Here is a 72089-nt window from a genome sequence, read left to right on the forward strand (position 1 = left end):
CCTCCAAAAAAATCGACAGAGTTATCACTAAACTCCAAACAGGACACACCAACCTAAATAACCACCTAAAATTTTTAAAAAAACACACTACAGGTAACTGCCCACACTGCAAACAACCAGAAACCCCAGAACACGCACTCATCCACTGCACACACTACCTAACACATCGAACCGCATTACAAACCACCCTCAATCTAAACAAGGCTCTAACTCTAGAAGCAATACTAAACCCACAAAATAAACTAGAAAACTTCAAGGCCTTAGGCGTATTCTTAATAAACACGGAACTTATAAAACGCATCTAAAAACACAATAACCTACCAAATCAAAATCACATAAACAAACAAACATCCACCATACCCAGCTCCCTTAGTTCTCCTCCCCAATCCCATCGGCATCTATTCCAAATCTCAAAATTCCCAAATTCTATATAAGCAACCCCTAAAACCCCCCTCTTGGGTTGCACAGACCACTTTCGCCCCTTTCGGAAACACATTAAATGGCCTGGCCGGGCCCGTGTGCGAAATACGCATCAGTCGGAAAGCGCACGTTAAATCTCCAAAGTAAGTAAGGGTGAATAACTTCGGCTGGGTTAAATAACGTGAAATAAACACAGGGGACCAGTCCCTAACTTACGACACTTGGACTATAAAATAGACGAGCACGTCTGAATATCAAACTAGTCTCATCGATTAAAGATTCAGTCACTTTTACTGAGCAATGAAATACTAAAGTTCCCAAAACGCTAGACTATCACAGGAAGGTTGGTTATTCATGGATTACTAGATAAACTAAGTATTGGAAACCCTGTTTACTAAGTAGCTAGAAATACAACCAGAGTAACTCAGTCATAGATGAAACGTGTCCCGTAATCACTTACTAACAAAACATGAATTTCGAAGAGATCACCCAGTAACGAGACAATTGTAAACGATCTGACGCCGCCTGGGGGGCAAGACACTAGGTCGAGAAAAAGTAGATATATACAGCGCGCGGACCTCAGAGAGGACTGTCGGGGAATAGAATAGTCTGGGGCTGTTAGCCCAAGTGTGCTTCTAAACATAGGGAAAACACGGATAGCAAACTAACTACGACATCCATAATGAAGATGTAAGTTTCAAAATAACGTGCTGAACATAAGCTATTCAACGGTATCACTAACGATTTACAACAAGCTATGTACAATTATTCAGAAGGCAAAAATGATCCTAAATACATGAGAAATATCAACCCCATTATTTTACATAAAATGACGACACAATAATAAAATAACTACTTTTTACCTTGTAAATGACATCGATAATTAAGATGTAAGTATCAAAATAAAGCACTGAACATGTGTGCAAGTCTCTGAGCTCCTGGCGCATGAGTGGAAGTCCCAGAACGATGTCTGAATAGTCATTCCCAGGAGCTACTTTCTGTCATGCACACTTTGGAGATTTTTCCGTTCCAGGTGCAATTTCCCTTTCCCAACAGCCAACCCCTTTATGTTACATGAAATGACCATACAATAATAACATAGTGATTCTTAACGTGTAAATGACACCATAACATTATGTAAAAAGGTCATTCCAACAGGTGAAATATACCACAACTGTACAAAACTCCTTCTCATAACTCGACCCGTGAAGATTCCAGGGTAGTATAGGTCTTCACAAAACCCATGCTTGCCGTAAAAGGCAGCTATGCTTGTCACACGAGGCGACTAACGGGATCGGGTGGTCAGGCTCGCTGACTTGGTTGATGCATGTCTTCGATCCCAATTGCGTGGATCGATGCTCATGATATCATTCACTGGAATGTCTGGTCAAGACTCGATTATTTACTGACCGCAGTCATATAGCTGGAATATTGCTGAGTGCAGCGTTAAACAACAAACAAACAAATCATATTATAACTCTGACACCCACATATTTCCAGTAAAACGTCATGAGCAAATTTTATCTCATCATTCTACATTGTGCACCTCCTTGATAGCATAAAAAACAACGCGTACTAATCAAAAGTGCATTCGTTTCAAAAGACAAAAATGTATTATTGTTTGACAGAGGATAACATGATGTTAAAGAACAATAAACACGTAAAACATTCCAAACTTCTCTGACTCAAAACAACAGGACACTCCTTCAAACATAATGGAGTTTCGTGCGTGGCAAGACATTGCAATGCATTGTTTGATAGGCATTACTTAGAAGTTGGCGGATGGCAAAGTAGACACAATTTATCGATAACACTTCTTTAATTACTGTAAAGGCGACATTTCGGTATAGACCCTTATACCGTTGTCAAGCGTGAGTGAGTATTATTTTACGTCGCTTTTAGCAATATTACAGCAAGCAAGATTAAATGAACATGGTACAGAATAATATACAGTAGGTGGAGGATTAACAGTAACACCTATTGCATACAAGAGGGATTAACATAAGTAGGTTAAGTAATGACAACAGAAGGGTACTACTGTAACAACATGATGGACACAGAACACATGATGAGGAAGCCAATAAGACAGGAAGCCAATTATACAGGATAAGTATACATAGACGGAGTGGTTATTGCTTAATGAGTTTATAGTAGAGTAAGGGATGAAATAGCCATGATCCCTGTTGATTGATTGGCAACATCTTAACAAACAACACCCCCGAGTACAGTTCACCAGCAAAATAGAAAAGAACAACCAACTACCCTTCTTAGTTGTCCTTGTCTCCAGAACCCCAACAACAGAATCCAAACCAGTGTATTAAATAAGTTGTTATCCATAAAATGTGTCTACTTTGTCAAGAATTCCAATGACATGTCACAAACACTATGATACACTGACTATTGGTTACACACTGTAACTTTCGATATTTGAAAAGAAAAAGTTCAGCAATTATTATCATGGACCGTTATGTATTATAACCATTATCATGGACGAAATATGCCTTTTTCAATAACAATTTACTTGTGTTTTCGTTAGGAAACCATGTTCATCATTCAGTCTTGCTTGACAATGGTATAAGGATCTATACCGAAACGTCGCCTTTGCAGTAATTAAAGAAGTGGTTGTCCATAAATCATGTCTGCTTTGTCAAGACAGTGCAATAGCATGTTGCAAACACTATGATAAACTGACTATTGGTAAACACACTGTATAATAACTTTCGGATATCTGACAAGGTAAAGTTCAGCAATTATTAGGCTGATCAATCATCAGACAAAATGGCTTATTTCAGTGACGTGCATGCTGACCCTCCTTCTTTTATTTTTCATCTGAAGGAGCAATATGGTAATACATACTAAGAATACGTTAGAACTCAAAATAATAGATAAGATAGTTCTGGCCAATGAAGTGATATATTACCACGACCTCATCTAAGTTTAAAACCTAAATAATTCATTCTCTCAGGAGAGATTTTCCATAGAGCTTCGTGTCTCTTTTAACAAAATGGGACGCAATAAAGGGGGACAACGATGACCAATATATGTTTGTGAAGTATTGGGTTTCAGTTTTGACCATTATTTCTACAGCACAATGTATGATAAGGCATGTTTTGGCCCACGGTTGTGCATTAGTTAAGAAAACATCATCTTTCTGTCACGGACATGGATCGGAATATGGTGAAAGAAATTTATTTGAATTTCTTCTTACATTTAGATCTGGTTCGACATTGTGATGTCAGTGGAAATATTTGGTAGATTGCACAAGAGAAGTCTATATTAACATGTAAAACTTTAAAACAAAACGACAAATTATTGTAATCATTTTCAAAAGATGTTTTTTTTACTCATTTTGATTCTATAAAGACTTTTGTAAATCTTTTCCTAAACGTGTTTCGGTATATTTTCATAAACAGTGAGAGAAGTGTAATATCAACGGTTATCATGGACGAAATATGCCTATATCAATAACAATTTACTTGCTTTTTACTTAGGAACCTGTCCGAGTTGGAGTTACACAGTTACCATTATAAGCATCACCAATCCCTACACAGTTACCATTATAAGCATCACCAATCCCTACTTACATTTCATCACATGTACACTATGTATAGGTCTTTTATTTGTACATTCTGCCGAAATGTTCACTCAAAAGTGTTATTTTGAAAACATGTCCTCTAATGTCACTGTGACAGTTCACTGTCATCTTCATATTCAAACAAATCATCATCATCAAAGAAGACAACCGTCCACAATTAATTGTCTGTACTCATGTCAGAAAATCTTTGGATAAGTTCAATCAGTTCATGATCACTGGCACCAAGTTCATCAACATTGAAACACCCCACGAGTTTCTCTGCAACAACCTCATTACCTCTATCACAAGCTGTATGTAAGCACGTACTTCCATCGTCATCCTTGCAAAGGACATCAGCGCCACATGACAGCAAATGATCAACAATGTTTGCGTACCCATGGTAACTCGCTCTTATTAATGGGGTCGCATTTTTCAGTCCACGCTTATTAATGTTAGCGCGTTTATCACCTCTACTAGACGTTAGAAATTTCACAATGTCGAACAAACCGTTGTTGCAGGCCACAAATAAACAGCCGCTGCCAAGATTGATATCTGCTCCCTTTTTCACTAGTTGCTCTACAATACCAATGTGACCTTGACCACAAGCAAGCATGGTTGGAGTCCAGCCGTCTTTTGTGAGAGGATCGATATTGTGATCAAATTCAAGACAAAGTTGAACCAGATGCAAATCACCAGATTTTGCTGCAAAGTGCAGACATGTTGTTTTTTTATCGTCCACCATCTGCATGTCGGCATCATTTTGCCTCAAGAATGTTACCATATCAATATGGCCATTCTGAAAAGCATACATTAAGGGAGTTCTTGATGCTGAATTAACACAGTTGACAATGATTCCTGATTGTAGAAGCCACTCAGCGGTTGGAACGTGCCCTTTCATTGCTGCCAAGTGTAGACATGAAAAGTTATTTTCATCGACGATATCTAAAACAGCATGTCTACGTTTTAGTTCCTTTGCTGTTTCCAACTTTCCATGCCTGCAAGCACACATTAATGGCGTTCTTTTGAACTTACTACCAACATCTTCAATGTTCATTCCATGATCAAGAAGTATCTTTACAACATTGGTTTCTCCCGTCATACATGCACGATGTAGACAGCTGTTGTCCACCATCTGTATGTCAGCGCCATTGTTCATCAAGAATGTTACCATATCAATATGGCCATTCTGAAAAGCATACATTAAGGGAGTTCTTGATGCTGAATTAACACAATTCACAGTGGCTCCTGTTTGTAGAAGCCACTCAGCTGTTGGAACGTGCCCTTTCATTGCTGCCAAGTGTAGACATGAATTGTTCTCTTGATCGAAGGCATCTAAAACAGCATGTCTACGTTTTAGTTCCTTTGCTGTTTCCAACTTCCCATGCCTGCAAGCACACATTAATGGCGTTCTTTTGAACTTACTACCAACATCTTCAATGTTCATTCCATGATCAAGAAGTATCTTTACAATATTGGTTTCTCCCTTCATACATGCAAGATGTAGACAGCTGTTTGTATCAGAGCCAGAATCAACTGAGGTGGGTGCTCCATTCTCTAGGAGCAACTTCACAATATCTTCATGTCCATTGTACGAAGCGTACATCAAAGGTGTTCTTTCATATTTACCATCTTGGTTCAAATCCATAGATTGTCTGAGCAGCAATTTAGCAACGTCAAGGCATCCTCCTCTGCACGTGAGATGAAGACAGTTGTCTTTCTCTTCATCTAATAGTTCTGGATCTGCTCTCCTGTCAAGTAGCATTTGGGCCAAAACAGTGTGTCCGCGATAGCAAGCATGCATGAGAGCTGTCATACCATTTCCCCCAAGAACATCAATCGCTGTGCCTACAATGTCAAGCAGTATACGTACACATTCTGTAAACCCATTGGCAGCAGCCACGTGGATTAACATATCTCTGTTGTCACCAGATTCTCGAGGGCAGTCTTTGTCTGAGGGCACTGCAGGAGCGGTAATACTCTTTCCTGTAGAAAGAGATTGAAGATACGGTCTGGTTTTATCTTTGGTACGCAGGATGTCCCCGACAGTTGTAGTGGCTAATTTGTCAAACGAAGAGTCAGATTGACCAACAAGCCCTTTTAAGTAGCTCAAGTGCCCATGCATGCAGCACCCAAGATAACATTCAAGGATGTCTGATTCACATAGCTGCATTCGTGGAATGTATTTGCAAAATGCACCTGTGTCCAAATATGACGACCAGAATAAGAATCCTCGATCCTTGTCACGTTGAAACAAAATATTATCTGCTGGGAAGTAGGAGAAGAGTTTGTCAACCAGGTCCTCAAAGGTAAAACATTGATGTGATAATGAGAGGGACAAGTTACCATTAGTAATTTCTCTTCCAAGTCGACTCACAAGATTCTCCGTTAAATCATCTTCAATATTAATAAGGAACATATTCATATGACCATCTTTTGAGATGCCTGTATTCTTGGTTTCTGAAATCCAAATTCTGTCAACTATGAACTTTAGACTGCAGTTCTCTAAGGCGACAACAGGGTTTAAATCAATCACAATGCATGCCACAACATCATGAATAGCTGGGTGACTAAATTTTGCGCAATTGTTCTTTAATAGCACAATCAGTGAATCTTTTTCGTTTCTTGCAGATTTCCTGATTTCAGAAGGATTGTTAGCGTCTGGCATGATTTCCCCAATCTGTGATATCTTTTTATCCAGTCCGGAATCCCTTCGCCGTTGAGGATCTAAGAGATCATTTAAGTGTAGACCACCTTCATTGAGTATCATAAGCAGGAGAACTGCAGCCCTGTACCTTTCTTTTGAAAAGATATCAGCTACTATACCATGCAAGTAGATCCACGGTTTCTTAAAAAAATCAAAGGCATTTCTTTTTGAAGAAGAATTCTTCACAAACAGTTGGCATATGTAAGGAAATCCCAGTGTCGTGTACTCCAATCTTGCAACTGCTAACATTTCATCATGTGTTAGATCAAATTGCGATCCTTCCAAATGTTTTTTTAAAATCTGTTCTTTTTCAGTATCATCAAGTGGAGTAGATATTGTCAGATTTATGACAGGTGACAGCAATGAATTTTGGTATTTAATTACCATTTGAGAGACACTATTCCAGACGTTTGTCCGACTGGTCATAATGACCTTCAAAGGCATCACATCCTTTTCCATTTCCAAAAGTTGGAAATGATGTTCTAAATATTCAAACATAGCGTCACAATTCTTCACAACATCGGCTGATGATGCAAAAGTACCAAACACATTATCACAAACCAGTAATGTTTGAGTGGGTGTGTTGTACTTAAAGTTCTCCAATTTATCTACACAAATCACGCGGTGTCCCTCTGCTCTGTATTTTCCTGAGATGTAGTGGGCCATTGTTGTTTTTCCTGATCCAGGCGAACCACAAATAAATACATGGTCCTTTGTTTGCAGGGCATTCCAGACTTCACGATAAGCCCCAGTTTCTATAAATATCGTCTCTGCGTATAGCTCCTCAGTTTCATCTGTGATTTAATAGAATGTATGTATTATTAATAAATTTCAAAAGCCAGTAGCAAAGGTGCTTCTACAATGGTATTGAATTACCATTTTTATTAGTGAGAGAGTCAGGTTTTACGCCGCTTTTAGCAATATTCCAGCAATATCACGGCGGGGGACACCACAAATGGACTTCACACATTGTACCCATGTCGGGAATCGAACCCGGGTCTTCGGCGTGACGAGCGAACGCTTTAACCACTAGGCTACTAGACCGCCCCTACCATTTTTATTACCTTCGAGGGCAAACATATCGGGGTTCATAAAAATCATAGGTGCTCTAGGGTCGCATCACGTCACCAGACAACGCTGTACTGTTTCCGTCATCCGGGCGGCATTGTTGACATCATTCGAATATTATTATGACGTCAGATCGGAATGACGTTACTTTAGATTGTTGACGTCATTCGACAAATTGTGGTTTCGCTGCTGTTGCGACTTGCTGTTCTTGTAGGTACACACTACAATTCGTCTCTGTATCTAGACATCTTCTTCGGTAATAAATAGAACATTATATTCGTGTTCAGGTCATACTATGTTTACGACACTCGTGCCTGAATTCCAGTATTGCTCTCGCTCGGGAAATACCGTAATTTAGACACTAAACATAGTATGAAATGAACACTCATATAATATCCTCTATATATATGTTTATAAATATATACCAGCTGACAAACATTCCTGTGCATCACTGACAATCATGGGTTATATTAAATATACGCAAACAAAGGACGATCTTTCTACTGATTAATATATTGATGTCCATGAAGGTATATATATATATACTGAGCCGCAAAAGAAACGTCACCATTGATAGATATATGAGAAACCTTATTTGTCCAAACACTGTAAACATACTCTGAGACATATTAAAAAGATCAAAGTGATCAACAAGGTTTAAATTAAAGTGTCAAATGTTCTTAAAGTGAAACACAACACTAGTCTCTGAGAAAATGGCATCACAAATCAGTATCTCGTGTGTCCGCCCTGTGTATTGATGACTGCCGTGAAACGTCGATACATGGAATTGATGAGGCGGTTGATGAAGGGCCATGGGCACTTGAGCCCACACTCTGAGGAACGCCTGACGCAGTTCAGCTGCAGTTGTCGGCCTTGGTCGGACGTCATTCAGCTGTCTTTGAATCTCGTCCCACAGGTGCTCAATGGGATTTAAATCAGGACTGACGGCAGGCCACTGCATGGTTCTGATGCCATTCTGCTGGAGGAAGTCTCTTGTTCTCGCACTGTGGGCATGGGCGTTATCATGCTGAAACACGTGGTTGCGGCGACGTGCCAAATGTACCAATGCTGCTGTAACACCATTGCCTCACCTTGGACCTATGTTCTGAAAGACCACAGGGCCGAGCCTCTGTGCAAGACCAATTCCACCCCACACCATGATGCTGGGACCACCCCACGGGTCTCTCTCAACAACACAAGCATCCGAATATCGTTCACCACGGCGTCGCCGACTCTCGTTGGAGAAGAGGATTCTTCTCCACTGCTGGTTGCGCCGATGGTGGTGCTGTGTTGCCCACTGAAGACGGTCCCGGTGATGACGTGGTGTCAGAATGGGTCCTCGATGTGGCCTATGACAGTGGAGGGGTCTGCTCGTCAATCGTCGAAGCACAGTGTCCACACTGATGTGTCGCTGGTGTGTCCCCATGGTCTGTCGAACAGTTTCCGCAGCAGTAACAAAGCGATCTCGAAGATGTTGTCGCACAATCTGACGATCTTGACGTCGGGTGGTGACCCTTGGTCTTCCACAACGTGGTCGGTAATCTATAGTGTTGGTGGTCTGGAACCGTTGCTGGAACCTGTTTATGGTCTTTACATGGACTTGAAATGCATTGGCTACTTGCCGGGCGGTTTGTCCAGCTTGCAATCGCCCAAGGACTTGGTGTCGCTGATTTCTTGTCAATCTTGGCATGTGGTAGCAATTCAATAACGAATGAATGTTATCCGATCTGGGTGGATTTTTACAGGGCAAGAAATGGGGGAATTTGCACGGAACTCACATGCATCAGGTTACCATGGCCGTTGCCGTGATGCGTTTGGGCGATCGGTTTTATTCTCATCTGCTTTGTTTTTTTATCATCAAATTTCCGGACAAGGTAATGTTAAATTTTAGAAACTTGGAAAAAAATAACCCAGATATTTAAATGACAACTTTTCATGCAATGTTACTTGGGGTGGTGTTTCTTTTGCGGTTAAATATATACATACATCCTAATTTTATATATCCACACACATATTTTACATCATTTACACATATATTACATTATACATATCCACACACACCAAATAATTCACACGAAAGTAAAATAACATTTGTCAATAATTAATAAATTACGCATGTGCATACATATGCATCAATTTTCTATGCATCGTTTTTTATCAGTATTATTTTCGTTTTCCAAATTATGAAACACTAAAATTAACGACTACATTCCCGAATTCATGGTTTTGGTCCCTTGGGAATCGGACTCAAACTTGGCACTTGTACAAAACCTTCATTCCCAATTCATAAGAAAAGCACTATACATTTTTGTGAGAGAGTACAACTGAGCAGAGAAAACCATCTCACCCTGAAGGCTGCTTGAAGTCAAATCTTCTGAAACGAATCATAAAAATGTTGACAGTAATGATAACATATGAAAACTTTCGAAGATAACACTTGAAAGACTTGCACCAGGGAGAAGACGGGAGGATAAATATACAGGCATCGGGACTATTTCAATCCAGAAGACATGATATATAATAGAATGATGAATTAATGCTTTATACTAACGTCATTAAGAATGATAGATAACTAATTCATGAGGGAGTGAGTGCGGCAGTTGGGTTAAGTGCTGCGTAACAGTATTCCAGTACTATCAAGGTGGCAATTGAATGTTGGAAGAAGTTTCATACTATTTTATTCATCGTATGAATTGACATCATTGGATGCTTGTCAAACTCTGTGATGTACACAGAGACATTGATATGTACACGTAACACTCTCAGCCTCAATACAGATCTAGAGACACCCCGTTGATCAGGAAGGAAATGTTTCCACTGAAGTAGTCAGGATTTTCAAATTTCTGCACAAAGGCAAGATACCAAAGAGTAACAAATGGGTTTCATTGTACAGTGTTCGTATTTGACAGTTTAAAAAACTTACAACAACTATGCATAAATCTTATTCACATCTCATCAGCTGGTGGTTTTGGCACGTAGCAAACAGGTCAATGGCATGGTTGCCTGAACTTCTCAAGCAGTAACTGAAATGCTTCTGTGTGAAGTTTCCACTAGTGCAGGTGACAAGAGGCATAAAATCTTTAGTCTTCTGTCCCGTGGTACTGATAGGAGATCCTGGTCTGTCTGGAACAGGCCTCCTATGAACTGGAGCTGATAACAAGGAGTTAACTCCGACTTCGCCTCGTTGTTTATCTATCCCAGTTGATATAGTAGCCTTCTGGTAAATTCCCGATGGCGTACTAACGTTGGTATGTGTTGATGACACAGGAGACAGTCGTCTATATACGACTCGAACTAAATGTGAGCTTGGAGAAGTCCTGGTCCAATTACCTAATCATGGCTGTCAACATCGGATCCAACGGAATCGATGTAGGATGTGACCATATGGTGTCCCTTTTATCCACCCCATTACCAGGGAAGGGTGCCCCTGACATGAGACGGTCTGCTACCCAATCGGGTTCTTGCGCTAAGCGATATGCATATTCCATTCCACAGAGGAATTGCCATACCCGCTATTTGATAAATCAGACGAGTCAGATGCACTCGCCTGGACGGTGATCGGCTTTTGCTCCGGCGCATAGCGCCTCCTCTATCAGAAGGCTTTGATGATCCGCTTGGTGATAAGGAGTCATGTGCCGATTTCCATGTACCCGCTGGCGTACTAGCGCTGCCAAGCGATGTATTCACTGTACCAGAACGCACATTAGGCGTTTGGTATACGTTAGGCGCCAGTGTAGGCGCTTGCACTTGTGCCATAGTTGTAAATAGGCGTTGGCGTAGGCGTAGGCGAAGGATACAGGTGTGCCATAGACTACTGCCACATGGACTGCATAAAGTTTTGCATCCAATTCGTGTTCTGGAACAGTGGTGACGCCTGAGCGTACATCTGCTGCGGCAGATAAGTCGTTGGAAGCTGATCTTGCGTCGCTTACGTAACAGGTTACACGTAAGCCCTGGGGCTCTTGTAATAGTAGAGGCACTTTGGTGGTAGGGAGGCGGTGCGCTCGGCGCAGGCCTTTGAGAAGCAATGATCATCGTGATGACTGGATCATGGCTTGCGTCTGCGCTACCCCATCAAGGCGTCTTGAGACACTCGCGCCGGCGGCGCAGGGATCGTAGTACTGGGTGTCCCAGGAGCTAAGGAGTACGATACTCACAATAGTCTCCTGTACTATTGATATCGGCGGAGGCTGTACCATGGAAGCCATATTACCCATCGAAGATAACGGCTGGGCAGTAATGACAGAAAAATGTCCGTCGCTAACCTCAAGCGATTGTGACATCTTCCTCGCCACTCGACGGGACTGCTGCAAAATACGTTTGTGAATTACCTGTCTATAATTTGCAAAACTTGCTGGAGAGAGAGGTGCACAAATATTACATTTAAAGTTTGGAGAGCAAATCTGCGTGCATGCCAAACAACGTGGATGAGGATCCTTGGAATATTTTTTCCACGACAATTAGTACAACGTGCAAGCATAAGTTACGCAAAATAGAGAATTGTTGATGAGATTGAGTTGGAAGATTGCCATAGAATTAAACAATATTCTATCGGCAGATATTCTTACGAGTTGAAAGTGTATACAAATATTGATACACGCAAACTGTATGTAACACCAAAACTACTAGTATTTACAAACATATGAATATGTTATACATACATAGCTGAGAATTATAAACAATTTGACTACCCTTGCAGGCAAACAATTGTAACACAAATCAAAATGGCGGGATACAACGAGCACGTGGCGGGAAAGAATACAAAGTATTTTTACGCCTACATAACCCACATAAAACTACACACCAGTGAAAGTAATATGAAGAGAATACATCTCCTATCGCAAATAAAATTTAGAATTATACTCTTAAAAAAAAAACAACTTGACAATGACATAGATGTAAAACCACTTTTTGCCAAATATCTAAAATAATTACATTAAATGAGAACCAAATAAGTCAAACAGAAAGATGATATGTCTATAATTCACGAAAACACATGCAAAGCACATAAATGTAGCGTTTGGGGATCAATTTTACAGCTTCATCGAATCGCAACTGCCTGTACAGGGGTGGAAATTTGCCATTTCCCAACTCCCGGGGCAAGTAGAAATACAAGGTCGGGCAACAAAATCACTTACTTTAACTTGTCTGGAGGCAAGTAATATTGGAAATTACTATCACTGTCTACATGTCTGACTACTGGTAAAATGGTACAATAAATTAGCTGAGAGAAATTTCGTAATTGTGCTTTCGTAACATCGCATGTTTTTTTTTCGTAGCGAATTCATTGGATTAAAATTTGTTTCTAATGACGCTTTCTCGCCGAAATCTGCTACAAGTTTCGTGTTTGGTCAATTTTGAGCACGTGACCTCAGGCAGCCAATCAAATTACAGCTGTGATACCAAGCTCGTGTTTGATAAATTTCAGAAGTTGGCGAAAGATTTTTGTTAAATCCTGTTATTCTGAACGTTTTAAGCAGGAACTCACGATATATATTACAAATATGGAACTTCGGGAATGTATCGTGCTAGGTTACGAGCTGTGACAAAGATTTTTCATGCATATATTTTTGCATTAAACATTGTGTCCGAGCCGAGAATTCAAGGCGACGAAAGCCGAGATGTCATTTGACTTACATTACACGCGATCGCACGAAAAGATGGAAAAAAAATAATAACTTAGATGTAAGTTTGATTACTTTTAGATATATTTTTGTTGATTTTATTTATTACTTTGTATAATATATTTAAAGATTTGCTTAAAACGTCTTTATTTTGCTCTTTGACATGTTCGATGTGGACCCGTTGTCGAAATGTGTGTCTGAGAATTATATTTTCAATAACATCGCGTGAAATAGTGAATAATTTTTTAATTTATCGATCAAAAATGATAAATTGAAATAGAATATGTATTTCAGATATTGTGAAATGTGACAGATTTAATAAATGAATCATATTACAGGTGGATCTAGGTCCATAAAAATATATACTATTTTGACGTGACTACGGCTTGGCCGGAAATCCGGCCTACGGTGTCTGGGGACTCGATGCTTCTTGGCCTGAAAACCGGCCTACGGTGTTGAAAGAGATAAACACATATTGATGATTTGAAGTTTTGTTTTGAAATTATTTGGGCAAGTGAAAATGAAATCAAGGCAAGTAAAAATTGGCTTTAAACTTGTCCGATGGCAAGTGAAGTTTTTTTAAAAATTTCCACCCCTGCTGTAAAAAACGTGCAGCACAGGATCCTGCATGCAGGCCCCCCTGCTGAATGGGTATAAAAATCAACATCAACGACCGCCAGTAGGGTTTGACGGACACTCTTAGACCACTGACGATAGGGACACAAGATGGAGAGGCTTTTCGGTTGCGAGAGGTTTTATTTTCGAAAACCACGAGGCGAGTACAAACAAATGAGAGAGAGAAGAGCGAAGACAAGGGGGCTAACTCGGGAGTCTTCCGTACCGCTAATAACCAGCCAACACTATTGGCGTAACTTCTTCTTTCCTTCTCCAGAAGGCCAGTGACAGAAACTGAGTAAAGAAGTGGGCTTTCTGCCTGGGAATTAAGATGGACATAATGGTGGTACCATACACTAACACAACGAAACTAACACAAACATTGCCTATAATGTACAAGAAAACGTGGTAACATTATGGGAATAGTGACAAACAAAATGTATGAAGCATAGGGTAGACCGTCATAGGGTAGACTGCCCTCAAGTCTATGGGATTATTCTGCCCAACACACTGTGTGAGTACACAATGACTCGCGTGAGAATAAACTCACAGATTGTCTATATCAGTCAAGGACGTAGTCACGTTAACGGCCGGGTAGATGACGTGAGCGTGTAGGGTACCTCTGTGTCTGTAACTGACTAGTCACGGGTTCAGAGGTGTAGACGTGGCCGGGAATATCGCTGACTGTATCTTCTTGGTCTGTTTGGATAGTAGGGGAACTGCAGGCTGGTGCAGGCATCTCATGAGTCTGATACTCAGGTAGAGGGTCATTCTCTGGAGGACTAGAAAGGATTAGAGGAATATGAGGGGGGTCTGGTGGTTTATGGCAGCTTGCCATGGACTTGTCTCCTTCAGTGTCGTCATCCTCTTTGGCCCCTGCATGAGTGCGTACTGATGTCAGCGGCATGAAATTAGGTACTGTGAAGCACTCTGTATGAAGCACTCCTCAACTGGAGTGCTTGGGTAACTTAGCATCTCCGGCGATGATTTCTTGAACTGACATTGTACGGACAACCGAGTCTTCAGTTTTCCGGACAAAGGAGCAAATTTGACAAGTTGGCTCAGTACAATCAGGGGTGTTCCGACTTGAGAAGTCTGAGGGTACATTTGCTGATCCAGCCAGGTGACGAATATTAGCCTGATATCGACTGACTGTGGAAAGGAAAGTTGATACGCGTGGCCTTGCTGAGAATTCACCCCTGCACAATTTCTCAAATGCCTGAACACAAGGCTTGCTGTCAGTAAGAATGCATGTGTTGTGGTGAGATTGGATGATGAAGGGGCTGACGTGTTTCGTGGCCGCAGCAACAGAAAGCGCTTCGATTTCACAGGGAAGCCATGAAACCTGGCGTCCACGAAGTTTGGCACTAAAGAAACCTGCTAGAAGTTGCCTACTGTCGCGTGTGACGTAAAGTGTTGCTCCGACACCATGAGACTTGACAGCACCATCAGTCACGATCCATAACTGATCCTCCGGACGTGGAAGCACAATAGTACGGTTGGAACTCAATGCAGCCTGGGCCTTAGCAAAGGCTGTTGAGAAGTTGTCTGACAATATGATTTTGTCTTTGCTTTGTGAACCTGCTAAGGCTTCATCCAACGGTGAAAGGAGGGTGGCACATCCAAGGATGACAAGGGCTAGTACTTTATAAGCTCCAATGAACGAACGAAGTCCCCGTGTTGTCTCTGGAGGAGCGCTTGTCGAGAGTGTCGCTATTCGGTGGGGGCTAGCGTGAATGGTGCCTCGGTTCCATATCCAACCCAGAATCATGACCGTAGACGGACAGATAACAGTCTTAGCGGCTGACAGAGGGAAACCATTCCGGTGTAGGGCCTGTAAGACACGCTTCCATGTATGTAAGAGCTCTTCATGGGTATCCCCGCCACAGTACAAGTCATCAGCAAGTTTAGCAACTACTCCCTCTTCAAGTAAGTCTCCTAGCACCTGGCACATGAGCTCTTCAAGAGCAGTCTCTGACCCCAGCATGTCCATGGCTGACCTGGCATAGACTCTCACTCCTCTGAAGGGGGTCGCTACACCACAGTACTTCATAGACTCACGTGAGAGTGGAATCTGGAAAAAGGCATTTGTGAGGTCTGTGCTAATAATGTGTCTCCACTGGGCTATTTGGCGTAAAGTTGAGTTAACATCAGGCATCAGGGATGGTTGTGGCTTACTGTAACGTCCAACATCTGCAAAGGCAGTGACCAAGACTCCGCTAGACTTCTTGACTAGGAAGGATGGGTTTAGGTACTCTACGCATATATTGGCATCCTCAGGTCTGACAAAGACACCCAAGTCTACGAGTTCGTTGAACTTTGTCTGTAGTTCTAAAAGTCTGTCCCTGGAATATTGGGGAACACGTCCTTTGCGCTGCGGCGGTAGTACAGGTCCCATGTTCACAACAGCTTGGAATGGAACCGACTTTCCGTTATAACCCTGGAACCGCGGGTCAAAAACAGTGTCATACTCTTCAAGAAGCGACTTGAAACTGGCCACTACCAATGGGGGAATAGTAGAATCAGGGTTTAACTTGACATCGCTAGAGTAGTTTGCTCCCTGGTGATGAACAGTTGAGGTTTTAAGACACGAAGTTGGATGGTCATGGGCTGTTGCATTGTTGTCCGGTAGGGTAGCAACTGGTCTGACTTGACAAAAGTGTTCATGTCGTCTCACGGTCTGTGGACTATCTGTCAAATTTGGGATGCGGATCCTGCCTGAGACACTTGCTAAGAGGCTAGGTGGAGGCCACATGTAGTCGTCTTTTGTAGTCACTTGTCTAGAGTCGATACGTGGCTCAACTGCCACGGTTCCATCTTGAGAGTACATGTCGTCGGGAAGGCTTACCTCCAGATATTCGCCAGGCCATACTGTAGCAACATGGGGAGCAAGTAAGAGGCTTGCACGCCGCACAGTGTGACGAGTGGTTGGTTCGTCGGTAGAGCCATAAGTATATGTGGCATTGTCCCCGACGTGCACTTGTCGTTTAGCTGGTCAAGTGTACACATCATTGCACTCAAGGAAGGGGGTTCCTGCAATGACATCGACATCGAGGTCCTTAACCACCAAGCCTTCGAACAAATACTGTTTGTCATCGCCCGCAAATGTCATGCAGGTCTCTCCAACGACTTCTAGGGGTGACTTCCATCTGCTTGATGGGCTGACTGTGATGACTTGGTAATCTTAGCCTCTAGACGTATTGCGGCTGATAGGCGAATCATATTGCCGGTTGCTCCAGAGTCGAGTGTGAGGCGAACACCATGATGATGGTGGAAAGCATCTAGTTACGGTGATTGACGGACCTGAATCCTTAGTGCTGAGAGGTTTGTAGACTTAGATAATGTTGAGGGGTCAATGGTGAAAGCATCCTCTGTCTCCTCATTGTCATTGATGTCCAAAATGTGGGATATCTGTCGAGCCTTTGTCATGTATTTCCTGTCATGTTCTGGTAGGTGTGGGCACACACTGAGAAAGTGACGTATGTCTGAACGTCCAGCTTGACTGCACAGAGGGCACATCTTGTTTGGGGGTTGAGGGGAGGTCTTTGGAGGTCTGTTGGTAAATGGAGATCTTCGCGATCGGTTGCCATCTGAGGACGCTGCGGCCCTCATAATCTTCACGTCATCCCCTGTACGTATCTCATCTAGGAGAGGTGAAAGCCCCTGCGAGACTTCCGGTTTGATGGAAGCTAAAGTCTGTGAGCGTAGTTCAGTACCATATCTTTGCTTGACCAGTCTTGGCAATTCAGGGTGAATCAATCGTAGCCATGTGAGTATAACAAAGTTCTCTAAAGTAGGAGAAAGTTCCTCGTCCTCGTCGATTATCACACCATGGTGCGTAATAGCACCCTCCCGACGCATGAGATTGTCCTCAATAAAGGCCATGAGACGCTGATATAAATCTTCAGGGCGTTCCTCAGGGTCAAGCTTAATGTCAGAAAAGTCTATGAAGTGAGCTCCGGTAGACTGAAATCCATAATGGAGTCTGATAACTTGCCAGATCTGATCAATTGATGTAGAATTCTTCACCATAGTGTTCCTTGAGATAACTGGGCAATAATTAGCTACTTGTCCAAGTATAAGTTCCAGGGCACTGACCTTTTGTAGAGCTGTTCGTCGCAACGCGACGGGAACCTCCTCATTATCATCGGTAAATCCACGCAAGGGAGCATGGGCAGTTTTCTTGAGCCATGTGGCACCTGTCGCTAGGAATGGAGAAAAATGTTCCGATCTAGTGACAATGTGTACAAAAGATTTTGACGCCAGTTCTCAAATGAATTAACTGTCTCGTGTTTGGTTAAACACCACTGTTTAGGTGCTCTCGTAGTATTAGCCATGATGAGGGTGTAACTTGTGCTATCCAGTAAAAGCAATACTGACCGATCATCTGCTGTGAAGCGATTGTGAGTGTTTTGCACAATCCAACCGAATGTCAGGTGTGGGAACTTGTCTGTAGCGCTGCCACCACGCCAGTGGGGTTTGACGGACACTCTTAGACCACTGACGATAGGGACACAAGATGGAGAGGCTTTTCGGTTGCGAGAGGTTTTATTTTCGAAAACCACGAGGCGAGTACAAACAAATGAGAGAGAGAAGAGCGAAGACAAGGGAGCTAACTCGGGAGTCTTCCGTACCGCTAATAACCAGCCAACACTATTGGCGGACTGTTTATACAGTCCTTATAACGGCAGTAGAGACGGTGACAGAATGCCAAGACTGAATGCAGCTCAACGGAACAACAACATTGGGAGATTACAAGCTGGAGCAACTCAGCAAGAAGTGGCCAGGCACTTTGGTGTATCCAGACAGACAATCTCCGCACTGTGGACTCGATACAACAACACCAACAGAGTTGACGACAGACCAAGGTCAGGAAGACCAAGTGTGACAACCCAAGCACAAGATCGATACATCCGCCTGCAAAACCTCCGAGACCGCACTACCACAGCCACGTCTACAACCACACAGATCCCTGGGGTACGCAGAATATCAGATCAAACGGTACGCAACAGACTGAGGGAGGCTGGACTTTTTGCACGAAGACCTGTTCGACGTCATGTATTGACCCAACGTCATCTGGCGGACAGTCTGCTTTGGTGCCAACAGAGGATTAGATGGGCACGTGCAAGGTGGAGAAATGTACTGTTTACTGACGAGTCCCGTTTCCTACACACACGTGCTGATGGGCGTGCACGTGTCGACAGACGTCGGGATGAACGTTACGCCCCTAACTGCGTGCAGCAGGTTGTCCCATTTGGCAGCGGGAGTGTCATGGTATGGGCCGGAATTCATCACGGTTGTAGGACGCCTCTCGTGCATGTGGCAGGTGCATTAACAGGTGTGCGTTACAGAGACTTGATCCTACAGCCTTACGTTCTTCCTCACATCAACGTTCATGCCCGACAGTTCCAGCAGAACAACGCTCGACCGCATATTGCATGTGTTTGTCAGGACTTCTTACAGAATAACAACATCCAGACATTACCTTGGCCAGTCTGGTCACCAGATTTGTCCCCGATTGAGCATCTGTGGGACGAGCTGGATCGACGCGTTCGCAGAAGGAATCCACCGCCACAAACACTTCCGATGCATGTGGTGGGCACAACCGAAACTGACATTTTCTGTACCCCTGTGACATTAACTGTATCGTGTACGTGTGTCTGTCTAGGTGACACGATTAATGTTTTGAACATTGTGTACATTGATCTTCAAACAGTGTTTCAATTATGGTTTCTGTGTCCTGTTTTGAAACAATCGCATTATATTACATTTTGAAAATCAGTGTCAAGTTTCTTTTTTTGAAGCGTATATATCCGAAGCTGAAAGTCTAAAATTATCCAATTTATAGAGCTCCGCTGAGACATGTCCTTGCTGGATCGCGACAGGCAGTGATCAGAGGAAGTTGACTTGTCATCAAGGTCACATGACAGCGGCGATGGTCCGTATTAAAGCAAGGGAGTGGAATGTGAAACAACTTTCTTCACCCAAAACCGTCGCGGTGCACTGTCTTTTGTTGTCGAAAGGTAAGCAGGGAATGCATTAAGGAGTAATGCAGGATAAGTAAAAAATATTCCAATTAGGTTTATTGGAAGATTCAACTTATGGAATCAATGTACATATGTAGTTTGTTTCCCCAAAAAGACATTTGAAAGGATTTCTCATTTCGTCGTTTGGTCATTACTGTCAAAGTTTCAAAGGTATAGAAAAATGAAGATGCAGTGAGGTCAGGTTACTCCAAATAAATCTCTCTTTCTCAATTAAGACAGGTACTAGCAAGATTTCGTAGCAGTTCATGCCATCTAAGGTTGAGACTGTATGTTATTACAACATACATAGAGAATAAAGGTGGTGTATACATTGCAAAAATAATTATGAAGAAGGTCCTTTTATTAGGATCTGAAAAATATTATTTTCTTCACAAGAAAAATATACCTAAAACGTATATAGTGCAACTGTCTATTCATAATTTTAATATTCTCCTGTGAACACCATCAAACACTTCGCCGTGTTTGTCTACCATACAAACCATTTGAGAGACTCCTTATAGGTTAAGTATTCAATTCCCACATAATACACTATATAGTGTACATAGTGTATTTTGGCAACCACAGTATATCAGTGTTGCATACAAATCACGATGAACCACCAGTGAGAATAAGGGCCGATGACCTACATTCTTCTTGACTAAAGACTTACAGACATGTGGTAAACGGACTTACCGCCAGATTGTACAACAGACCCATAGTTTATGCCTATGGCAAGGTTCTGGTTCAAATTACTGTGAGATGCACCAGTGACTGTGATAGGTGTTGGGGCTGTAAATAAAATCCATAAAACACATTTCATAGTCATTAAGCAAAATCCTTTCTTGAATAATATATCGTACACAGTAACACTGTGACAGACAGACAAGACAGACAGTTTATTCGTGTATGTGCCGAGACGACTAATAGTACATTATGTCTAAATTAAGGCGTAAATGTTACAACGAATGAGCCTTAATATATGCTGTACAAGTAACGAAGACATTTGTTCACAAACGGACTGTTCTCTTGCGAAATATATGATGCAGTAATAGAGATAGCTTAATTAAGAGACTATCGTCACCAGACTGCATTGGTATCAGAAACTTTTCATAAAAGGGCCTGATTACAAAATACTTTATTCTTATGTCACTGGTTCTGGGCAAATTATTAACACATGCTATTCATCCTCTGTACGATTGGGGGCGGTCGGGTAGCCTATTGGTTAAAGCGTTCGCTCGTCATGCCGAAGACCCGGGTTCGAATCCCGACATGGGTACAAGTGTGAAGCCCATTTCTGGTGTCCCCCACCTTGATATTGCTGGAATATTGCCAAAGGCGGCGTAAAACCAAACTCATTCCTCACTCACTCTGTACCATGGTGGTAGTAAAAATATGTAGTATTTTCTGTTTCAGGAGTTTGGGGGCTCTGATATGCAAATCATGACAATTACATCTACATTTTGTTAATAGTCGGCTCAAGTTTAATGTTTTTTTAAGCCTACAAGATATCTTTCTGGCGTGATTTGAAGCTTGAAATCTGAATAGTAAGTTAGGGATTTCGACTCTTTGATATCGTAGTATTGTTGGTAGATGACATGCATCAACCAAGTCAGCGAGCCTGACAACCCGATCCCGTTTGTCGCATTTTACAGCAAGCATCGGTTGTTGAAGACATATTCTACACAGGGTCGTCAAGGGTCTCTGCAGGAAAAGATAATACACTAGATATTTATGGTATGAGATTACCTCTATGGCGCTTCCATTAATTGTCCATTTCTCATGTGTTTCTCAGTTCTTGACATTTAATACTACTACTTTCGTCTTACTTACATTAATGGATGAACCCCATTTAAAGCAATATTCACCTATAAATTATCTTCTGCAACAATACAACGAAGATAGCAACATTGTCAGCAAACAACAGTATAGATAAATCATGAATGGTGTCGTCAATAAAGATTCCCATACTGTCGTTTGAGGTTATTTCTTTAACTAATTCTTCATACAATAGGAACAGAACAGGTGACAATATGCAACCTAACGGCTATTTCTGTTGTAACCATATCAGTCCTTACATACCTGTTAACTCGTACAGATGGTTAGACATTTTTGTACCAATTATATATTAATCGATTCCGTGAATACCAGATTTAAGCAATAAATACAATAACTTCAGTCAATCCACAGAGTCAAAGGCTTTGTTATGAATCTACAAATATACAGTAAACATGTCAACCTTTTTTCCTGAGATGCTTTTGAATCAATAAATAAAGAGTAAAGGCCTGATCAATAGTAGAATAATTTTATCTGATACCTGTTTGACATTCCGACAATGAAGTTTGTGAGGATATCCACCTTTTAACAAGATTATCTATTATCGTAGAGAATATTTTATTCAAAGTGTTCAACAATGATATACCTCTGTAATTATTTGTATATCCCAGCTAAATTGTAAATAATCAAGTCTGCACCAAACAGTGCAGTGATTCACAGCATGAGGATTGATCCACACAATTTGGGTGTGATGACATGGAATGAACATTGTCACAATTCGATCCATTTAATTTGTCACCTTTTACAACAGGTATAGGTTGCTGGGGACCTTTATCCTTACCCAGAATCCCCACAGGTGAGTAATAACAAGCATGAAATACTCACATCTCCCGTCAATATGACATGTCGGGTGTGTGCAATGCATTAGCTCCTGTGAACTATGTTCACTGGGCCTTTTTGTAAATGGCCTCACTGCAGCACTAAGAAAAAGTTATTACTGGTGTTGTTTTTCCATCTGCAGTTTATGATAGAATATTTTACTGAATTTGTAATGAGTAAGGATGAGACATATGGACGAACAACTTCTTTATTACAATTAGGAGCGATGGTTTCGGTGTAGGTTCTAACACCATTATCAAGCAAGTGAAGTACAGAGTATGGTTGACAAGAATATATATTGTCTATACAGTTGAGTAGGTTTACAGTTACACTGTTGTATTTGTAATGAGTTGTGTTTCTGTATGAAGTTAGTCAGAGAATGCAACAACTGTGTCCATGACACTTTTGGAGGAACATACACTCAAGCAATGCAGAACTTACCGACAAGAAAGGAAATGTATTCAATACTGTGAGATGACATTATGTGCCAAGTTTGGTAACGAAAAATGGTACGGTTTTCAAGATCTGCTCCGGAAACGAGGACTACCGCCATTTTCAGTCTAAATCAAAGTCGTTGCCATAGAAACTCGAAAAATAATTTTTTTTAAAATCCCAAACTATCAAAAGGCACCCGTTCACCACTCGACCTATCTATGTGCCAAGTTTCATGAAGGAATACAGTACGGTTTTCAAGATCTTCTCCGGAAATGAGGACTGCCGCCATTTTCAGTCTAAATCAGTCGTTGCCATGGAAACTCGAAAAAGTAATTTTTTTAAAAATCCCAAACTATCAAAAGGCACCAGTTCACTACTAGATCTATCTATGTGCCAAGTTTGCTGAAGAAATGTAGTATGTTTTTCAAGATCTGCTCCGGAAACGAGGACTACCGCCATTTTCAGTCTATATCAAAGTCGTTGCCATGGAAACTTGAAAAATATTATTTTTTTAAATCCCAAACTATCAAAAGGCACCAGTTCACCACTAGACCTATCTATGTGCCAAGTTTGATGAAGAAATATAGTACGGTTTTCAAAATCTGCTCAGGAAACGAAATGTGACGGACGGCACCCATTCCTATATGCCCCTTCCACTTCGTGACGGGGGATAATAATAGTATCATATGAACACAACTCACCTATGGATGTGTCCAATACAGATGTGTCACCTCCTGCATAATAAGTAAGAAATCATGTATCAAACATTAACATACTCAGATTCGTACACAGATTGTGATGAGCTCACTCACTCACAAACGAAAGGAAGAAACACACACAATTCACAAGGCAAATACAGGATAAGAAGAAATATATAAAATCAAATAGATATGTTAACAATAATGCTACGGCACTGAAGCTCACCTGGATATGTCAACAGTATACATGTCAACGAATAGAGACTCTCACCTCGTCTTTTGACATCAAACATATCAACTCGTGTGGAAAAACTCTGAAGCTTGCCGAGTAGTTTTCCCACTTTTACCAACGAGTGTTGATATATTTGCTATCAAAAGACACGAGGGTGAGATATTATTCATCATCAAACATAATTCTTCCAACTTTTTTAGTTTGTAGACAGTAATAAGCAGTGTCTTAGTGTAAAAAAGTAAGGCAAACAGCTTCAGTAGCAGAGCCATTTGTGATGTCACTTGATTGTGACGTCATGGTAACCAATGACGTCATAGTGGTCTGCAAAGTATTGTGATGCAATTTCATTGAAGTGATATCTACAATGTTGTTGTTGTTGACCCATCAACAGATCCTACATCTGACTGAAGGCATGAGACGCAGGGTGGAATGCGTCATCCGGGTACGTGGCGGTTATTAAGGAACATTTTCACATAAAACATCAAATGTAACTCGTTTACTTAATCCTGAAGCTCCATACTTTTTTTGACATATTGTCTGAGGTCAAAAACAGTACCTGTTTTTTTGACAGTAAATTTCAATCACAACTCCCCAATATCTTCTTTATTTGTTGTCAAATGTTTGTTCTATCCGATAACATTGGTATTGCCCAGCTCCTGTGGTCAGTCATCCTATGCCATGATTTTTGCCATTTGTCATGGTTCAGAAATAGGGGTGTGCTTAACCTTTTTCTTTGTGTATATTTCAAAACGTAAAATATCGCAAAAGTAGAACACATAGATCATACCCCACTACTAACTACACATGTGCCAAAGTTTATTCCATTTGGAAAACAAAATGCTGTGCAATAGCCTATTCGAACCTTTATAACAATTTTGATGTACCTGATCTTAAGAAATACCAAAGTGGATTATAATTTCAAAATACTTTTGCTGACCTTTGTTTTCCTTGAATGTGTCCTCTGGAATTTGCACATCACAATCCTCTTCTTGAGGAAGTAAAACAACAGTGATTATTAGATTGGTATATTGTGTACAATTAAGATACAACTGCCACATGAACATTTTGTCAAGAACTGAAGTGATGTTCTGTATTTTGAATCACATTACCGAATACATGTATACTGATTATAAAATCAGACTTCATAACCAATAACAATGGAATACAATGAGACAACCTGTTTAAAGATTTCTGTTATACATAAGGTGCCACTATACATTGTGATTTTATTAAGTTTTATGGTCCTGGCCACAATGAGAGTACTTACTTCCAAAGACTCTTCCATCAAGGGCATTTCCACCAACTGTCAATAACCTGCGACCTTCACATAGTTGATCTGTTGGCAGATTCCGGGGAGGAGTATGGACAATGTCTGAAGACACTGCAGCTCTTCCACTGTCAGAGTCACTGCGTGTCTCACAGGCGGAGGTTTTGTCATCCTTCACAGGGACTGTTTTGTCACTCAACACTTCTCCACTTTCAGGCTGACTTTCTGCTGAGTGATAACTGTCGTCCGTTTCATCGTCATCTTCCTTTTCATCATCATCTTCCTCAGATAGGACGACATCAGAGTCTTCATTCCATTCAGGATCCATGGAAAGGCCTTCCTAATGACGTACAATCTTACAATTATTTGTAACAAGAATAAGTTGTTGTTTTCTGTTAGATCTTTTAAGTTATTCCTTCTCCATTTTTCGCAAAGACAATATCTTGGCTCTTGGGAGAATAGCAGTTTTGCCTGTTTCTTCTTCCACGTCTAACTCTATATTTCAACAAAATGACAGCGGTGTGTAAATAATCGGGTCTGTCACAGGCAAACCAGTTAGTCATCTTTAGTCATCATTTAGTCATCTATGTTTCAACAAAATGACAGCGGTGTGTAAACAATCGGGTCTGTCACAGGCAAACCAGTCGGTCATCTTTAGTCATCATTTAGTCATCTATGTTTCAACAAAATGACAGCGGTGTGTAAACAATCGGGTCTGTCACAGGCAAACCAGTTAGTCATCTTTAGTCATCATTTAGTCATCTATGTTTCAACAAAATGACAGCGGTGTGTAAACAATCAGGTCTGTCACAGGCAAACCAGTTAGTCATCTTTAGTCATCATTTAGTCATCTATGCTTCAAAAAATGACAGCGGTGTGTAAACAATCGGGTCTGTCACAGGCAAACCAGTTAGTCATCTTTAGTCATCATTTAGTTATCTATGTTTCAAAAAATGACAGCGGTGTGAAAACAATCAGGTCTGTCACAGGCAAACCAGTTAGTCATCTTTAGTCATCATTTAGTCATCTATGTTTCAACAAAATGACAGCGGTGTGTAAACAATCGGGTCTGTCACAGGCAAACCAGTTAGTCATATTTATTCATCATTTAGTCATCTATGTTTCAAAAAATGACAGCGTTGTGTAAACAATCGGGTCTGTCACAGGCAAACCAGTTAGTCATCTTTAGTCATCATTTAGTCATCTATGTTTCAACAAAATGACAGCGGTGTGTAAACAATCGGGTCTGTCACAGGCAAACCAGTTAGTCATCTTTAGTCATCATTTAGTCATCTTTGTTTCAACAAAATGACAGCGGTGTGTAAACAATCGGGTCTGTCACAGGCAAATCAGTTAGTCATATTTAGTCATCATTTAGTCATCTTTGTTTCAACAAAATGAGAGCGGTGTGTAAACAATCGGGTCTGTCACAGGCAAACCAGTGAGTCATCTTTAGTCATCATTTATTCATCTATGTTTCAACAAAATGACAGCGGTGAGTAAATAATCGGTCCGTCACAGGCAAACAATTTAGTCACCTGGTACGACAAGCACAGAATGCTTGGGACTACAGCATCCAAAATAAGTAATAAAAACAAATCATGATGGCTCATTGTTAAATTCAACATTGAGCTAAATATATGCAGAATTAGTGTATTATGTATTGATTGAGATCTTGTTGAATTTACAATGCCTTAGAGTATTTTCATTAGTCACTATGTTCTTGACATTAATTGTTATAGGGTTATCCTGTTCTCACTAGCATTTAGAAATACTTATTTCTCCCTATTCAAAGACGTTTTCATAATTATACTTCAAATATATTTTCTACAGTTTGAGTGAGTGAGAAAGTGAGTATGGTTTTACGCCGCTTTTAGCAATATTCAAGCAATATCACGTCACGGCAGGGTACACCAGAAAATAGGTTACATACATTGTACCAATGTTAAGAATTTAAATGGGGTCTTTGGCGTGAAGAGTCGACACCTTATCCACTCGGCTACACCTCCCCCCCCCCCCCCCCCCCCCCCCCCCTAACAGTTTGAAGAGATCCACCCCTCAGGCACATGATTGAAAGGGGTGGTCGGGTAGTCTAGTGGTTAAAGTGTTCGCTCATCACGCCGAAAACCTAGGTTCTAATTCCAACATGGGTATAATGTGTGAAGCCCATTTCTGGTGTCCCCCGCTGTGATATTGCCGGAATATTGCTAAAAGCGGCGTAAAACCTCACTCATTCACTCACTCATGATAGTAAGTTCTTTACATAATGTGAAGAGCGGGATATATCCTTATACCTTTGTAAAAAAATCAAAGTTATCTGACACAGATACCAGCGACTGTTGAAATGAAACAACCGAAATTGCAGCGGGCGTTGCGAGAAGAATTGCTCAAGCAAAACACGTTGTTTGTTTTTAACAGTACGAATCAGTATAGTACCCAAAGTTGCGAGACAACAGACTACCACTTGCGACGTGACTTTAGGAAAGAAATATATTGATTTTTGTAAGTCAACTGAATTCGTTATTGTTCCCGATAATGTTTAAAAAAACCCGACATAAGTAAAGACGTTGTTGATACTTTATTTTGTAAACTACCGAGGCTGGCGAGTCACATAATCATGTAAAAAGATACAAGGCATACAGAAGTCGACTAATAGGCCTATATCAAGAAGTTATCTGCAAATATAATAACAAATATTGAGCATTACGATTTTATTAGATCAACAAATGGGTAGTGAGCAGATAAACATAACAACATTATTTAAAAAGCAGTATTAGAGAAACAAGATAATATTTTTACGGATGATAAAATATATTTATTACTAAAAGTAACACCAATTCCTATTTTGTTGAAATTACTCCCTACGAAATACCTATAACTCCCTGTAGTGTAGCTAATGAGTCATACAGACTCCCAGTATTAAGATGCTCGGGCAAATCCTGTTATTTCAGAATACTTGTGTCGTCATAACGAATACAAATGGTAGAAAAGATCTGAACTGTCAACACTTTCGATCTTATAATCTCTTTCCAATATGAGGCCATGTACTACAATGTAAGTTGTTTGCATGGGCCTCAAGGGCAAGTAATTGATTGCGATTTTGTTGCGGATATAAATATTAAGTCAATTCCCAAGAAAAGAAATATCATTACATTCGCAGAGAGTATTGAAACGTCTAAGTAAAAGTGCTAAAATCGCTTGCTCTATAATGGGATTCAAAACCAAAAATATTTTTGGGGCATGTCCAAAAAACTAGAGGCGCAATGGCGCAGCGGTGCATGACAAATGTTTCCATTGGCTGAAAACGGTGCCTACTTGTACAGCAACTGGCCAAGAGATAATCCCAATTGTCTTTAAGCTGTTGGGTCATTTTAAAAAGATGTTGTGAAACGGTGGACGATGATAATGATTAACGATACAAAAGTACACAAGAGACAGGTTCTTACTTCCACATCTTAGTTTTAGTGCTATGTATGTTGTTACTTGTACAACAGTAAAAACGTACATCCAGCATTCGTTAACTAGAAAATATAAAATAAGCAATTAATAAAAAATATAACAAATGTTATATTTTGGATAACAGTTTCTTATTAAAATACAGTTTCTAGGTACTTTTTGAGGTTAAGCCTCATCAGGGATTCGAATCCACTCTGCCAGAGTGAGACACCATATCTACATTACACAAAGTCAGCGCTCTAACCCACTCAGCCACCGAGGCTTCCACTAAAGTGGAAGTCCAATAGATAAGAAGATTGAACACTGTACAAAAAATTGTCTTTGTTTCCAATTTCGCATTTAGCATTTCCATATACATAATTCCCAGTCTAACTAGAGGTGAAACAGCATTATAATAATCCTTCACTGCTTTCTGGTTGGCAAGAAGATGTCTCTTCTCCCTCTCAAGGCCATGGTCTAGGTGTCTTGGTGACATCAAACTACCTGATGGAATCTGTATGATTGTGGTTTCTTATGGATGCGACTGTGCTTCGTGACAGTCATTTTTGGTGTTGATGAAATTATCCTCTTTGAGAACATTTCAAATGAATGGAAGTTTGACGTATTGATACGTATTGAGTCATGCAACTCAATAACAAGTACCTTTAAAGGAAAGGAGTGTTCAAAAGAATAATAACTAATTTGACTGTTAAGCTATGGAGCACATTTGATAAGAATGGGGTAGTGAAAAATCAATGTTTTCTTACCATTTATTCAAAACTGACTCCTAATTATGTGATGAAGGTGACTGCTAAGTTTTGTAACTCACTGAATATCTGAGAAAATAGGAATAACATGTCTTTCTTTTATAACGACAACCAAACACAAAGTAGTTTCAAACATTTATTATGATAAAAAACAAAATTATAAATTTGGCGTATGGGGAATTCTCAGGTATGACTAAGGGTGCCCATGATTGAGCATCAATCATGCCAAGAATTGGAAACGATTTGGCCACTTGCAAATAATAACATGACACGGCAAAACTGGACGGCTAAATCGTTGGCACTAAGTGTGTACATGATCGAGCATCGGTCCTGCCCAAGCATTGGGATCAAACGCTGGCTATAGTTCTGAGCCTCAGAGCACAGCGAGTGACTACACAGAACGGTACAAAATGGTGCGATAAATGAGAATACAAGTAGCATACAAGTTGGATGTGGATTATTGAACTTTAGGGGGAACTATCCCAGCAATTTGAGGAGGATAGTAAGGCCACAATTCGAGCCAGATGTGGATAAAATAAAATACCATGATACAGCTGGCTGAGAATACCCCATAAAGAAAATAATACCTAGTAATGGCATATAGGATTATTACGCCTGAACAACATTGGACTTGGACTATAACGCCAAGGCTTACTCTGAAGAAGATTGACAAGGTCAGACAAAGTAAGAGTCAACCATAAGATTTGACTGTAGATAAGTGCACTATCACTGAAGCAAAGAATTTGCCTGCATAGAAACTGCTACAAAGAGTATATACACAATGTAATAGCCATGGATAAACAGGCTGCTGAGCATGCTAAGTATGAGCAATATTGCGCTGAGCTGCAGCTATGGAGCCCTTATCGACTCTGATATACCGAGCATAGCAGTCTGATTTCCAGCATCCTAAGGCTTTAATCATATGGTCTGGTACATGAGCTGCAGCTGCAGAAGTGGCTGCTCCGATTCTAAAAGAATGTCCATTGAATTTCTTGTAGTCGTATCCTGCTGCCGCCAGAGTTTGATGTAGTTTATGAATAAAATAGTCACGGTGGAGAGGTATACCACAATCGGTGAGGAACAATGGGTCCGAGGCACAGGCCTGAGACTGATTGCGCAGGTTAACATAGTTTTTCATTGCCTGAACGGGGCAAGTTGGTCCGGGCACTGCATGTACAGTAATTGTCACACCTTTCCCTAGCTGATCAGTCTTTGATTGCTTGAGAAACAGATCAAAGCAGGTGTATTCCATGTTGAAGGTAATCGAATTCATGGATAAATGTTTTTGATACACATATTTGGCACAAGTGAATTCATCTCATCTCACAAAGGCATAGAAGGCTAGACTAAATACAGCCTGCAATAACATGTTAGTATAATGATGGAACAAACGCTTGTCCAATTGGAAGCACAAATTGCGCAACACATGAATAGTTATAGGTAAACGCTCTGCTGCCGGCACGCTCTGTATCCGTTGAATTGCTTTCATGATGGTCTCTAGCCTAAGAGTGTTACATACTGACCATGGATTCTCAATTCCATGTCTTAGATAAGCAAACCTCACAGCAGCGAGATAGCTCCTGATTGTTGTACACTTATAATGTAGTTTGTAGAAGCAGTGTGCTACAAAGCACAAGAGGGTTTGTTCTGTGATAGGAGGCAAAGCAGCAGGCCACCAGCGTACACTACACATGGCCATGAAGTTCAGGAAATTATGAAGTCCTGATTTATAAACCGCCTGCGTTTTCGTTGAGGGTGCTTGTGACCAGAGTTTGTTGAGATCTGAGCAGATGGAATGGTGATTGCTGTGATTGGAAGACATGGGGTAGGCACATTCAGGATATCGAGCAAGTCTGTTGGCCACTGCTGCGCGAACCATTTACCCTGATAATAAGCAACATAACCGATGGATGCTGCTGCATCTGTGTAGAGTTCTATCTCTGGTGCTGCGATCTTGTCATCGTAGAAGAATGATATGCCATTCCAGTCTGTTAATAATGAACACCACATTGAGAAGTCTAGTTTGCACTCCTAGGTAATATTGACATGGTGATGTAGTTGGGGGACGGAGTGAGCAAGCTTGAGCAGGTAGCTAACAAAGGCTCTACCTGGTTTAATTACCTGCATTGCAAAATTTAAATGTCCTAACACACTCAACAGTTGTCGTTTGGTGACCTTTCTTCTCTCTTGGACTGAATCGACGACAGCAAAGATTCTAGCTACTCTATCAGCTGGGAGTCGTGCTTCCATCTTGTCAGTGTCTAGGATGATACCAAGGTACTCTAAACATGTCGTAGGGCCAATTGTTTTCCTTGGTGACAAAGGAATCTTGAGATCGTTGAAGAGATGTCGCAATTTACTCATCGTTGCATTGCCCTCGTCCTTATTTGCGTCAATTGTGAGAAAATCATCAAGTAGATGAAGAATATGAGGAATGTGGTACACGTAGGTTGCGATCCAACAGATGGCTTGAGATAAAAGGTCAAAATTTTAGGGCTGGATCTGCATCGAAGACCAGTCTGGTAAAGTAGTACGAGCAATTGTCCCAATGGATACCATGTAGATGCCAGAGAGAGAGTGATGTATGGGTATCAGTTTGAAAGCATCCACAATATCAGCTTTGCACAGATAGGCGTGTCGTCCAAGATGTTTGATGATTTGTATGGCGTCATCCAGCTTGACATACACCAGGAAGTACTGTTCTTTGTCGATGAGGGAGTTTAGACTAGGATTGTCATGGTCGTTATGCAGTGCTGATAAATCAACAATCATGCGTTGTTTCCGAGAATACTTGCCTTCCACGATCCCTATGGGATTGATGCGATGATAGGGAAACGGGGACTCTGTGAACGGACCAATGAGGTAACCCTTATTTAGCTCCGTTTGTAATAAGTTATTAGTGGCATTTGGATCTTTATTGGCAGAGATGAGATTCTTGCAGAATTTTGATTGAGCAGGAGGGTTTTGAATACCCGTAAAGAATCTGTTTGTCATCCCTGCTATTAGTCTTGTCATGAAGTCATTGTCTGGATGGTTGAGCAGGTTGGCAGATAGGCGATGGACGGAAACCGGGGAGGGAGTTGCACCTAGTCAGTTCTTCTTTGAAGATGTTTTATCTTTCCTTTTGCTGGTGCTTTCTTCTGTGTCTAGACTTTGGCACTTCAGGGCAGAGTGGGGTTTACGACAGAAGGAACACAGATGTCTGTATTTGCAGTTGACATGGATGCACTTGTCGGCATTGTAATTATTACAAATTGGAATGCCTTGATGGATAATGATTGCTCGTGCATGGCTATCAGCTCTTTTGTCCGACTGCCACCGTTGATCAGGAGCGTCATAGTGTGATGGCTGTGCTTTGGTAGCTTGAGAGGTAGAAACCAGGGAGCAGAACTGTGTAGAATGTCTGACATCGTGACAAAGTTGACATGCATTGAGTCGTCGTCCCGTGAATATTGTTCTGTATAACTCGTTATCCACTTTTCCCCAGTTGACTTTCCAGTTTTGCTGCTCCAGTAATGCTGCTGCCATTGCTGAGAAACGCTTGTGGTACTGGTAGTATGTTAAATATTGGTATTGTACATGCATTCCAATGATGGTGCGCTGATATTTGTCCATTTCTTTCCTGCATCGTGGCCAGCGACTAATCATGATGTCCTTATAGCGACCAAATGCAATGATGAAGTTACCAATTGTTAATGGCTGCCGCAATCTTGAATCCCTATTGTTAGACCCCTTAAGAAGCAAGTCCATGTCATCTACATGTATAGTTTTGGACGGAGTAGAAAGATCATCTGGCATAAGCAGAAGAGCTAAGTTGATATCTCTACCTTCACATATTTGGCGGCGGAGTGTAGCCAAGACCACTTCCACCTCAGGTGTAGTACCATCCAAGATTTGTTGTGGCAAAGCTGGGAAGTTAACTTCGGGCTCCACTGCGAAGGGGTCGTCTTTGGCAAATCTGGCCGAGTATAAGCCATAACCGTGGTGAGTGCCGGACGGTGCGTCAATGATGAAACGTTCAGGCACTGAGAAATTTGCTGCTGTGGGGGTTGTTGTGGTGGTGGAGGTTGTGACAGTTGTGTGATCTGTTGACGTTGCACTTGCGTTTGTAGGTTTTCCACTGTCTATTTCAGTGACTGAAATGCGATCATAATGTCTGAAAGGTTAACACTGGACTGTGGGGGGGATGTCCGGAGGAAGCTCTTGAGGGTTTCTGTCATTATCTGAGACGTTGTCACTCACGGATGTCTGGTTGTGCAGAAGGTGGAAATTGTCAGTATAAAACTGCTGGTATTGTTGTCGGGTCAGGCCTGATGGAGCTGTGATGTTGAGTATGTTTTTGATATAGCTGCAGATATGGGGCAGTGACCAGTTCCTAGGGAATGTCTGGTATGGACGTTGATCTCTTCTGTCATTGCTTCTTACTGTAGCCCTCTGTCGCACGACTCGGGACTGAAGACTGGAATGTTCTGGAAGCCCCTGGTACTCTTACATTTCCCCTGTATCAGCAATCTGGAGATCAACATAAGATTCTGCGTTACCCGATCGCCCCCGGGGTGGCTGACTTCCTAGATGACTTGGGTGTCTTTTTACGTCTCACATTCTCACTGTGAAGCACGGCTACGCTAATTCCAACTCGAGTAACACGCCCGGAGAGGCAGGATGGCTTCGATTAAAAACTGCTTGTCATTGTTTACAACTGTTAACAATGGCTGCTGACCTGTACCCACTGCGCATGCGTGGGAGGAAGGCTTGTAAGCTTCCTGAGAGGAAACTCGTGTCTGCGCATGCTCCTGTCCAACTTCCTTCCTGTCAAAACAAATAGTTACGACTACGACGGGTGTGGCTGTTGTAGGCACAAGCCATTGTCTAAGCAATAAACTGGAAAGGTTGTACAAGACGTCAAAATGGCGGACACGATAAACGTGACTCGAGATAAACTGGGCGGCAAAAGAAAGTATAGGTCGAGTTCCATGATCAATACAAAAAAAACAAGAAGAGGTTTTGTTGGGAATTATAATATAATCTAGGGAGGGGTAACAAATGATTGATCAACCACAGTTTGAATGAAATTGTGTAATCACAGGTAATGTAAGCTCAGGGTAAACAATGGTGGGGTAAGAAATTTCATTTTCAAAAGTTGTCTGAAATGTCACCAAAAAACTGTCAGACACAACAAGTTCATCGCCGACACAGTTGCCTTCAATAGCGTGTATGACCTCCAGCTGCCTCAGTGCATGCTGTGATACGCCGCCTCATCAATTACGTCAGTGGACTGGAATCCGTTGCCACTCGTCTTCTGTTGACGGGAGGCTGATGGGGTGCTCTAATCTGTTTGTCAAGATGGTCCCACAGATGTTCAATAGGATTCGTATCAGGTGAGTGGGCAGGCCAGAGCAAAGCGTCAACGTCCTGCTGGTTTAGAAAGTTCCGAGTCAGTCTTGCAGTAATAGGGGCCTGGCATTGTCGTGTTGAAACAGTGTCCCCTGCTGTTGGTTTTGTAAGAACGGAAGCCCAACTGGCTGTAACACTTGGTCTCTACTGCACAGCGTTCAGGTTTCCCTGTATAATCACCAAATCAGTCTTCTGATCTCCACAAAAACCGCCCCACACCATGACACCTCCCCCGCCGAATGAATGGACCTCTCTAATACACGCCGGAGCCAAACGTTCCCCTCTGCGTCAATAAAGTCGTTCTCTGCCGTCATTTCGAAACAAGTTAAACCGACTTTCATCAGTAAACAGCACTCACTTTCCAGCGTTGAACCTGCCTCGCCCATCACAGTCTCAGGCGTCGATGTTGAGCAATCAGTACCATTCCTCAGAAAGGACGATACGCTCGGATTCAAGCAGCACAAAGTCGGAGAGTACTGTACGTTGGCTAATGGGATGGCCCAACGCTGTTGATGCCATCATCGTTGCCGTTACGAATCTGTTTCGCAGGCGAATGAGCCGGATCTGACCGTCTTCCAGTGGTGTTGTCACTCGGGGTCGTCCTGTCTTAGGCCTGTCCTGTGTCCTCTCTGTCTGCCCGTACCGTTGAATCAGCCTGGCTACTGTTAATGGTGTACAACCAAACCTTCTGGCAATTTGGACCTGTGTTGACCCCATTTCGGCCATACCGTTGGCTCTCTCTCTCTCTGCTCCTGTGACAGTCGTGGCATTTCTTTTGTGTGTTTTCATCACGTGTGGTTATACCCTGCAGATGAACGCATTTATACAGCTAACATGCACGTGCAGTTTATGCCATAGGCGGGTAACCTGTTTCACCATTTGTTTGTCACCGCACGAGTGCCGTCAAAGGTGGTGCGTTCGGGTGAGGTGTTTTTTGGTACCTGTTCCTGGGCAGTCATATTCCCAATATCCACTTTCCACTAGTTATCGCTGTTTTTAGGAAAATTACAAATTGCCAACCAATACCTTCTTTTTCCGCTTAGTTTATTTCTGAAGTTGTTAATTAACCTGTGGTAATTTCAAGCCTTTGTCATCACTGATCAATTGGTCGATCAATGAAAGGTGATTATAAAGATGTGTCAAATAGATACTAAGGTAAATTCATATATTGCTGCAGATTGTCACTATTGATAGTTTGGATTTGGCCAAGCCGGATATCGTGTAAACTTCACATTACAAAATTATTTACTATTATAACCAAATGAAACACAACCCACTATCCGATAGAGGTAACTATACATAGCATTTATCTCAATAAACTTTGTAACATGTTTTGGGTTGATTTCTTTGCGCGTGTCTGAATTCCATTAACATGTTACATATCCTAAAACTGACTAATCAGCAAATCTCGCTGCAATGTGCACGACAGATACTAGAGGAGGCATGCCAGAAATAAGAAACCTAATGCTTCCGAAAGGAAGCCGTGGGCATCACGTGCGTCGGGGGACCAGCGCCATCTGATTGGTCGTTAACAGTTGTACAAGGTGGAGGAAAAAAGCATCGTTTTTCCATCCATTTTACGCTTGAAAAACTCGACGCTTTTCCACTTTCTAGACTCTAACCAATTAATCAATTTTAATTAAGTTTTAGTCGTTTTTCCGTCCAATGACCATACACAGAAAAAAACGATGTTTTCGTGTTTGCAGTGTGAATTCGGTTGTTGGAGGAAAGCCAATAACGGAAGACAATATCTTGGCCAAAATAGTGGCACATAAAGAAAGCCAAAAGATTACATCAACAGCAGTGACCTGTACATATAAGACCAGCAAGTCTACAACTTCTACTGTTTGAAGGAATACCCCGTCCACTTCACAGACTCCTGGTACTTCTGATGTCAGTAGCACGGCCGTCCTTGATACAGACTCGACATATAATACTCAAGACTCACAGAATGAGTGAACAAAATGGCAACCAGAAGAAGTATGGCAATGTACATCGCTCATATTTGTGAAAACAGGCCACAAAGTTGCGACTAAATTGGTCGCCATGGCGATCTAGTTTTGTATTTTGCGACTGGTATTTTCATGTCAGTCGCCAACTGGCTCCTTGTCTTTAGTTAAGTTTGGCGACTAAATATCTCTTGTCATAAGATATTAAAAAAGATCGTTTTTAATATAAGTGCGGTAACTTCAGTGAAAAAAAATCGATATCAGAACATTATAACATCGATTAGATCACTGCTGGGCCATGTGTTCTGTTTTCGCTTTCGATATGAAGCTCCATACCTGGAATGAAGGAAGCACTTTCCGTTATTAAGTAATGCACTAACGATGTTAAGAGTTTAGTACCCACGCATGCGCTGTACGACATCCGCCCAGGTGACAGCTGTGGCGGTCGTTTCGCCGTTCAAAAACACGAAGTATTTTTCCATATTTGCACAAGTCAAAACAGAGACCATATACCGTATATGGTCTCTGGTCAAAACAATCGGCAAATGATGAATACCGTATTTCATAGCCGAGAATTTAAGCCAAATTAAGGCGACGAAAGCCGAGATGTCATTTGACTTACATTACACGCGATCGCACGAAAAAGATGGAAATAATAACTTAGATGTAAGTTTGATTACTTTTAGATATATTTTTGTTGATTTTATTTATTACTTTGTATAATGTATTTAAAGATTTGTTTAAAACGTCTTTATGTTGCTCTTTGACATGTTCGATGTGGACCCGTTGTCGAAATGTGTGTCCGAGAATTATATTTTCAATAACATCGCAGGAAATAGTGACTAATTTTTTAATTTATTGATAAAAAATGATAAATTGATGTAGAATACGGTTTTCAGACATTGTGAAATGTGATAGATTTAATAAATGAATGATATCATAGGTAGGCCCATAAAAATATATACTATTTTGACGTGACTACGGCTTGGCCGGAAAACCGGCCTATGGTGTTGAAAGAGATAAACACATAGATCTATATTGATGATTTGAAGTTTTATTTTGAAATTATTTGGGCAAGTGAAAATAAAATCAAGGCAAGTGAAAATTGTCTTTAAACTTGTCCGATGGCAAGTGAAGTTTTTTTTTTAAATTTCCATCCCTGAAAAAAATTCGAATAGATCTACCAAGCGCAGAAAAAAACTTACACCGTAGATATATCTACCCCTTTAGCGAAGTCCGGCAAATGAAGAGTGATGAGAAACTTGGTCAGTACAAATTCGAAATTTGAGATAAAAAATCACTAGACATGTTGATTTACCGTTAAGATTGTATTTTTTTGTTCTGCTATAGACATTGTTTTATATCCAGGGATTATGATTACCATGTGTATCTTCTCGTAAACTAAGCCGGACACAGCAATCAGCTGTACACATATTTTCTTGGAATTTACCGGTGATTCAGTCAAGACACACCCAATGATATAACTTTACAGGGTTTTAATGCAAGGATCGGCAAAAATTGTATCTGAAACTATTTTTTTATCAGAAATAATATATTCTAATATCTTGTTAATTTAGATGCAGCTTTTACTAAACATATTTGAAATAATAATAACCCTAAGCGAAGCAGCTGATTGCTATTGCTATTACCGGGTATTACATGGTTTTACATGGAACACACAGTCTGACCAGTCATCGTCAAGGCTCATGCGCACGTGATCGCGTGATCGCGTGATCGCGAGAATTACCTGTTGACATAGAATCGTTCAACAAAAACAAATATGACTTTAAACGAGTCAAAGTATGGCATTTATGACATATGTATCCATTCTCTGTCAACTAAAGTTCGTTTCAAGGCGTCAATAGCGGTAATCTGACCGTGGTTTCTGTTAATAACCGTTAGTTATCCGATCGCTTCACACACGATTTCGCCGAAATTAATTGAAACAATATTAAAAGGAATTTTGAATAAAATTAATGAAATAAGTTACAAACATAAGTCCAGATATACAAAGAACACTTTTTATAGTCAGACAGTGTAATTACATGAATAATTTGCGAACTTCAGTATGGATTTGTTGACATGGTATTTCCGGTGTTACGTGCTCACGGTAATGTCTCATTATTTCGTGTATAATGCGCACCCCCTTCTACACAGCTGTGGGTTTTTTGGAAATAAATGCGCAGTTTACTCAAGAAAATACGGAATGCTTTGAATGGCGAAGCTTACACGGAAGTTTCATCGTCTTTCGACATGTTCGATGAACCAAAACCTGCAACTAGCACCGGTAAACTGTCAGATGATGTTACTGACACACTGTTCTAAAGCTTGTTTGTCTGAAAAACTCAAAAGCTTCAGCAACACGTCAACAGTTCTTGTTCATGATATAAAACTGATTATTTAAACTGATGGATTTTTTTGTGTTTTGTTATGCAGAAGCTCAGTTAAATTACAAGTCATTACTTTTTACATTTTGTCTTGGCTCCTTGAAATTCTCTTTGGCTCCTTGAAAAAAACATTTAGGAGCAAAGTGGCTCCTTTGAATTTTTGTTAACTTTGTGGCCTGGAAAAGGGGCACAGTGCACACAGTGCACACTGGACGAACCTGATCTATTGCACGCCTGTCAGATGTGTGAGACGAAATGCAGAGTTTTGGTGTCCCTGTAACGACGAGCCAGAGGCGTGATGTGCATTATAAGTGTATAAATATTTTATAACTGCGTAATGCATCCAGTTATTCAAGTTTGGACACTTTTTACACCCCGAGTTAACTTTATTGATGTCGTTTGGTGATGGGGATTCCCTCACTGTGCATATGACAAGCTTGTCTGGGGCTCAGTGGACATAAATAGCAAGTCAATGAGGCAGGCGAAAACATATGACGTCATTCCAAAGTGTCATGGTCGCAATCGGAACTTCGGAAGCAATCGAAACAGATTTTCGCTTCAGACACTTTCACATTAAACATTTGATGACCCACTTCATATACTCAACAACAAAAGTTCCTGTGACACCAATATTTTAGTGTATTTTTCAAACAAGTAAAGTTTGGTTTTCAATATTGTAGTACATTTTGGAATCGAGTCACAAAAACGCAACTGCTACAGAAAAGCATGCATTCCATGCAAAAGTTGACTTTTTGCAATCCCTATGCATCTCACTACCCAAGAATGGGTATAAAAACATGTGCGTTAAAGGGATTACATATGCATGGTTTAGCATCGTGCTGACTTAAAAACAACTCAGAAAAAATTATGCAATTATTCAACATTACGAAATGCCACGCCTGTCCGAAAATGAGCGTCGAAGGTATCCTCGAAGCAGGATCGAGTCAATGTGATGTTGCAAGACAATTTAAGGTCCACAGAGAAATACCACATGGTGTTAATGGCAACGTTGGCAACGTTGGCAACAGACAAATGCAGTCCATCCTCGGAGTGGCAGGCCATGCGTAACCAATAATGGACAAGACTGGATTCGAACAACACACCTACGAAATCGACTCCAGCCAGCAACAGTGACTAAAAAAAAGCATCCCTGGCCTTAGACGAATATTTTCACAAAACATACGTCGCTGCCTCAGATGTGCAGGGATTGTCACCAGAAGACCCGCCAGACGTCCCATTTTGACAGGAACCGGCAGCGTTATGTTATGGGATGGGATTACGATAGCAAGACAGAGGACCCGTTTGATAGTGGTAGAGGGAAATCTCAATGGACAGTCCTACTGCAACAAGATCATTGGCCGTGTTGTTTTACCGTTTTTGCGTCGTCATGGCCCAGGCATTACCTTTCAACATGACAACGCCCTGCCTCATATTGCTCGACTTGTTCAGGATTCTCTTCAAGAAAACAACATGAATGTCATCCCCGCTCCCTTGTTATCTCACCAATCAAGCACATGTGGGATGAGATGGATCGGCCCCTTCGACGTCAACCACGTGTTTCACAGACACTCCAGGAACTTCGAAACATGCTCAAGCACACATGGACAGATATCCCACAGGACTTTGTGCGACACCTGGTCCATTCCATGAGACGAAGATGTGTTGCTTGCATCGAAACCAGAGGTGGACACACACGCTACTGATTTGAAAATTGACATTTTGGCATGTTCATGTTTTTTTTTATGAAATCACACATTTTCTGAAGTCAGTATGGCAAATTAAACCATTGGAACACTTACAGGAGTCTTTTATCTGTTGCAAACCGAAATCGTTTTAGATTTGATAAAAAACCTAACTTTGCATTAAATCTGATTCAATGTCACAGGAACTTTTGTTGTTCAGTATAGTTAAATTTAAATATTCAGTCGGTGAAGTTATTATTGTACCTATTTATTTATAAAAAATGGCAACTTCTACCCATTTATACCACACAATCCACCCAGCAGGCACGCAACATTGGATCAACGTTTAAAATTGGTTGCGTTTAGGTTGTGACGTTGATCAACCAAAACGCAACGTTGTATCAACGTTAAATCTTAAACGTTGAGCCATGGCTGTGATACTGACGTCACAACAACGTTGAATTTAAGACGTACGTACATCATTTCAATTAGACGTACGCCTATTCGAAAATCGACAAATCACCATACTTTTCCACTCCGTTTCACCTGTTTAAACACTGCGTTGAAACCCAAGAATGATCAGTTAGGCTGCCTATTCAAATTTAAACAAGCCAGGTATATTAAATTATATATGTATATTTTTATATATATACGTGCACATATGTAAAGAAATTCACAAAATAATTACACAACATGGATGATTCCCCGACGTGTTTCAGTGTTATCTTCAGGGAGAAGTTGAAAAAAAAAAGTTGAAAAGGGTTTAACCTGAAAAATAAATATCTTGACGCGTGGACTTGAACTCGGTACTTGCAGCTGATGATAGTTGGATATTTAGCATCAGCGAGGACAGGAAGTGGATTTGCGACTGCGCAGAAAATTCAAAACTTGGCGGATACTCGATCGAGAAGGTAAGTTCAAGTAACATTTGACATTCTTTGCATGTTTGTTTCCATTCTTATGTTGAAAATGAGTTGTAGTTCAATGGTCATTTAGTTATGACACGTAGATCTGTAAAGTTGCATTTTCGCACACACCTTTGACGAACAGATTATAAATAGCCCATCCAATCGGTCCATTGATAGGCTGGGCAGGCTGTGTAAGTGGGCTACAACATGGCTCAGTCGGCACGCGCGATTATATGAATTGACTTTTACTGACGTATAGTTAATTTTTTTTTATCCGTATATGTTTGAGTTAAGTTACTGAAAAATACCAGATCTACATGGGCCTAGTTGTTGAAATGTGGACCCGATGCACGGAGCGGGTGTAGCCATGTTGATCGAGGTTGCCGCGCGCCATTATCGAATTTCTGTGTTACGGTATTTCAGTGTAAATCTTCAATCAGTATGTTGCATGAAGTAGATTTTCAATGTTTAATGCCTTGCTTTGAATGCAATATACCGGACACCTACCATTTTTCGGTAAGGTATGTGCACGAGCTCATTCCTTACTAATGGTTTCCATTTTTTTCAGACGCCATTTTTTGTGGCCTCGCTAAAATGACATGGGTTTCGCGCCATTTGTGCACGAGCTCATTCCTCAGTGACGGTTTCTAAGTTCGTTAGACGCTATTTATTTCGCCTTGCTAAATTAACAGGGGGCCCCAACACACAATGGCTTGAATTAACTTCTTTCGTAAGTAAATGTTTAAATAGTATTACCAATGTACATACAAAATACAACGTGTCTGTTGAAATGTCACTAATGAGGTCGGTGCACGCCATCATTTACCTTCTATTTTTGAGTACTTTTTCTGTGTTGTTGTCCAAATTTTGACTTTATGAATCGCTTTGATGTTCAATTTCAAAGTTAAATCATATTAAACCATAGAAATGCAAGCGGGTTAATATTTCTGCTTATTTTGACCTTTATCGCCCTATTTTTTCAAGTATTGATGCTGTCATGTGCCGCTTCGTTAGTAGCATCGAACAAACATGGCGGATAGGTGTCCGGGGTGTAATGCACGTGTAACGTCAAATTAATAACTTGCCATCTCTTCAAGAAGAAATTATATAACTGTTCCATTAGACATTATGAATTATTACAGTGCCAATACTTAGGTCTTAATAAATTGGGTGGATTGTCAGATTTGGTTGATCTGCTGTCAATGTGGAAACTATTTGATATTTGGTATTTGACTCAAATTATGTTGCAATTAATGTTACTAGATTATACAGATATATCCTCCGATAGTTTTGAACATTATTATTCCGATGAATATTTTAAAATATTAGCAATAGTGTCCAAAATTAATGCATTAGTAGATTTCTATTTATATATATGTTCAATGTTGACTTTAGGACAATTAATTGCAAGGTCAATTATAGATCGTTTAGGATGCATGTCTACCACCATCAGCTGTTCATTTCATTGGCATGCAGGTCTTAAGACATGAAATAGCGACTGTTGTAAATGGTGTTTCAGTTTGTTGGCAAAAAAGATAAATTATTTACATTCCAACAGAAGTAAAGATATAATTTACCAATAGGTATTATCATTTCCAGTTTGTTCTGTTAGCACCTTAAATGTGATTTGTTTTTGTTTTAATTAAGTTGCTTCATTGTGTAATTGTACCTTTTCAGAAATGTTGTCAAGGCAACTTTGATGTTAAAAACCATGCGCCTACAGACATACTCGCTCAGATTAACTTATAATAATTAGGGTATTTATGGCTTTGCAATTTCCTTTAAATATTGTGCTACTTTCTGAGTTATACTAAAGGAATCTATACCTGTTACATTCTATGTCTACAACAAACTATCTTTTATTGTTATGTATTTATTTCTTTTTCACAGGATTCCAGAGAAGGGTTCTCTATCTTTTGATGGAAATTAGGAACCTAATGAAACAGAATCAAGACTCAGACACAGTATCAGTAAGCTCTATTGAGCAACTCAATACACTGGATGAGTTGGATACTCTCGAGGGGAGACTGAGAGAGGATGAATATCAGGCCAGCTTGGTAAGTCAAGTTGAAGTTATGTCACTGTTATTACATTGTAAGATTAGAATGTTGTTTGTTATGAATTGCTTGGAAACAAAAGTAAACAGTAACATGCCATAAGTTTTGGTTGAATTAATATACTTATATAATGATTTTCATACCACATATAAAGTTCAAATGTTCTTTTTACAGAAAATTACTTAAGAAGGATTGGTGGGGCGAATGCCGATGGCCACGTGGAAAAGGCTATGCTAAGGTAAAATAGAATGAAATTGGTGAAAGGTTACAGTAGCTCAGTAGGTAGAACTCGGGTCCATGGATCCATATAGACTGGTACAAGTAGTGGTAGGGATCAAGTTTTTTGAGTTTTGAAAATGTTGTAAGGTATATACTTTTATTGCCTCATTGTAAGATAAGTGGAATGTTTATAAAAAGGAAGTGGTGTTAATCCACACACAAATCATTAATCAGTTGGTCAATGATTATATATGTACATCAAGAACATCGATCCATACTTTGAATTTGCATCCTCAGATATGTTACTGGTTATTTTTCAGAATGATGACAAACTCGCCCATGTCCAAAATGAACATGAGGGGAAGAAAACCAAGACTGCGTTTCATGTACTACTTTGTGTGTGTTGATTAAAGGTAAAAAGTAATTATAATAATATTTTTTATATAGAGATATGAGAGAAATTAGACCATCACTCATATAAAGCGATCTGTATACATAACACCTTTCGTTCAAACTAAAATAATATCTTTGTGTTTGCTACCACTACACACATATATATATATATAGATCTGAGGATACTGTGTACACATAAAATGAAATCTAAAAGGAAATGTATCTGTGATACTATTTCATTCAGTGAGTAAGCTTAGGGGATATTCATAATTAAGATTCTTTTATATATAATAACACAATATCTGTCGTTTTAGTTTTAATGTTATACACACAATATAACTTAATAATAGTATTAAATTGCATGTTAATATTATTTCAGATTCAGTCCTCCTGACCTTTCCAAAGACAATGGAAACGGAACTTCAGGATATGATCAGTCGATTTCTTAAATATGCCCCTGGCAGAACAGGGGGGAGATGGAAGGCCTAAGCACTAGGACCTCTTTGCCACCCAGAAAAAAGAAGAGCTTATGTTGTATATATTTGAACTTAAGTTGTTGTTTTTAATTATCTTTGAATACAATTTTTGAAAACAATGTATCTTTGTTGTTCATTCATCATCTGCATCAGATATAAGTATTTAACAATGTCATTCAAAGAATAGGCACGTGAAGATCGGGGGTAGAATAGGTCTTCAGCAACCCATGCTTGTCATAAAAGGCGACTAACAGGATCGGGTGGTCAGGCTCGATGACTAAGTTGATGCATGTCATCAGTCCGAACTGCGTGGATCGATGCTTATGTTGTCAATCACTGGATTGTCTGTTCCAGATTCGATTATTTACAAACCGCCATCATATAGCTGGAACCCCAAACCATTCAAAGGAAGAGAATTACACAATGGGCAGTTGGTGAGTTATCACTGCTGAGGCCATCTCATACCAATCAGTGACCTTGGCATTGATATTGAGTGGCATTTCTGGTTAGGGGTCAGCAGTCGTATTAATTTGGAGACGCATCAATTTCCAGATTTACAGTATTAGTTTTTTTCCACACTTCTTTGAGGTTAGTGAAATTGGTTAACACCCTAATTAAGCTAGCTACAGCTCAGCTTATTTATTGTTTAACTAAAACATATTGGTTCGTTTTTTGGTGTGTATTATGACCGTCTAGAATATTTCACTGATCTCAAATATCAGGGAGGCCACCACTTCTTGAGCTGATGCTGTACTGAAAAAACCCCACTTTTTCAAGGTTTACAAGGGGTCCTCTGATACATCAACGTTGAAACAACGTTGAAGCTACGTTGAAATCTGACGTTGAAACAACGTTGACATCTGACGTTGAAACAACGTTGACATCTGACGTTGAAACAACGTTGAAGTGTCAACCTCAGTTCAATTTTCATATGAAACCAATTTGCAACGTTGTTTCAACGTTGAAGAGTGACGTTGTTTCAACGTTGTTTCAACATTGTAATGCCTGCTGGGCAAGGACCGTCACTGTCGCTGAAATGGGTCGTAAATCATCCAAGGCGACATAGTTGTAAACATGTACAAGCATACAGCAATCGTTTGATCGGTTCCATAGCTGGGTTTCAGTTCGTTGGTCTCTGGTCATATTTTAAATATTACCACAGTCTTCCTTACTTTAGACAAAACAGAGGCAACAATGCAGTTTACCGGGCGCAGCCCGAGCTCTACCATCCGCTCAATTACCGCGCTATAGTGCCACCGCTGTCTCGTTATACCGTTACCGTGCCTCACGCTCTGGGCCTAGATTTTCGAAACGATCTTAGCTAAGATAAATCTTAACAACTTACGTTCAAAGATAAGATATCTTAAGGCTAAGATAAGATAGATTTTCGAAACTATCGTAAACCTGTCGCAGATCGTTCAGAGTTACGATACCTATCGTAACTCTGACAAGGAACTCATTTGTGTTTGATTGAAAAAGCGAGGTGTTTCCCAATGACGTCACGGGGATTTCCCAGCTGCTGACAATAACAACAACATAGATAAGTGACACGGAATTCATGATCACATTGTCAGGTCACATTGTTTAACATGCACATATTTGAGTGAAATTCTGTACAATCCTACATATGTCCTACATGTAGACGTGTTGTTCTTATGATAAAAGATGCCATGACTAACCGAACACAAAAAGCATTCGTGTGCCATGCAATAGCATTTTTTAAAGCCAAAAAATGTTATAATCAATAAGTATAGCGTTACCACACTTTAGCTATTAGAATGGAAATAATGTGCCAAAAGATACTTCACAATTTTCCCTTCAAATGGTCCTCTCGTGACCGCGCAGAACTTTATGATACAAACACATCGCGTACAAAGTCAAGGACGAAAGTAAGGGACGTTATTCTAAATGAAATGACGAGACCTTTGATCGAACAGCATATGCGTTCAGCATTTAACATGCGTGTTCAAGTCTGATGTTAAGTGATGTATACTGTATATGTTTGTGTTTATGTCAAAAGTCAAGTTTATATTAGTGTAAACACCAACATTATACGTGGAAACACTCAAAACAAAAATTGTATAGGAAGCTGCGCACCCACAAGCAAGATTTTATGACAATCTAAGCTTGTTAAGTTTGTTTTGTTATTTATGTATCCAATATATTTCACGAATTAACCAAGGACTTAAATACAATATCAAGCTATAAGTATTTAGATGATGAAATTATTTTTTATCTATATAGATCCATAATTCTTTTCAAAATTTATAAGTGACACTAATTTTCGTTCGCAAAGAGAGATAATTTCGGAATTGTCAAGTTATGTTATCTCATGGAACAAGCCACAAGTTAACGTAAACATACATATAATGTAGTCATTTTCTATCCTTTTAAATTAAGTAGAGCTAATAAACTGATTTGTCTGATTTCATTTAAATCTGACTAAGGAGCGAAATACTTTGTAATGTGTCAAATCTATTCCAGAACGTAGTTCAATGATGTTTGGCTTGTCTGACAGCATTGCTGAGGATTATTTACTAGTATTTGTCCGTTGACCCTAAACGTGACAACGATTTTATTGTTTGAATGGTCTCAAGTATATCTATATATTTTTTAAACATAAAACGGGAAGATGTAGACTTAAATATTAAAAACACCAAAATATTTTAAAACCGGTTTATTGAATGCAAAGATTATTGTGTTGAAAATGTGTATTTTATATTGATCAGTATATTTCATTCAATAAACTTTTTTTTCTGCGAACATATATTGGAATTTGCAAACTATGCTACATTTTGACGAGAACCAGAACGAGCATCGGAACCCATTTTTTATTTGATTTGTCGATACGAAAATCTGTGCTTAACTTTTACTGTCAAAATTTCAGTAAATTGTTATATTTACTTGAATACATCTATATGCCGTTAATCAATGTTTTTAAAGAATGCAATTGTTCAACAAACAGTTTTTAATCATTTTTTTTTCAAATATTTGTCTTTCAAGATGATATAGATAACATAGGTATTGAATTTAAAACGAAACAAATTACAATTACTTTTGCAAGAAAAATATTAGATATTGAAAACAAATATTTGATCACATGTATTTCCTTGTTAAGTCAATAAATACTACACTGTATAGTTAAAATTCAATTATTAAAACCACCCGTCCCACACGATTTTAGATGTAAAAACTTATGTGAAACCTTTATGGTTATTTTTACATATGTAGATTGATATAATTTTATCAAATGCGAAAAAAAAGACTAAAGCATTGACACAAATGCGATCCAGAAAATATAACAGCGGAACTCTGCGCTTTATGAAAACTGTACCATTGAGCAAGGTGTCCCGGGCGAGTACAAAGGGAAACCACTCTCAACTAGAGTTTGAACTAAGATTAGCTCCCCCTGAGTTATCAATGAGGTCACGGTCATTACTGTAGCCTGCCGACACCTTCCCTTTTTATCCCTCCCAAATTATCGAAAAGGTATGTTGTTTCACACTTCTTCTGCATGGACTCGGATAGAAATATATTGTAAGCTATCGACTCCACAGTTATGTGGATCGCTGTCGCGATTGAGAAAATTTTTGACGCGAAATCCATGATGCGTTCTTTTTGTTTTCGAAGTGTCAATTTGAATCACTCAGTTTTACCAAATGAAATGTCAATGTTTGAACGTAAAGCAGACTTATTGTTTGGCAAAATATCTATGGAAAAGTATGCCGCCATCTTGGATGAAGATAAAATAAACTTACGACAGGTATAGGGCTATCTTAGATTTACGACAAACTTAAGATATCTTAGGGCTACGATAGTTTCGAAAATAGGCCACGATAGCCTACGATTTCCTTACGATAACTTTACGATAACTTTACGATAATCTTAGGGCTAAGATCGTTTCAAAATCTAGGCCCTGGTGACTCTCGCTTCACGATCCAACACCCGTTTCGGTCTCAGGGAAACTTACACATCTTTACAATCAAATACCCGTTCTCGGTCTTAGGGAAACTTACACATCTTTACGATCAAACACCCGTTCTAGGTCAAAACAGATAACATATAACAACACTTACCTACTTGCACAACAGTGTGAGCCTAGTTCGACAATATATAGAGTCAGTTCTCCGAATATCGTACACTTTTGGTCGCCTGTCTCAACAACCACCAAGCTTTGTATGCAGATACTGCGTCATGGGGCATACCAGACGAAAGGTTATCCAATCATCTTGCCACCCCATTAAACCGGTTGTGCATTCCGATTTCCGTTTTGACCACACGTTCAGTCAAAGGAGGCTAATAACGATCACTTAAATTCGTACAGTGTGACTGTAATATCGTACGCAATTTCTTCTAATATCGTACATGTATTTTAATTCCGTACAGCACCTGAACGGTACTCCCGTAGCTGTTATTTCTAATGAAAATTTGTATATATTGGTTGAATCAAAATTCGAATTATCGCACGAAAGGAAATGCTTAGGTTCAAAAACTATATTAATATGTAGATCTATATCCCAGTATTATATTAGTAGAATTTATTAATTTATTAATAAACTTAATTTATTAATAAACTCCAGGGCCTGCTTAGAGTACTGGCGTCTTTTTCCCATCTAAAATATTAAGCACAAAACTAACTTTATAAATTTTAATACTGCCCCGTTTGAATCAAAACAGAACGAACAAGTTGGAGCATTGATGAAGTCCATTTTTTTCGAAATATTCGAGAACACGTCTTGCCAAAAATGTGGCAGACAAGGGGTCGTTTATTTTTTTCCGATATGCCATGCAGAACACGACAAAAAACGTTTGCCACTGCAGACCCTCATTTGGGATGATCTAAGGATTTCTGCAGCAAACCAATTATTATTTCAGCTTCATTTTCAAAATAAACATCATCCAGAGTTAGGGTGTTTATAGTTGAACGTGCGACCACGATCACTATTTCACGTCCGCTTCCAAATATTTCACGGCGCTGAACGGATTTTGAAAGTGCCATTTTCTGTAAAGTTGACAGAAAACGTATAAACAGCTGAATAATTGTAATTAAGACGGACATATCTTTGTATTGGGTTAAAACGTATTCCTAATGTTTTATTAGCTACAGTATGAATAATACAGTTGTACCTCGCTGATACCGATTGTTTTACCGATTTTGCTCATCAGTTATCAATACTTACAGTCAACACTTATTAGATAGAGTTTTGGTGTTGACTAGAAATTTTCTACATGTTTCTTTAGTCGTTAGGCCATCTATATTATTTTATGTGTTTGTCATCTCCAACCTCAACCAACAAGGAAGCGGGCGGGAGAAATTTTAAAAAATAAAAATGTTTTTCACTAATTTTTAACATATTCTACCTTGGTACCAGTCTTCAAATTAATTTTGGACGTATTTCGAGGTGGGTTTTTTTCGGAAACAACTTTTTAATACACGTAGTTGAAGAAAGATCTAGGCATTTTATGAATGTGCATTGATGGTGGTACTTTTGTTATTACGTCGGGGCAAAATCAATACAGACAGCCTGACAATGTTGTAGTATCTTTTTGTAATATATCTTAAAACATGTACAGTTACTAGGTGTATAGTCTTTGTGTTGTCGTTTTACTTTAAGGCTGCGTAGTAGTGTGGCACTGGACGCGTGATAAGAGATAAACAATGTTTTCGGATAGATCTAAAAGAAAACAGGGATAAGGTGTGCTGATGTCTGTTACTTAATATTTCATATAAATAAGCTTATGACAGTGAGCGACTACTTTAAAATGGACTTCAACAATGACCATACACTTAGGTGACAATATATTCTTTTTGTCATTTTAATTTGTTTATCAATGCTTATTCAAGTGTTTCATAAGAGGGTATATCAAATGGAAAATTGAAAATTTCACTGTACGAAATTAGAAGCATAGCAAAATATTATAATAATTTGGGCATCAAATATCGTACGTCCCACATTTTGTTAATTTTGAAAATAACTTTTATGAAACCTATTAATAATTTTCAATATGAAATGTTTATCGCAGCTGATATGCATTATTTCGTGTTTCCGTACCGTTCCTGCTTTTTAAATTTACCGCAATGACCTGTCACATGTTGAGGTTCTCGAATCGTGACCTTGACGTCAACCCAGCAAGCAATGGAGAGAACCGCTTCTGCGCAAGTGCACTTCGCGATAACCAATCATATCTCGTAAGAGAAAACGCATGACAAATACACGTGATAGCTGGGACGGGTAAGACAGGTATCCGGGTTGGGTGGGTACTGAGTAGGACCCGGGGACCCACAGGACTACCCGGACACATGGTTGGTCATGTGATATATAGTTTAATGACAAAACATATCTAGAACTCTATGGTTACACTTCCAAGTCACTAATGTTCGCATTTCTTTCTGACTATGCACCCATTCCTTCTGACTTTTCATATGGTCAACTTCAGTGTAAGCATGAGCAGATCGTTTAAATACATGTATCTAAATATGTTTTTCAAGTGCTGTGGTAAAAAAAAAAATCCCGATTGGACATTTTGTATCTCTAGAGACAACAGTGGGTACCCGGGTAGGGTCGGGTAATAGGGGGGTGGGTACCCGGGTAGTAAATTTGGACTCGTCCCAGCCCTAGTAGAAATATACATACACAACATTATTTTACCATTATACACAGATGAGACATACATACAAGTGTATAACAGTTGACAATTTACATGTACAGTTACAAACTGTTATAGTGATACATTGTGCACTTCGAAAATATGTTTCCATTAGCTATGTAAAATATGAAATGTGTTATTCAGGTTGTCAATAACCCAAACAGCTCAAACAGAAGGTTATTAAAACTCAATGTGGACGGTTCAAATTGTAAGGTCTTCTGGCCCACATAACATACAACACAGAGGTACGAACACAAGACGTTTACTTGACAAGGACAATAACGAGACTGGTTACAATAGAAATCGGATCACGCGTCATAGTCTATGATTCCACATGCAGCCACACACTACTGTTGGGGACCGTTGCGTTCGGGCGAAGCTGTCCAGTACCGGGAACAACCTCACAAAATGTAGCCTGTCAATAGCTAAATAGGCCGGGATATTGATCGTTTTAAACTTTGAGTGAGTTAATGCATATTGTCAGACGATCACCAAAAACAAGTTATTGAGAAGAGCATTTAATACTTTGTAATATATACTCCAGTGTTATTCGAGATGAAAGATACAACAACATAACACATCCGAAATAACATGTCACCCTTCTATAGATAAATGTCGGTTAGCCACATATTCCTATGGAAGTTGTTCAAATCATGTGTGGCCATGTCGTGGGTTCGAATCCCATATATTTTGTACGTTATGATAATTGGCTTGTCAGTAACATGCCATCAGAGTCGTAACCGTATGAGACCTAAGCGTTGCTTAACTCACTCACTACAAATAGATACTGTGTTGACTGGATTATCTTGAAGGGTAACTACCAATCAAGTCACTTTGATTTATACAGGTTTTTGTAACTCCGTTTTGTTCAAGTTTGCGTCCAGCATATTGTAACGATGCGTTTCTTCATACCACATTGACCCAAATGTCGAAAATAGATAATCCAGGTAGACACATGGTGGATTACAACATGTGAAAGACATGAATGATTTTCCATAAAGGAAATTTGGGAGGTTATAACACCTTAGTAATCAATCAGTGACACGGCATCTGATTATGCTTGGCGTCACGTCTGCATTGAAGATAAATATGTTCAGATATGTACAGGAAAAAGATCAATACTGAATCGGAAATAATCATGTGAGTGAGGTTTAACGCCGCTTTTAACAATATTCCAGTTATATCGCGGCGTGTCAGCTTAATGTGGGAGGAAAGCCCAAAGTGATGCAGGTCTCAGACGTTTACCACTTCTATATTCGGTGAAACCCACGAGCACGTATATAGGGCTGACAAACCTAGAAACTTTATCGGGGCGAACCGGGATTCGAACCCACAATCATAGGTCTCTGGCGTGCCCAAGGGACGCAACTCTGCACAGCAAATCGCGGCGCCTTAGACGACTGGGCAACCCATGCCCCCTAATAATTATATGAAATAACAGCAATTCGCTTTATGTCTTTGGGACAATGAATCGACCTATCGTTACTGCTGGTAATTGGAAAAATGTCATCTTGACATATTTATTTCAAATTTCAATCACGATATGGCTGAAATATTACAGATGTGACTTCAAATTTCAACTCGCTCCAAATTTCCAATGTCCTTGATTATCAATCAAGTTTAACCAAACAACTGTGTTACAGCTATATAGAGGATGGTAGCTAAAACAACACGTCGACTGCGACCAGTTAACACCTGAGTCAGTTAACTCCACACTCTAATGAGTGAATGACCTCAGGACAGTAAACAAAGGGGAAATAAACACCGGGAGCTTTATGCCCCAGATGAGTCACTTTGACTGCAAAATAGACGATTACGTCTGAAAATGAACTAGTCTGAATCGACTAAATTTCCCGTCACTTTGACGAAACCAGGAAATACTAAAGTTCCAAAATAGTTAGTTAATTACGGGAAGGTTGGTTATCCACGTATTGCTATAAAAACTGAGTATTAGTTAACTAGTTATTAAGAGTGTAGAAATCACGAGAAAGTCGGTTATCCACAGATTACTAGCAAAACTCAGTATTTCAAACCCTAGTAACTACGTTTAGTTCAGTACAACACGACTAAGTCAGAATCTACATAGAGTAAGCCCCGAATCCACTTATAGGCCATCAGCCTCGGTCCCAAATTTTGGCCACCGGTATCAAGTTAGGGGAATAATGCTCATAGATTTTTGGCAAAGTATGGACTCCTAGAGTTATAAATTTTCTGATAGCATTGCAGCGGTGGCAGTTTTGTGGGTGTTATCATCTTTTTTCAAAATGGCCGCCAAAATACGAGTTACCACATATAAGTGGCCATATCTAAGCTCCTAGAGCAGTTAGGCTGGTCATTCTGGTGTCTATGACTAGGTTTGAGGGGTCAAAGATTTCATTTCTGCCTTTACCAAAACCATTGGAGCATGTATTTATATGAAAATCCAAAATGGCCGCCAAAATGTTTATTACCACATAAAAGTGGCCATATCTAAGGTCATAGGGTAGTTAGGACAGTCATTTTGCTGTCTATGACTAGGTTTGAGGGGTCAAAGATTTCATTTCTGCCTTTACCAAAACCATTGGAGCATGTATTTATATGAAAATCCAAAATGGCCGCCAAAATGTTTATTACCACATAAAAGTGGCCATATCTAAGGTCATAGGGTAGTTAGGACAGTCATTTTGCTGTCTATGACTAGGTTTGAGGGGTCAAAGATTTTATTTCTGCCTTTACCAAAACCATTGGAGCATGTATTTATATGAAAATCCAAAATGGCCGCCAAAATGTTTATTACCACATAAAAGTGGCCATATCTAAGGTCATAGGGTAGTTAGGACAGTCATTTTGCTGTCTATGACTAGGTTTGAGGGGTTAAAGATTGCATTTCTGTCTTCACCTAAAACATCGCAGCCTTGCATTATATTGAAATCCCAAATGGCAGTCAAACTGGCTGCCACCGCATTCATTAAGTAGCCATGTTGAACCGTTTAACAACCGGTGATGTAAACGAAAGAAAGTTTTCACCGACTTCACTTGACCAAACACCAAAAACAAAGGCATATGTGAGATTTATGATGATTAATTCATGAAAAGAAATCATTTTCCATGAATTAGAATGAAAATGCATTGTAATGCCGATATTGCATTCTCCGCAATACACAAAGAAAGAGTCAAGGGGTCCAAATTTAAAATTACACAAATCAGAGTTCATTGAAAAAGTGCATGAAGAATCCATTAATGACATAGTAGTCAGGTAACACGTCATCAATAGCGAGTGTGACCACCCTGGGCATCCATCACGCCAACACACGCCTCCTCATTGACGTCGTCAGTCGGTGGATAAAATGTCAACAGGAATCCTGTTCTATAAGTTCAATAGAGTCTGTTCAAGTTCCTGTCAGTTCGCTGGAGGCGGTACATGTTGTCTCAGCTGACGATCAAGATGATCCCAGAGATGGTCAATGGGGTTCATGTCTGGAGAACAAGGTGGCCAGGGCAATACGTTGACGTTAACGTTGTTCAGGTAGTCTTGAACAATTTGGGCAGTGTGAGGCCTTGCGTTGTCTTGTTTGCAAAATTGATCTTCTTGGCTGATGTTGAATAAAGGGCACCACAACAGGTCTCAACACTTCATCCCTGTATCGCTGAGCATTCAGGTTTCCTCGGATGATAACCAGCCGTGTTATAATCTGGCCACAAATGCCACCCCTTACCATGACGCCTCCACCTACAAACGGTGGAACCTCTCTAATGCAGTTTGGCGCCAGTCGCTCTCCCCTTCGTAGAAAAACTTGAGCTCTGCCATCGTTCCTGAACAGACAGAACCGACTTTCATCTGTAAAGAGCACTCTCGCCCAGTCACGTCGCTGCCACCGACGTACAGTTTGTGCCCATTGCAGTCTGCGTTGACGGTGTAGACGGGTCAAGGTCATTCAACGGAAGGGTCGGTAGGCTCGTATACCAGCCGTACGAAGTTGTCGAAGGACTGATAGTCTGCCCATGGCATGCCCTTGTGCTGTTGCCGCCGTTGACGTCGCCGTCACACATCTGTTTCGGAGGTGAATCTGTCGGATGTAGCGATCTCGGTCGGAGTCGTCACTCTCGGTCTTCCCGATCTTGGCCTGTCTTGGTAGCGGATTATCAACTTTCTGATGGTGGTCTGAGACAGTTGAAGGTTCTGGCTATCTGACATTGAGTAGCCCCCATATTGGCCATACCGATCACTCTGTCTCGTTGCGCTTGCGTAAGTCTGGGCATATTCTTTTTGTTTTTATTTTGCTTAGTGAATGCCTGCTCTGTCCAACGTCGGTACTTATGCCACAATCATGCACGTGCATTTGGACCCATGTCTCAAAATCACGTTTTGCACGTTTTCAACAATGCATGATTTGGAAAGCTGCGTTCGAAAATCTGCGTTGTGGTTGTGGTTGTGGTCATGTTGCATTTGGGCGAATGTTTTCTGCGGGCGTTCAAACCTGTACCAGCTTTTTTGCTTTTTATACAACAATTTTTAAAGTGAAAACTTTCTTTGGCCCAGCAGTTTAGATTCGTCGTGAACTACGTGCATATAATCAGAGTTTAAATTTTTGACTGCAGCCATTTTAGTGTCCATCTTGGATTCACATATAAAGGAAGGCTTTCTCATTTTAGGTAAAGACAAACAAAATTATCTTTGACAGCTCAACCCTGATCATGCACACCAAAAACACTGTTTAACTGCTCTAGGAGCTTTAATAAGGCGTTTTATATGCTAGCCAGGAGACATTTTCACAGCAATCTTCGATTTCAATATAAAGCAAGGCTGCGATGTTTTAGGTAAAGACAGAAATGCAATCTTTAACCCCTCAAACCTAGTCATAGACAGCAAAATGACTGTCCTAACTGCTGTATGACCTTAGATATGGCCACTTGTATGTGGTAATAAACATTTTGGCGGCCATTTTGGATTTTCATATAAAAAACATGCTCCAATGGTTTTGGTAAAGGCAGAAATAAAATCTTTGACCCCTCAAACCTAGTCATAGACATCAGAATGACCAGCCTAACTGCTCTATGACCTTAGATATGGCCACTTATATGTGGTAACTCGTATTTTGGCGGCCATTTTGAAAAAAAGATGATAACACCCACAAAGCTGCCATTGCTGCAATGCTATCACACATTTTCCAACTCTAGGGGCCCATGCCTTGCCAAAATTCGCTATGAGAATTATTCCCCTAACTTGATACCGGTGACCCTCTGAACCTGTTGGACTATTACTGTCGAAACCTGAGTTTCGAACGTGACCACTCCAGTAGCGAGACAATCGTGAACGACTTAACGAAGCCTGGAGGGTGAAGATACGATATCTAGAAAGTCTATATAAAGCGTCCTCTGCTGGACCGCTGGTGAATACAACAGACTGAGCCAAGTTGATGTCTTTCTGCTCTCTAAAAGATGTGACAAGTACAGTTGAAGAAGATATAAGGTGTTTTAATTGTCAGCAATACAGTATGTTTTACTGAAACAACTAACTGGCTTTGAAACTGTTAAACGTATTTCATGTATTTTCTTGAGTATAGTGCGCACCCAGGTATAATGCGCACCCCCCACTAGCGGGTTCAATATTTTGGAAAAAAAAGATATTTGAATATTATGCGCAGAAAAAATTTACACCGTACCCCTTCAGCAAAGTCCGGCAAACGAACGGGTGATGAGAAACCTCGTCAGTACAAATTCGAAATTTGAGATAAAAAAAATCACCAGACATGTTGATTTAACGTTTAAATTGTATTTTTTTGTTTAGCTAGGCATTGTTTTATATCCAGGGATTAAGATTACCTTGTGTATTTTCTCGTAAACTAAGCCGAACACAGCAATCGGCTGTACACACGTTTTCTTGGAATCTACCGGTGATTCGGTCAAGACACACTCAATGATATATATATATTCTTTATTCCTCCATAGGAGAGTTACAAACATATAAATACAGTATTTACAAGTGTACGAAAACAGGCATTTTTATGTTAAGTCTATCCCTGCTCACATGTCAGAACATATAATGTTTCTTCACAAGGTCTATATATTTCTTCAATTGGAAGAGACCTATGACTGCAGCTTTTGCAAAGTTCTCTACCATCTCTGGACTTGCTGGGATCGGGGGCGTACATGCTAGGAGACAGCAAACTAACTCAATTTCCTGCTTGTTATGAAGAGCCACGCTGACTTCCACTGGACAAGTGTCGACTATGCTACACCACAAACTGTCTCTGAGTTGCTCTGTCTGTGGACATATACACACAACATGGACGAGCAAGTCCTGGTGGGCAAACATACACATGTCACACACTCCCTGGACTTTCCCAGGTCTCCAGACTGCGCACAAGTGGATCACGAAGGTTGCAGCTTGTTTCAGATCTGGGTTTCTTCTAGCAATTTCCCATGCTTTGTGAGGGGAGATAACCGGATGAATTTGTTTAAAATGCATTAGGTCTGGATCAGAGTTTATGCGTTTTCTCCAGGTTTCAAGATCATTCGCTTTAATGGCATCTTTCACAATTTTCTTCCAGGTATGACAGCTGGGGAATGTACCATGGGTACTAAAGCTGCTCAAGAATTGCTCAAGATTATATTTAGACATAATACGTTTAATGTCAGGAACATAACCCAGGGAAGTGGTAGAGCAATAGTAATTTGAGAGGGAAAGCCTAGTACTGAAAATTCTTCTCGGAAGGAACGTTATTCTACTATTGCATAGGTTCCCTAGAAACAGAAGTTTTCTCTTGTCTATTTCAGATTCCAAGGGGGTCCATCCAATTAGGGCATTACAAATATCAGTCCGTGTGCTTCGAGGGAGACCTTGTGCAATTTTTAATGCAGCTCTCTGGGCACGCTCTAAAGATAACAGTTCAGCTTTGCTTAAGCCACACCACAATTCACATCCATACAGGGCTCTTGGTACACAGACGCTCTTTAAGATGTTGGAACTCACCAGAGGGTTCAGTCCTCTTACGTGGACTCCTGTTCTTAACAACGCCATTGTGGTAGACCTCATCTTTGAGCAGGCATGTAATGTCCGTTCCCAGGAGCTGTATTCCGAGTCAAGTAAAATTCCAACATGTTTAATTTCTCTTGTAGTAGTGATTTCTTGACCATACAATGTTATATTGATGTTAGCGGCACTTGATGGGCCAAAGGTCAATAATTTGCTCTTTGACGGAGAAAATGTAAACCTCCATTGCCCACTGTATGTTTCACAAATAGACACCATTTCTTGAAGATGTGCTGGCACTGGAGAGATCAAAGTGATATCGTCAGCTTGGGTTGGAGCAGTAATGCTGACGTCCAGTACAACAGATCCCTTCTTACTCCTAACTAAGTTTCGCAAGAGCTCATCTATATACAGTAGGTATAGTTTTGCAGATAAAATGCTCCCTTGTCGAACACCTCTGTGAAGTTGAAACCAGTATGACTTCTCGTTGTTTGCTAAAACGCAACTTCTCATATCCGTGTAAATATGATCAAAAATTGTCCAGAGCGGATGTGGCACTTCCATATAGTAGAGTTTCAGGAGAAGGCCAGGCTGGTAGACAGTGTCGAAGGCCTTAGAGCTATCAAGGAATGCTACATGAACTACATCAGAACGCTCTGAGTAATGGTAAGCTGTTTCTTGTACCAGAAATGATGTGTGGATTGATGACATTCCTTTTTGGAAACCAAACTGTTGATTGCATGGGAAGGAGTCAGAATCTGTGATCTGTGGAAGTCTTTTAGATAGCACAAGTTCAAACACTTTAAATATAACTGGAAGGAGTGTCACGCCTCTATAAGAGTCTGGAGACATTTTAGATTTATCTCCGCCTTTAAATATGGGTACTATAACCCCATTCTTCCAATCTCTTGGGATATATCCTGATTGTAATATGAGATTGAATAGTAAAGCAAGACATCTTGATAAATATTTTCCCCCATACTTCAAGTGTTCATAGGTGATTTTGTCTGCACCTGCTGCCTTGTTGTTTTTAAGTGAGAGGCACAAGCGAAATACCTCCTCCTGTGAAGTAAATAGAAGTTCAGCCTTGTTACCTTCTGCTTGGATTGTTTGACGTATTTTCTCAACTTCTTTGTCAATGCCCCCTTTGAATTCATCATTATAATGTGGTTCAGATTTGTCCATAAATACATCTTTGAGATGGTCTGCAAGGGCATTGCATATCTGTCTGGGGTGTCGGACCTGTTTGTTTTTAATATTCAAACATGAGATCTGTTGTTTCCTTTTTCCTCGTCGTAGCAGGGCCCAGAAGAGCTTCTGGTCAACGTCACTTATCTCGTCGAGCTTGTTAAACTCTTCAGCCTCAAACTTCTGGGCAGCAGTCTTGAGTGCGTTTCTAAAGGAGTCTTTCGTTTCCTTATATTGTTTGAACTCTTCATGATCCATTCCCCTTGGACGTCCATTCTTAATCCATATATCTCTGCGCATCATCATAGCATGGTGATGTTCTCTCACTGCACCTTTCCAATATGGCTTTAAGTGCTTAGAGAATTTGGATTGTGGAATAAATTGATCTGATGATGTGATAATACAGCGAACTATATTGGCGTAAAATGTTTCAACAGTTTCTGAACTACACCCCTGCTTTGGAAGAGAGACTGACCACAGCAGGTTGGAGACGCTAGTGGTGTAATCCTTTAGGGTGCCATCCCTTATGACCTTTTCCCAGGACGGCTTGGAGAAGTGAGGTTGACTGTCTTCTTCTTCAATGATGCTGTTAATCAAGGAGCATATTACTGGGTGATGATCAGAGATATTATAGGGATTATCTCCCTTCACTTGCACAAATGTCGTCAGTTCAGATAACTCCTCAGGAATCAGAATATAATCAATTGCCGACTGTGGTCCACCATCATAAGCTTGGAATGTAAAGATTGGACCTCTGCAATCATTCCGCATATTGACAGGTACTAGACTATGTTGTTTGATAAAATCGGTGAGGGCTTTACCTCTCTGGTCAAGTTTCTTGCAATATCTTGGTCCACATAGTCCTGCATTGAAGTCACCAAGGAGGATAACTTGTCCCCTGAGAGCGTATGCTTCATAAATGTCCTGCAGTTGTTGGAGATAGTGCCGGAACACTTCTAGTGATCTGTTTGAGGGAGGTAAGTATACCGAGAACAAGTAAGTATAGCTAGTATCTTGGTTGATGAGCTCTATCCCTGTTATCCGACCACTATCACAGTCCAGTGTCAGTTGGAACCAGTCTGACCAGTCACCGTCTAGGCTCCCGTGCACGTGATCGCGAGAACTACGTGTTGACATCAAAGTATGGCATTTATGATATATATATATATCCATTCTCTGTCAACTAAAGCTCGTTTCAAGGCGTCAATAGCGGTAATCTGACCGTGGTTGCTGTTAATAATGGTGAGTTGTGCGATCTTCCGATCGCTTCACACACGATTTCGCCGAAATTAATTAAAACAATATTAAAAGGAATTTTGAATAAAATTAATGAAAAAAGTTACAAACATAAGTCCAGATATACAAAGAACACTTTTTATAGCCAGACAGTGTAATTACATGAATAATTTGCGAACTTCAGTATGGATTTGTTGACATGGTATTCCCGGTGTTACGTGCTCACGGTAATGTCTTTCCATGGGGGAAAAAACATCAAAACTCATTCATTCGTGTATAATGCGCACCCCCTTCTACACAGCTGTGTTTTTTGGAAAAAAAAGTGCGCACTATACACAAGAAAATACGGTAAGTAAAACTGTGTTATGAAAATATCGTATGTATCGCAATAAATGCTTTCCAAATCGATGCATTGTGTCGTGGGCTCTGCATCGGTATACAATACTGTATGGCCGTATCGTTACACCACTAGAATTTACCAGCTCCCAAAATCCGCCACAATTTTAAGAAAGTACAATGCCAGCAACACGAAAAGGAACTGGAAAAAGTAAAACAGATACATCTGGAACAGCTTTAGTAGGCAGAATGGAGGAATACCTACAAAAAAAAACCGAATGAAAACACGACAGACGGAACAGAAAACGACACCACAGAAAACAAGGTAGGCGAAAATGACATGAAAACTTTCATCAAAGAAGCGTTAAGAATGCAAACTTCAGGGTCCACGTGCACAAAGCAATCTTAGCGCTACAATTATTGTAAATCCTTAAGATCGCAATCTTAGGCTTCGGTTACAATTGTCATCCACTTGCGCAAAGCGATTGTAGGCTAAGATCATTGTAAGCTACAATCGAAACTTACATTTGGTCCGGACCAATCTTAAGTAGCTAAGATCGTTGTAGTCCCTGAATAAACTTGACAAAATGGTCCAAGACTTGGTCTGTTTCACATAAATAATCTGCTTTACGTTCTAACATTGCCTCCTTATATTATCATTATTATTTATTTTTATTTCATAACAATTGTGTCACTGAATAATGTATTTATTCGTATTTCAATACTTTTAATAAAAAAACACGAGTAGGTATTTCTCTAGTTGCAATAGAAAACAATTCCTAAATCACGACAGTATTAATGCCGACAAGAATATATGCCATCATTCAAGTAATCGTTTCCTTCAAATAATTGGGACCTTTCTTGAAACTGTGCAAGGTGCGATGGAGGGAGGTACGTGATGTATGACGTTACCGGTTCCACTTATTGTATGCGCAGCAAGCTATGCGCGTTTGCAGACAACAGTTACTGTAGACAGAAGGCGAGTTTAAGATATTCGTACCTAAACCGTTGACGATTTTAATCTTAGCTGAGATCGCGATCTTAACTCCGAGCCGTCTTACAATCGCGCTAATCGGTTGTGCAAGTGGAATAGAACAATTGTATGGTGATTGTAAAGTTGATTGTAGCCGCCGAAGATCGATTGAAACTAAGATTGTTCTTTGCAAGTGGGCCAGTAGTAAGAAAGTAATACCTACCGGACAAAAGCATTCCTGTGGAGCGTGGAGCACCAACAAAAGCATTCCTGTGGAGCATAGAATTTCAACAAACTCCTGTGGAGCATGGAATTTTTCTAACAAAAGCATTTCTGTGGAGCGTAGAGTAAAGAAACAAACAAAAGCATTCCTGTGGAGCGTAGAGTAAAGAAACAAACAAAAGCATTCCTGTGGAGCGTAGAGTAAAGAAACAAACAAAAGCATTCTTGTTGAGCATACCACAGAGGCCAGTCAATACCTTTCACACAATAGAAGCATATTTTGCTAAAGGAGACTAGCAGTAAGGCTGGCTCTGTATATATTCGCTCTGTTCAAACATGTAACTATGTCACCGCACATTAGTATCAATACACTAGAGGTAGCTCTCTCTCATCCACTCTTTACACGCAAGAGTAAATCTATTCGTGTGTGGGTTTTAGCCGCTGAACCTGTTAACCCTTTCACCGATGTCAATTCATTTATAAACATTTTTCTCTACTTCATTCACGTTTCACTAAGTGTTAAAATATTATGTTATTGTTCATAGCGGTATTCATTAACCTTTATCTATAAACATTTCTATCACTCTTTAACTTTTGATCTGTTTCAGTGTGCTAACGTAACACTATGGGTTAAATGTTGCTTTTAGACGATCACCAACTAGATAATATCGCTGTTACTTGTTTTCGACATTATGTTAGAACTTGAGTAGAAAGTATACATTATACCCATCTGCAGATGTGTAATTCGTATGTTTTCTGCTTTCTGACATATAACTAATTGATGTAATAGTAATAATGAAAATAAGTGAACTTACCTTATGACTGTACAACACTGTTTCATTAATCATTCCTCCATATATTCCGTTTGAATTAACCATTCGCTCAGTTCATATTTGGTTTAATCATATTTATTCCATCAATTGTTCATGACTGTATTTAGCAAACAAGCCGAGCTGGCTTATGTAAATGCTTCTCCGGATTACATATATCATGTATAAAAATAAATCAGTCAGGATCAATTAATATATACTTTTAACTAAATCACTAACTTGCCGATCGCTTCCCTATACAGTGTATGACACAAGAAAAAGCTCAGAACATAGCAAATTAGAGTTGAACAATAACTGTTCATATTTCATCTCTTGAGCTCTACAAATGCAATAAATTTACTTAAACTTGTCAACGTTTTCAAGTTTCATTATATAGCACCAACTGAAATCTTATATACGAACGAGTGTATGTCAGTCACATTTTTCAACAACCTCAAGTTTTTACTCGTATAAGTTTCGTAATATCTTCGAGTTTTACTGTACATGAAAACAGTTCACGAAGCGAATCGTTGGCGAGTAAATCACACTTCAGGATCCTATTGAATTTTCTCACATCCACTTTTTTGTTCTTTGTTTTATCCTCAAGTTTTTCTTGTACAAGTTTCGTAATATCCTCGTGTTTTACTGTACACGAAAACAGTTCACTAAGTGAATCGTTGGTAGGTAAAACACATAACAGTGTTCTATTAAATTTTCTCACAACCACTTTCTTAAAAGCTTGTTCTTTGTTTTTGAATAACGTTTATATTTTCTGCAGAAGGTATGTTTTCTTCTTGCCACTCTTCTCGCCTTATTTCGAAGTTTTTCTTTTCTTTTATAATAATCAACAATTAACGTCTGAGCTTCCAAACAACGAATTTGTTTTTCCACTAAAAGCACTGATCGATTGTTTGGTTCAGCGCGGTTTCACTTTGTATTCCAAGTGACCTTAAAAAAAACCTCTTTAGACGTCATTTTGAAAAAAATCTAATTTCTGTTTTTCGAAGTACCCCTTGCTGTACTAAATGTATAGCTTAACTATTCCTCCGCTCTTTTATAACGACTACGCTTTATACTTCTCTATCATACTTTTTTTTTTGTCCTGTGTGGGAAAAGTAAATTTTATTCATTTTCAAGCTGCAAACATCTGTTTCAACACGTGTGGGAAAAGCAAATAACAATTAGTAGACCAGAGTCCATTCTTTATCTGTTACTAATTACTAACGGCGACGGTAGGCTGCTATTATTTATCTTATCCATCGAAATCTGACAACTGATACAATGTCAAGATATCCCCAAGCAGAATACGTTCAAATACGATTAATTTGTCACGCACTTTGAATAGCACCGGTGTTCGTTGTGTTAGAAAACCACACAAAAATGTTTTACAGATTCATATATATATATCGTATGCGATTTTTTTTTTTTTTTAGTATTCAGCTGTCTTGTCATGCCGTTCGAAATCTCTTTTAAATCTAATTGGACATATAACATCGAATTTTATAACGGAAATACTTCTATTAACGTGTGCAATCATCTGAAACTAATTTTGAAATCTTTTTTAATTTATATTTTAGACGAAAGTTTAATTTATAGAAATAGTTTTCACGTTCATAACGCTTTGTTAACTAATGATATTTGTTCAGTACATTTTACTTTAAACCGGCAAACTGAAGTGTTAACTGTAAATCAGTCAAATGGTCAAGTGCAGCTGTCAGTAGGTGAAATTCGGGATATAATTTCATCTTTAAATCTATTGGAGCATTTTTTCCAAGAAAGAGTGTTTCAAAACAAATTCTGAAAAGGTAAGTATTTATTTTATTATTTAATTTTAACTATATGCATTGCAATCAGTATTAATAGCACATTGTGTAACGAACGTAAATCTATCACCCATTCACAACTTTATTACATGTTTACGGTATGCAATGAATTTATAAGATTTAAGATGTTTATATATGTTGGTCAGGACAGAATAGGCGGTTGGGGTGAGGAAAAGACCAACTGATAATACATGTTTTACAGCAGTCGCAAGGAAATAATGTCTATACCCTATATTCACTGAAACATTTACATCTCGAACACTCTACACAATGTTTTCATAGTCGTACACATTCATATACACAATGGATGACCTTTCAACTACAATATTCCATTCAGACGTCGCATTCTAGCTATAAATCTAGCAGCGTGCGAACTTTTTTTTTCACTCTGCCTGTGAAAAATGTTCGTTTCGTTTGTTCTGAGAAATCCCACTCGCGCAGATTATAATTTTGGCATTAGACAACTTCGTCATTCTATTTTTAAAAATTTAATTTCATCGCGAAATTTGCTTTTAATACTAAAAAATCCCTGATAGAAAACAATATCAGCAGTTTCTGTCAAATTTATTTTTGCTCGGATTTTACAGAGGCACTGATGAGGGGTGTCGTGTTTGTGGTAAGTATTATTATAATTTAGTGCTGTGTCTGTGGTAAATTTGAAGTTATAAATGTAATACTTGGAGTTGGAGTTAATATTAATTTAACACTTTGATATAGTGATGACATCGAAGGTGACGACGCTCCACTAAATATTCGGAGTTAATATTAAATTATTACTTTTTTCAGAGATGAAGTCGGAGGTGACGACACTCCTCATCATGGCTGTCCTGGCTGCGGTGGGCATTCCATCGGGACTCGCTTTGCGGTGGTATCACCGCAGGAGACGGAATGCCCGCCGCACCCATCGCCGAGAAGGAGGAAAACATGGACGACCCCCCACACCTACTGCGACAAAGACCCTTGGAGGTTACCGTGTAATCGCATTATCCTCGCGTGACACTGTATAAAACTGCGTAACACAGTATAAAACTAAGATTATGTAATAAAAATATGTGTTTTATGTCTTGTTTTATCTAGTAACGCTGTAGTCTTGCAGTGAAACCTGAGACAAACACACATCAGCTTTCGCGAGCGTTTTCCGATAAACCCGCCAGAGTTGATTGTGGTGTATATAACCTCGAAACCAGTTGGAAACAAGTCATTAGCCTTCGCGGTTGTCACTGGTAAACCCCGACAGAGCTCTGTGTGTGTGTGTGTGTGTTTGATCTCATAGGTAATTAACATTCACACAATAATTCAGCTTAAAAACATTACCTGTTCGAAAATTGATAACCTCGCTATATAATACTCGCAACTAATAATTTCTTCTTATATATCATCATGCAGTAAACTTAGCTGGAAAAGCAACGGTCAAACCGTTCAGCTACACCAGATACCTGTAGACGAACTGATTACCGGTGGAAGGGAGGTAATACACTATTGACAGTGAGGAAACAATGAACGCTGGTTGGTATGAATACATATACCGAAAGACGGGTGAAGCGAGCGGCCTGCTCGCGTGATCATAGGGAGGTAACGCGTATCACACTAGTGGCTCATATCACATTGTTAGACCAAGAGAGCGAATAACTACGAATTGAAACATAAAACATACACACATTCTGATTTTAAGTATGCTTTTTATTGTAGAAAACACAGCGAGATGCTTGCGTATGTGACAATAATATCCGCGATGCAATCTACGCCGAAGCAGTCTTTTCCTTTCTCGTCTCACCGAGCATTGTCCCCCTCGATGGCTGAAAAGGAAGGGTGAATTATTGTTATTAATAATAATGATAATAATAATAATAATCCAAAGCACTTAAAGCAGATGTAATAATATCATAGCAGAGTGTGCAGTACCAAAACTGATTCCCAAATGGTTGTACACTACTGCTCGCAAGTTAGTCACCGTTGTAAATACACTACTTTACGAAAGTTTATGTCCGTGAAAATGCAAATACAGTGCTAAAGTCATTATAAACTACTGCACATGCTTTGTTCCGAATGAGAAAGTGTAGTAACCGCGAAATATAAGCAATGGCTGTACACTACTGCTCGCAAGTTAGTCACCATTATGAAATACACTACTGAACAAAAGTTTATGACCATGAAAATGCAAATACAGTGCTGAAGTCATTATTTTATTTTTTTTGAATGTTAAACTGTTGTAACCACAACATTTAAGCACACCTGTATTATATCAAACTAACTTACCATCAGTATAAGTCCGCTTCAGTTGGTTAGTTACCGGATTGGTTCTTCCTGTTGTCAGCGTTTTACCAGCAGGCATCGTTCCAGTAGGCGGCTTTGTTTCGGAAAACATCGTTCGAGCAGCCATCGAACCGCCTGCAGCAACAGCAGCAGCAGGATAAGAGGGCGGAGGTGGGGGTGCCATGTCACTTCCCGTCTGAGGAATACCCGGAATGACTGGGACTTCGCATGCCATCTCATAGTCCTCCAAAGCAGATAGAATTTGTTCGCGATCTTCAATCAGTTTTCTAAATACACTGCTTTTCAAGGAAATGGTTTTCCTTTCCTTTTTGCTGTTGTAGTTTGAAAGATGCGCCCAAGCATCATCGTGGAACAAGTTGATGGACAGCCAATGGCCAGCAGCCCAGTCAAACGTAGTGTGGTTGTGATTGTCAGACATTTTTGAGTAAAGTGTCTTCTCCCGAAATGAACCACTAACACCTTATATGTATACTCACACCGCAAGTAAGGTGATTCAGCATGTTGACACTTTCTCACGGGAAAAAAAACTACTTCATTATGTTACCTTGTTCTTTTCAAATGGTATCAACTGTTACACCCCGCATATAAATGGAGTATACATTTACTTCTGACTCACTATACTTTGCTTGTGAGTGATGGTATACGATTTTTAATTAGTACGTTTTCTGGATACTCCCCAGTTTGACCAGACAGCAGCCCTATAGACTTAACAAGAACGAATCCACAAAGCCACCACTTGTTACTCTCTCATTTTTAATCAATATCGAGTTTTTTAGTAACACACTCTCTATACGGCTCTTTCATTAAGTGTATCCATTTTATGTAGTCTTTCATAAAGGAACACCTGTGCTTTTAAAGTGTCACGTTTTCAGTACCATCCCATGGTAAACATTTTCTCAACAACAATTTTTTTTTTTAAATTTGTATAGCTTGTGTACTCGGTCAAGGTGATTCAGCAGTTCATTTGATGTAGTCTTTCATAAAGGAACACCTGTGCTTTTAAAGTGTCACGTTTTCAGTACCATCCCATGGTAAACATTTTCTCAACAACAACAAAAATTGTATAGCTTGTGTACTCGGTCAAGGTGATTCAGCAGTTCTTAGTACTACCCTATTATACACCCGCTTGATACATCTGTCTTGAAGCAATCTGAAACTGTTTTGAATAGCAGCCAAACCACTCATGTTCATTGTGTGCAGCTGTTTGCACTTAAGTTTGAACTTATATTTCTATAGAGCTCCAAAATGTATAGTTTTGGCATAAGAAGTCCGTCCACTTTATTTTTTTCACCATTTTCGTCTGAGAAATTGCCAAGTCAACATCAATCAAAAGTGTACAGGAAACGTTAACCATTAACGTGCATCCTTAGGATAGGAACCTTCAGCAAAAGAGCAAGTACTCCACTTTTACTGCCTACTTACACTTATACATTTGTTAGATTATTTAAAACTTATACACTTGACGTATTATTTAAAACTTATTATCACGATATAATACTTAAAACTGTTAGTAACCATTTTAGTCTAATGCTTAGTTGATGTTCGTTTTGTTTGTTTTCAGGTTACTACTAACACATACACACTTAGTTGGTGAATACCTATTATGACTATGTACAGCACGAGTAGAGACTCCTACTGTGAAAATTGTCACACTTGTTTTGGTTATAAAAGAAATTTAACAAGGCATCAACAAATATGTGTGGAAGTTGGGGGGCAATTTTCATGTCAGTATTGTAGAAAATATTTTTCCAGAAAAGATAGTTTAAAACGTCATGTGAAAAGCTGTCAAAAAGTAGTCAATCCTTTGGTTTGCCAATGTTCACTGTGCTTTCAACACTTTACCCATGAACTTGCTTTTCAATCACGCTTACCACATTGCCTAAACATGACTTCGCAATATGATTTTTCTTGTCAGATTTGTCATGGAGTTTTCCAAAATTCAAAAGCATTGCAGTTGCATGAGACTAGAACAGGACATGATATGGGGAGCTGCAGCAAAAGCAAGCTAAGTAGGAAAAATATGGCTACAGAATCCATACCTCCTTCCAATGGATGTAGAAACGAAAGCAGACACCCATTTTTGTTTGATCACTAAGTTGAATTTTTTTGTCAAAAACCCTGAGAAAAAACGTAGTAACCAGTATCATATTTGCAGAAAATGTTTGTGGACATACAGCTCACAAGAAAGGTTGAATAAGCACAAGGGATATTGTTTTGTTAAGGCCCAACGTGTCAGTATGCCTACTCGGGTTTAGGCATACTATCAGTTTGGATTACGATCTGAAGCTAAAACAGAAAGAGCTAAATTTCTTATTGTGGCCGATTTTGAAAGTTTGCTGTTGCAAGTCGAAATCATGCTTCGCGTTTGAACAGACATGTTCCTTGTGCCTATGCTTACAAAGTTATTTGTTCGGAGCAGCGGTATTCGGAATCTGTTAAAACTTATGTAGGTTCAGATGCAGCAGAACACTTTATTCAAGACATTTTAAGAGTATATGATGAAATTAACGAGATTTTTGCCAATGTTGTTCCCATGCAATTATCTCATCAGGATAGGGCAACCATAGCAAACACAACTCAGTGTGGATTATGTGGAAAAGAGTTAGGGAAAGACAGGGTGTTAGATCATGACCATCTCAGCGGTGCTTTTAGACAAGTATTACACAACAAGTGTAACCTAAATTTCCAGTTGCAAAAGAAAGTGTACCTGATGTTGCACAATTCAGAGCGTTACGATACGCATCTTATTCTTGAAGCAGCGCGTGAATTTGGAGAGAGAAGTATTCAGATCATACCCCATAATTCTGAACAGTTTCTGTCTTTTACTGTGGACAATGATCTGGTCTTCCTAGATTCTTGCAAATTTTTGCAAAGCTCTTTAGATGCTCTGACTAAGAATCAGATGAATAAAGGATTAGACACATTTGTTTTCTTGAAAGAGCAGTTCCCGCAGCATGTTGGTATAATGACTCGAAAGCTTCCTTTTCCTTATGAGTACATGGATTCATGGGAAAAATTAAATGACACACAGTTGCCACCTAAAGAATCCTTCTACAGTTCCTTGAGTGATGAAGGCATTACTGATGAAGACTATGCCTTTGCCCATGAATTGTGGCATACATTCGCATGCAACACAATGTCTGACTTTACACGGTTGTATGTGGTTGTAGACACACTGTTGTTGGCTGATATTGTCGAAACATTCAGAACTGGATGTTTAGTAGATTATGGACTTGACATCTGTCACTACTATTCCATGCCTGGGTTTTGTATTGATGCAGCACTGAAAGTCACCGGGGTCAAGCTTGATCTCTTCACTGATGTAGATAGTTACAATTTTGTGGAAAATTCCATTCGGGGTGGCATGTCCGTCATCGGTAAGAAATTTGCTGAAAGCAACAATGAATACATGTCTAATTATAACCCAGAAAAAGAAGCCTCGGTGCTTCTGTACCTGGACTTTAACAGTCTTTATTCTGGAGTTATGCTGGAACCCCTGCCTATTGGTAACTATCAGTTCATGTCAGCACAAGATTATGAAACTATTGATTGGGTTACAATAGATACCCAAGGGGATACGGGTTACATTTTGGAAGTGGACTTGCACTATCCTTAACATTTCCACAAATTTCATGCTGCTTTCCCCATGGCTCCTACCCATGACAACATTCCCTTTGAGGACTTTTCACCTTATCACAAAGAGTTACTCAGCCAGTTCTATACCTCCCGGTGTCAAAAACCCTCAGGCAAGACATTGTTTGCTACTTTGAAAGATCGCTTGAACTATGTGGTTCATTTCAAAACTTTGGGCTAGTCCTCCAACACATTCATAGGGTTTTAATGTTCAAGCAAGGACCATGGTTGAAACCCTATGTTCAGTTAAATTTGGAAAGAGTCAACCACGCAACTGATGCCTGTGACAAGGACCGATATAAACTTATGAATAATTGTGTGTTTGGCAGGTTCTGTATGAATAAACGCAAGCGGAAATCCCTGCACTTAGTGACCCAAAGGCAGCAATTACGCAGTTATGTAGCTAAAACCAATTTCAAGCAGGTGAAAGTGTTTTCAGAAGATGTTGTGTCCGTGGAAATGGAGAAAGTGTCTGTCCTTTTAGATCAACCTATCGCTGTTGGTTTCAGGATTTTGGATTTAGCCAAATTTCAAATCCTTTCTTTCTATTATGACGTCATGCAACGGCAATATGGACCAGAACGATTGGTCTTGCTCATGACAGACACAGACAGTCTCTTTTTGCACATTCATGCCCCTCCACACCAGACTTTGCTTGATCCCTACATATTCATGAAGCAAAATCTGCATTTGTTTGATACTTCCAATTATGATCAGAACGATTGTATTCGAATGAAAACAAAAAAAGTCACAGGAAAGATGAAGGATGAAGCTGCAGGAAAGATCATTTTAGAGTTTGTAGGGTTGAAAAGCAAAATGTATTCTTTTTTGATACAGTCAGATGAGAACACTGTATCAAACCAAAAGACAGCTAAAGGAATAAAGAAATCTGTCATTGCCAAGCAATTGACCCATAAGAAATACAAAGACAGTCTCCTGGAGAGGAAACCTTTTTATTGTTACTATTCACTCATTCGCTCTCACAATAACACTTTATACACTGAGTCATTGAG

General features: G+C 39.8%; 1 protein-coding gene and 1 long non-coding RNA gene across 5 annotated transcripts; one reads left to right on the forward strand and one right to left on the reverse strand.

Moving 5' to 3' along the window:
* Window positions 1-1816: 1816 nt before the first annotated feature.
* Window positions 1817-49221, reverse strand: LOC124125735. 2 transcript variants are annotated; one of them, XM_046489109.2, is made up of 7 exons: window positions 49063-49221; window positions 25316-25655; window positions 24986-25036; window positions 23820-23852; window positions 20725-20820; window positions 10114-10140; window positions 1817-7492 (listed from the first exon to the last, which is right to left on the reverse strand). In XM_046489109.2, the coding sequence occupies exons 2-7, from the start codon at window positions 25641-25643 to the stop codon at window positions 4173-4175; spliced, it is 3855 nt and encodes a 1284-aa protein (XP_046345065.2). In that variant the 5' UTR covers window positions 25644-25655; window positions 49063-49221; the 3' UTR covers window positions 1817-4172. The 2 variants fall into 2 exon arrangements, with proteins under 2 accessions (XP_046345065.2, XP_046345060.2); XM_046489104.2 differs by having other exon boundaries at window positions 49059-49221.
* Window positions 43800-45098, forward strand: LOC124113992. 3 transcript variants are annotated; one of them, XR_006857837.2, is made up of 4 exons: window positions 43800-43894; window positions 44069-44132; window positions 44434-44526; window positions 44886-45098. It is a non-coding gene; the product is annotated as an uncharacterized LOC124113992 (long non-coding RNA). The 3 variants fall into 3 exon arrangements; XR_007218344.1 differs by having other exon boundaries at window positions 43800-44132; XR_007218343.1 differs by having other exon boundaries at window positions 43800-44526.
* Window positions 49222-72089: the final 22868 nt, after the last annotated feature.

Source organism: Haliotis rufescens, unplaced genomic scaffold, assembly GCF_023055435.1.
Source record: "Haliotis rufescens isolate VD_foot unplaced genomic scaffold, xgHalRufe1.0.p SCAF_5, whole genome shotgun sequence".
Classification (NCBI taxonomy): Eukaryota; Metazoa; Mollusca; class Gastropoda; order Lepetellida; family Haliotidae; genus Haliotis; species Haliotis rufescens.

What these genes read in the sequence shown, in the direction of transcription:
- LOC124125735 (XM_046489109.2), bottom strand. Translation starts at nt 25,643, where the DNA reads ATGGATCCTGAATGGAATGAAGACTCTGATGTCGTCCTATCTGAGGAA. An exon ending in CACATTCAAGGAAAACAAAG is followed by an intron (nt 23,853 to 24,985) that starts GTCAGCAAAAGT and finishes CTTATTATGCAG; the next exon opens with GAGGTGACACATCTGTATTG. An exon ending in GTCTGTTGTACAATCTGGCG is followed by an intron (nt 10,141 to 20,724) that starts GTAAGTCCGTTT and finishes GATTCGTTTCAG; the next exon opens with AAGATTTGACTTCAAGCAGC.